This window comes from Peromyscus californicus, unplaced genomic scaffold (genome assembly GCF_007827085.1).
Source record: "Peromyscus californicus insignis strain IS unplaced genomic scaffold, ASM782708v3 Scaffold_9__1_contigs__length_137607984, whole genome shotgun sequence".
NCBI classification, from domain to species: Eukaryota; Metazoa; Chordata; class Mammalia; order Rodentia; family Cricetidae; genus Peromyscus; species Peromyscus californicus.
In genome coordinates this window covers 101,984,491-102,056,579 of record NW_026294617.1, presented here as the reverse complement: position 1 = coordinate 102,056,579, position 72,089 = coordinate 101,984,491, and positions in this window count along the sequence as shown.

The following is a 72,089-nucleotide window of genomic DNA, read 5'->3' as shown; positions in this document are numbered from 1 at the left end:
GTCTCTGGGAAAAAATAAAATCACTTTCAGTGTCATAAGGGCTGCTGACTCAGGCTTTGAGCCTACTAAAATGACTCACTGCTTTATGCCAGGTTTCTTTTCTTCCTTTTTTTTTCCCCATGATTTATTTAAATAGTCTGAAATGCTCAGATTTATCTTTGCTTCAAACTTTCCCTCTTTTCTAAACTACAGAGGTTAACTGTTCTTGCAAAGACACCTTTGAAGTAGGTAAAAGACACAATGATGGAACTAGATATTTGAATCACATCTTCTAAAGCAGTTTTAAAATCCTTGGTGAAATAGAAAATTCTCATTAAAAAATGATCATTGTTTCTGACCTAGCTTGTGTGAGCCAGCTTGAAAATTAGGTTTTTTTTTCTAACTTAAGAGTCTATTTATCCAATAATCTATTTTTAGTGATTATTTATTCTCTCTCTCTCTCTCTCTCTCTCTCTCTCTCTCTCTCTCTCTCTCTCTCTCTCTCTCTCTCTCCTCTCTCCTCTCCCTCTCCCTCTCCCTCTCCCCTCTCTCTCTCTCTCTCTCTCTCTCTCTCTCTCTCTCTCTCTCTCTCTCTCTCTCTCTCTCGTGTGTGTGTGTGTGTGTGTATGTGTGTGTGTGTTGCATTCACATGACTGTCCAAGTGTGAGCATCAATGTACAAGCACAAGGAGTCTAGAGCATGACAGGAGATGGTTTCCTCTCTCAGGATCTGCCTGTCTCCACCACCCAATACTGGGATTGCATGAATGAACAGAAATGTCTAGCTTTTAACATGGGCTCTGGGGGGTCTAAATAAAATGTCCTCATACTTGAAAAGCAAACACTGTCACCCCACTAAGCTATCTCTATAGCCCGAAGAATCTATTTATAAGCCAACAAATTTATTTTTACTTCTCTCCAAGAAAGTAATGACCATGTAGTCATTAAATTTGGGAAAATGTGCAATAAACAAAATAAATTAATTGTATGAATAATGAAGTATTCATTTTTGCTTTTATGAAATTTTACTCATTGAATATATATGTACATACTTTTATGGATTGTCTTACCTGTAATTTTAAAATTTTTAATAATATATACAGGCCACCGAAATATGGAAATAATACAGAAGTACATGTAATATGAGGGGATATTTCTCTTATCTATGCATAGTTCACGACTCTGTTTCAGGAAAACACAATCTTCCTTTGAAATGAGACCTTGTAGATCTAACATTTGGCATCAAGGTATTAAGTAGTATCTTTCCATGCACATAATTAAAATCTAACATATGTATAATATATGTATATATATATATATGTCAACATGTATCAGTGGGTACGTACACATATTTGTTTTTTTTTTAAACAGTATTATATCAGGAGAACTTTTCATTTGTATTTTTCACTTTTTCATTCATTCCTATTTGTGTTCATTTGTTTTTGTTTTGAACATAAAGCTCTTTAGAGTTATTGATTTGGAGAATTAAAAAAAGGATTTATGAAGGAAATATAAAGCCTTGCCTTGGACTAGACAGAAACAATGAGTAGGAAACAAGTACAGGGCTGTGGATCAAGGGGCATTACACAGACAGACAGGTGCAATAATTCCTTTGCCCACTGAAGATACTTGTTTGCTAGGAACTGAGTTTTTTTTTTCTGTGTTTCTATGTATTCAATTCTATACACTCAGTTTTGGCATTTACGGCCATTAGGATTTTGTGCCATTCTGACAGTCTGTCGAAGGCATATTAACCACTGTGAGCTCTCTACTTCGCTGAATAAAGACAGGGTGTTATGAATACGTGAAACTGTCTCTTTGATTTACTGCTAATAATTCCACATTGATGAAGAGAAAGCAGCAGGAATGTCCAGCATGCTGACCAGGCCGATTGGAATGTGTTAAATGTATAGGAGATGAGCTGACAGACAGGGAAAAACCAAGAGCCATAACTGCACTTACAGAAACAAATGATGTAACAAGCTATTAGGGAAAACTTGGGTAATAATTTTGTTATTTTATTTAATTATTTTATAATAATTATAGTTTAATATTCACTAAATGCCCTATTGGCCACTTTGAGTGTCTATACACAACTTAGAAATATTGATGACACATATCTGATTCATTATTCACGCTTTGCTAATGAATGAGCATTGTGTCTGTTGCAGGCAGTGATGATTGTTTTATTACCTCTTGTAGATATACCACAAAGGGAAATTAAGATGGATGCAAAAATATCTACATGCAAATATATACTGATAATTATTGTAGTATAAATTCTGATGATGACGTTGAGACTGAGGGAAGGAATGTTCTTGGCATTGAGGAGTAAGGCTGTTTCTGAAATTTTATTGGATTTAGATAAATATATTACATACAAATGGTAGAGGAGCTACCATTTTAGTATTTATTTTTTGTAAGAATAAGCTTTATAGACATGAACAATATTTGCATTTCACATAATGCATATTTATACAGTATTGCTATGATGACCTTTGCATTAATTAAAATTGTTTTGATGTTCTTAAATGATAACTTCTGTATTAGAAACAATACATATCAGCATTAATTTAGTATAGATATTAGCTCTTAGAAAGCTAATGGGAAAAATAGGGAGAATTGAAATATTTACAAAGAGTGTATGAAAAGTGGAAGACATCCTGTATGACACACAAAAGAGGTATTTAACTTGTGCAAAACTCAAAAAGCCTTCCTGAAAAAAGATTCCTAGGCAGAAGTTTATGATGTATTAGATCTGTGAGGAGAGGGTCCCTCAGATAGAAAAGCAGTGAATTTGTAGCAACAGATTCCAAAGAGAACATCTTGTGCTCAAGAAATAAAAGCCATAAGGAGCTAATACTGTATTAGAAACAAGCAGCATTATCTAGTTTCTCCACAGCTTGAGATGGATGTAGGAAACAACTTCTCAATGACATGGGTGACTGAGAAAATGTATCAGTCTACACCGTCTGCCAGACAGTGACTTGGAGAGGTCCAGAGATGGTGACTCTCTGAACAGAGGGTAAGGATGTGTGTCAATGCTGCTACAAGCTCATGAGCACCTCTGAGAGTTGGGTACCAGAAACTGAAAAGGGAGCTGGTATCAAAAGGCAGGAATCCCTTCATTCATATGTCTCCAGGTCCCTGTGTCCTCTCCTCTTCCCTAACTCAGCGGGAGTCCAAGTGTGACACACACATAAGCTGTGTTGTGACTGTAAAAAGGGAGGAAAGACAAGTTGTGTATGGGTCCATGCAGTAGCTTGGACATAACAGTGGTGGGAAACATGAAAAATCTTAAGTTCTTGTTTCTTTTCTGCCTTTCCATGGCTGCTACAGGATGTTCAGTATCAACATGGTCCAAAGGTAAGAGACTTTTGGAGGGTGTGGACACATTTAAATCAGTGGGCTGGATAAATTGTGTAGGTGGGAGAGGGGAGCTGAATCTAAGTGGACTCAGAACAACTGTACATCTTAGCTGCGTACAGTTTGTCAGCATGAGTAGCTGCCATGGTCTTGGCTCACATCTGTGGAAAAGAAGGAGGGCAGGTCTCAGCTTGAGGACAACACTGTCTCACTGTCCTCTTCTCCTCCACACCTAATGAACTTTAGAACCACAGTCCTGGAAAAGATAAGTGTGTCTATCTCTTCATCATCGGGAGGGAAGTTTTTCCTTCAATGCTTTTGTTTGCATTGAACCTTTTAGTTTTCAATTGTGTAGCTGTGTTTTCTGTCACCAGCTACACTACATGTTCTTTTCCTTTTTAGTGCTGCTTCTTTCTCTTTCCCTTCATCAGTTTACAAATAGTCCACCTATATTAACCTTTGACTTCTCAGTTTGCTCTATCTCACAGTCAGCCTCATTCTTTTCCATTGCACAGACTGTACTATAGATCTGTATTGTTTTGTATCCATGCATTTCCTGGGTTTTCTGTTGTATGAGCACTGCTTTTGCTTACTGTTGACATCATACTGGTAACTGGCCTCTCAAAGGAAGGCTGCTTGTTAAGAAGACCCACATAGAAAAGTGCTAACATATACAAAAATGGAAGCACAGAAAGAAGAAAGATGAGCCAGGCAATAGAGCTCTTTCAGAAGATCCTATTTAGGTAACTGAAGCTGAAGATATTATGTAAGATGCAATGACAGACAAAATTCTAAATTCTAATTGTTATTTATTTATTTATTTATTTATTTATTTATTTATTTATTTATTTATTTACTGGTTGGTTTTTCAAGGCAGGGTTTCTCTGAGCAGCTTGGGTGCCTGTCCTGGATCTTGCTCCTGTAGACCAGGCTGATCTCAAACTCACAGAGACCCACTGGCCTCTGCCTCCCAAGTGCTGGGATTAAAGGCGTGCATCAGCTCTAAATTTTAATTTTTAAACTGATCAGAAATTTCAGAGTCTTCATTGTTAAATGGGGTGTATAAGAAAATACAGGATTTGGATGAAAAACTTAATGAAGAGAAACAGATTCTAAATAAAAATAGAACTAAATGTAAATATAGCTTAGTAAATCAAAAATTCAGTGTAAATCATCACCGATAGACTAGACAAAGGGAAATAAAGAATATCAAGGTTGAATTGTGGCATTCTGGTATAACAAAATGAAACAAAATAAATTAAAACCTCTAATTCTAAGATTATGGTTGACTATTAAGATATTAAATTTACCAACATTTGATATAGAATAGGGAAGTAAAATGTAATTTAAAGGCATATCAAACATACTTGAGTAAAACAACAGCTAAAATTGCATGAACAGAATAAACCCCTCTATTAGTCATTAGATAATGTAAAGAAAGCAGCAAAGAAAGGACTCTCGAAAGTACAGAAGGAAAGTATCATGTTTTTACAAAAGCAAACCAGGAGAGTGGCTTGTAATTTTCTTTTACAGAAATTGTATATATAGTCAATATCATGAAATTTAAAATGTAAACCTAGGAGCTGTGACAGCATTCACAAGACCCGCACTTGCACAAGCCAGCCAAAATCTCAGCATGGATAAAAGAGGGACCAGTGAAATGTCACTCCTAGTTTAGAAGCTGTTTGCAGCTGATGGATTCTGGGAGGAGGAGAGTCAGTTTTCTTCAGTGATCTGAGAGTATTCATGATCCAGTAGATGGTCCAACATCATTGCACATATAGACAATAGTAAATAGACTCAGTAGATTTTAAAATAGAGCACAAAATCTTAGAAGAGAAAAGCAGTAGAGGGTAAAGGGGACACTGGGATAAAGAAAAAGGGGAGTGGATTTTATCAAAATTCACTATGTACATGTATGAAATTGTCAGAGACCAAACATGGACCATGGAAAAGTACTAGCTAAGCCAGAGAACAAGCCCCTACCATAACCGGATGCCCCCCGAAGATAAAGAACAGGTCAGGCAGGTCAGGTTGCATAGCAACAGAACAATGGGCCCTGACCTTACCACCTAGCAGCCTCATGACTTGCATGACTTGCATGTAGCCCCTCACCTGCATGTCCCCCTTCACCTGCATGTACATGAACGGCACGTCATGCACCCCTTCCCTCCTTCCTCCCCCCTCTCATGCTATATAAGCCTTCCTGAGGAGAATAAAATTTGCAGCTTGATCAGAACACACTGTCTTGCTGTCGTCCTTTTGTGTCTCCCCCGTCCCTCTCATTCTCTCCCACAGGTGGGTCGCCCCTGTTGACACCCCGCTGGCTGGGGCATGAAATAGTCAAACAATAAAAAGCACTTTAACAATAGCTTTAAATATATTACAATACATTTTGGAATATATGAGGGAAATGAGAGAACTAGAATCCAGTCACTCTGTGACTTTAAGAGATTTTATTCTCCAATAATCATACTTCTTTGCAGTCTTGTTTTATCTGTCCCAGAATGTGAGGTAACTTGCAAAAGCACATTTAACCATAAATAACTATAGTTTCCAAGTCACTGTCTTCAAATTAAAATAAACTTCAGACTTGGCTATATTCCAAACCAGGAAAAACTCTTGCTCAGACAAATTAATACATTTTAGAACATGAAAAGAAAGAATAGCAGATGTTCCCAAGGAAGGGAAAGTGATTTAAAAATCAGTACATTTTGGAACACAAGCAATGAAACAAAACATTAAGCAAAATGTGGAGCAGCTGTTGGGCTGTGCATCTCAAGTGGTTAAAGTTGCAGTGAAATGTGCTGAAACACTGAAAAGAAAGACTAAATCCTGTGGAGAAATTTCCAAAATTATCAAATAAATGCAAACTAAAAATTATCCAATTTGATTAATGCAAATAATTTAGTACTTCAGTGAAATATGAGTTAGTGTAATAGTTAGATTGAATTGTCCTTAAACACAATGTGGAATAACCTGGAAAAGCAATATCAGTGAGGTATTGTCTGTATTAGTTTGGTCTGCCAAACCCTTTCGACTTTGAATTGCTTTTGACAGGATATTTTATTACAATAACAAGAACAAAACTAACACAGGAATACTTAACTTCATGAGCATTAAATCAAACAAGCCCAATAATATATAAATTAATGAAGTAGCATTAATTTATCACCAATTTTGTGAGGACTGTTTTAGTTTGAATCTCAACTGGCCATGAATGGTTTATGTTCTGCATATTTGGACTGTAGAGCAAGTGTATTATTTTTGATTATATACATTTAGGATTTGGGAACTTGCTGGCAGAAGTGAATAACTAGGGGTGGGATTTTAAAGGTTATACCTGTCCCTGATTATTATTATTATTTTTTTGACAAGGCTTCTGGGTGTAGTTTTGGTGCCTGTCCTGGATCTCGCTCTGTAGACCAGGCTGGCCTCGAACTCACAGAGATCTGCCTGGCTCTGTCTCCTGAGTACTGGGATTAAAGGCATGTGCCAATGCCGCTGGCCTGTCTCTGATTCTTATCTTACATTTTCCTGATCCATCTTGATATTAATAGCATCCTACACATACTCTTCCTCTTTAGCTAAGATCTTTCAATGTGATTTCTCTGCCATAATACATAAAATTCATCTGAAATGGTAAGCCAACATAAAGCTTTTACTTATGAATTGCTTTCTGTAAGACACAAAACCAACTAATACAAAAAAAAAAAAAAATGATACCAAGAATGTGATTGCCTGTGTCTAAATATCATCATGTAGGTCTTAGGTCTTGGGAAAAATCTTGACAGGGGAATTTAAACAAAGTTAGAGATATGTGTTATACAAATCTTGAATGCTCTAAGCAAGCATGAAGGGTAATTTTTGCAGGAATTTAGTTAGAATGCCAGTAAAATTGAAGACAATAATGACTACTCAATGAAGTTTCAGATGGGCATAGGGGCTGTCTCAGGAACTGGAATAGGTGTCATTCATTTTACAGTCCAGCAAATAGTTTGTCCATATTTTATATATTATGATAATCTGATTTTTTGATAAATTCAAATGTAGTGTATTAAGTAAATTGGTGAACAAAATGTTAAGCAAGACTGCATAGCATTTTAGTTATGGAATAGTCATTGTGTGCTGATTTTAGCATTAATGTGAGACTCAGGATCAAAAAGTGTACAAGAAAGGTAAGACGACAGAACATAGTGATATAAAGAGATGAAAGGGGTAAAGAATAGAGGACTGAACAGGGAGGAAATGGGAGGACAAAGAAAAGGAGGTGATATGGACAGGATAAAATTACACTAGAGAGCCGGGCGGTGGTGGCGCACGCCTTTAATCCCAGCACTCGGGAGGCAGAGCCAGGCGGATCTTTGTGAGTTCGAGGCCAGCCTGGGCTACCAAGTGAGTTCCAGGAAAGGCGCAAAGCTACACAGAGAAACCCTGTCTCGAAAAACCAAAAAAAAAAAAAAAAAAAATTACACTAAAGGCCTGTTGAGAAGCCAAAGGAAACCTACTATCATAGACGTTTCCTGCCAAAGGAAACCTACTACCATAGACGTCTCCTAAAATATATACACATATATGAAAGGAAATTAAATGGAGTCACCATATAATGAGGGAGACAATATCCTAGCCAGGTGTGTGTCACCAAGTAAACCTCTAGTTCCAGGAATGGATTACATACTGTTGATTGATTGGACAAAGGTTACCCATAACCCCTGGAATGTCATAAGCTATTGCCAACGCTATTTGATACCCTCTACAACCTGACTATCTAAGAACTTATTGCTGAGGACACCACTTACTTATGCCATGGAGCATGAAGAAGTTGAGCTGGGGTTCAAATAGAAGATTCACTCATATTGATTAGTATTTATGGTGCTTGGAGGTACATTGCACACTACAAAGGAGAAAAGTAGTCATCATAATACACAGTTACAAACCTTGTAACCTGAAACAGCAATGTGACTGTGAGAGAGACTGATGGAATAGTAACACAAATGGTATAGCTATAACCAAGCAATCCTGATTAGATTTAAGGCCTACTCCATTAGATAAAATCCATACCTAGCCAATAAACTGAGGCTAGGTAGCCCCTAGTCTAGGAGAAAACCCACTATTATTTATTCTGCTAAAGAAATATAGAAATAAAATGACTTCTAATGATATATTACTATACCCATAGATCAGTACACTACTCAACCCTCATCAGAGAAGTTTTCCCATGCAGTAGATGGTAATTAACATAGAGAGCCATAGCTAGACAATGTGCAGAGTGAAAGTTTTTGGGTTACTCAGCCCTATATAAGATGTCTTTATCAAACCCCAATTCTACAAGGCTCAGGGGTCTATGCAGAAGGGGAGGCAGAAAGATTTTAAGACACAGAGGTGGTAGGCTTCAAGAAAATGGTATCATGTAAGCACAACAATGCTGATGCTGTATGAACTTCCAGAGACTGTGAAATCATGCACAAAACCTGCACAGATTCACACCAGATAGTCCCAGTTTAGATAAGGGAAAATGTATACAAAGTCCCACACCAAACCAAGAAGCTATCTGTGATACCTACTGGGGTAGGAAAAATCAATTTCTTTCAATATAGTGTCACTGTGTATATCAATTAACTCCAGGACATGGTCCAATGCCAGGAGTAGTTAGTGAGCACAAAACAGACTTCATTTTTGTTGTTTGTTGATGTTGTTGTTGTTGGTTGTGGTGGTTGGTGGTGGTGGTGGTGGTGGTGGTGGTGGTGGTGTGTGTGTGATTTTTTTGTGTTGGTTTATTTTGGTATTTTTGTATTTTGACACCTGTGTGCTTTTTGTTTTATGCTATTTTTAAGAGAGTGGGAGAGAGAGAGAGAGGGAGGGGGAGGGACAGAGGGAGGGAGGGAGGGAGGGAGAGAGAGAGGGACGGGAGGAGAGAGAGAGAGAGAGAGAGAGAGAGAGAGAGAGAGAGAGAGAGAGAGAGAGAGAGAGAACATATAGTTGAACAGACAAGAAGGTGGGGAGGATCAGGGAGGATTTGGAAGACAAAAGAATGTGGTCAAATTATATTGTATGCAAAAATACTTCAGTTAAAAATGAAGAACATAAAATTGCAGTTTGACTAAAAAATGTGACCACATCAAAATAGTGGCAAAATAAATTGTATATATTTAAAGAGGTTTGTCTCATTAAAGAGAATCTAAACAGCTTCCTCAAGATATAGGAAGTGTGCTTTAAGGAGACCCCATCAATGGAAAAATCTAGGTTGTATAACTGAAATCATTTAACAGAATTTCATTTAAATAAGTAAATGTCTCTGGGGTACACTATTCATACAATTGTGACTTGGAAAATGTTTTTGAAGATTCAGCAGCCCCAACCGAATGTGTCATTATCCATATGCTGCTGAATTTGCCAGCATACAACAATGGTATGGAGCCATGGAGGCTTAAGATTTTAGAGAAAACCCAGGGAAGCTTCTTCCTGCATCAGATGGAAACAAATACAGAGACCCAGAGGCAGACAATATGCAGAGTGTAACCTTGGAACACTCAGCCCTAAATGGGGTGTCTCCATTTAATTCCTAAGCCAGAAGTAATCTCTAATTGATACCCACTTATAAATGAAAAATTAATTTAATCCAAGGGAGTTCCACTGGGGAAACAGACTAATTTTGGGGGTAGATGACTTGCCCCACAGTACACGAACAACAGAAAAGTAACTCAGTGGCATCTTTAGAGGTTTCCTGTCTTAAAAATGTACTGTCATGGATTTTCCTGGTTTTTTGTTTTGTTTTGCTTTTGTTTTTGTTTCTTTTTTTTTTTTGATGATTTGTTTCATTGTTTTTTTTCTTATTTTTATTTTTTAATTATATATACTTTAATCTCTCTTTTAACCTTGTAAGTCTATTGCATGTGTATTTCATATTTTTATGGGAATCCAGAGTTTGTGAACAAGTGGGTCTCTGTGTCTCTGTGTTTTGCGCCTTTTCTGGGGCCCTTTTCCTTCTGGTTTTTGTCCTATTCAAATATGTTAGTTTATTTTTTTTTATTTTATCTCTATCCCTTAGTACCCTGTTCGCTTTCTAACGAGATTAAAAGAATGATCTGGATGGGATGAGTAATGGGGAGGAATTGGGAAGAGTAGAGAGAAGAGAAACCATAATCAGGATATACTGTTCGAGGAAAAAAAATCTATTTTTAATAAAAGGAATAAAGAACTCCTTCCAAGCTTACTTAGGCTACTGGCAAAACTGGTTTCCTTTCAACTGTAATAAAATAAAAATAAAATAAACTCTTATTTTATTCTTTTATATTGTAAAAGAGCCACTGCGCGTGACAAGATGTCACCATATTTTCCCAGAACATGTCCCTCAATATTAGCTTATCCAGAAAATGGAAGCTCAGAACCTGAAACAAGTTATTGAGCTTATTATCTTAGCAACAGAGCTGGACACACACATACTATAAACAGAAATCATACCACACACACACTGCAAGCATGTGAGTTTCCATACTCAAGAACAAGGATAATTTGCAGAGTAAAAACACATGGTCACTCTAAGGCCTGTCTGTCACAGTTAAAGACAGGGACACTTATTTGGTGGCCTGATAATTGCTAACACATAGTGTCCAAAGATATCCTTAATTCCCTTCACTTTAAATGTAATTTGGGGACATTGAACTTCCTATAATAATTGAAACATTATTTTGTTATTTCACATAGGTAACTACAGACTTGTATTCTGTTAGATAGACTCTTTATTTGGCCCTGTGATAAGAGTAGAGGATAGACATAGGTTCAATGAAGTTTCTATTACAAACATAATATATAAAAATCTTAAATTTTTGTCTTGCCTTTTCTTTTTAATTTATATTTATTTATTCTCTCTCTCTCCCTTTCTCTCTCTCTCTCTCTCTCTCTCTCTCTCTCTCTCTCTCTCTCTCTCTCTCTCTCTCTCTCTCTGTGTGTGTGTGTGTTAGTGTGTCTGTACACATATGTATGTTATTGCTCTCCTTTTACTCTGCAGGTACCTGGAATTTCATCAGGCTTGGTGGCAAGCACATTGCTAGCCCAGTATTTCCCTCTTCATGCACATTTTATCCAAGCTTCTAAGACTGTCAGTCTGTAAGCTCCTTTCATCTCATGTTTTATTGTACAAACAAATGCCTCTAAATCTGCCCTAATTCAAATGCACTATCGCTGATGATGTAGAGCTGAACCTATGTGTTTGAGATTTATATATTTCTCTTTATCTTTTTAGCAACTGTTTCATAGATTTCCTGGATCTGATTTCCTTATACTTATTTACTATATCCTTTGCAACCATAAACTAGAAAAATAACAGTCATGAATCACAGTCTCTGGTTAGCTATACTGAGGTCTCTTCTGTAAGTCAGAGTGTAGTTGGCACTATGGTTAGTAGAAATCATTGGGTCATTTTCATTTATCTCCCCTTGGGCTTATTTGCTGGTTCACAGATTGTGTTGCTTATGTTATTTGCTGTCATTGTTACTACCAATGTGAATGTGTAAGAGATACATTAGATGACCAAACAGAGATAAGTATTGTATTTATTAATGATATTATCACATTAACAGAAATTGTCTAGGAGTCTCTTTTATCAGGAATTACAAATTTAACCTGTACGTTAAAGTTTAAAAAAAATCTCCATCTCATAACTATGAATTGATTTTTATTGTATTTTTAGAAATTTTATTATAACACAGTTATTTTATAATATCAATTTATCTTATTTCTTTGAAATAGTATTTATTGATCTACAACATGTTAAAATTATTGTAAAAATTTAGATTAAATTAACAGTGCAGATAAAACAAACTAATTGAGGCTACAATTTTCAAATGTTCTTTCTTGTCTGTGATTAGAAGAGCTCAACCAAACAAAAGTAAAGTGCTACCTCATACATTTCTCTTAAGTATTTCTGTTAATATTTTAAATAAAAATTTTGAGATTAATTAAAACTTTCATCAGAAGCTTCAAACCATTAAAGCTAAAATGATAGAATTTTCTTTAGGTTTTGCATTCTACCAGTGTCTAGGTAGGTCTTGCTATTATCCATTTGAAACTAACTTCAGTGAAAGAGGGGTACTTTTCCTTCCTCTTTTCCTGTATATTTAAAAGGACCATGAAGCTTATAATCAGAAGTTTTCTGATAAATGCATTATATTTACAAGCATTAAATTTATCTGTGAATTTTAGGAAGCATGTGAAGAGCACACTTTACATGGACTAGAGTACAGAGTACATGGGGTAATCTGTTTATTGAACTTTGGTTTCTAAGATATCTAAGTCCTTTTCATATCATTCTGTACTACAAATTGTCATGCAGAAAAAGTGAAAATCCACATTACTTCCTCTTAGCTTTCATTTGTTAATAATTTGAAAGCCTGAAATACATTGTGATAATACATTGAATTTTTCTGAGTGTAATAGTTTTCTCATGAGGGTATTTAAATATGTTTTGACACATTGACATAATAGTACAACCAAAAAAGGGAGAATGATATAATTATATCACTCCTTAAAATAAGTCTTTATGAGAAAGAAATATTATTAATTATCTGATGGGCTTTAATTCAAATAACTGTATTGTATATCTGATTTGATGACATGCATATATCACTAAATTAAATAATTCTATGAACAAGTACTTGAGCTCCACGTAATTGTTTTTGAAAAGATATTTTGTTCATAAGGAGAATAATGGGAACGAGAAACCTATAAATTGTATCATTAACTATAATTTAATTGATATTATTTCTCTTCCTATTTTTGCCAACCTTAAAGAGATATCAAACAGTCTTTCCTCATTCTTCATAAGTACATTTAAATATCTGCTACATATTTAAACCATATATATGGTTTCTAAAAAATTAAATGTCAAGTTTGATTTTCATGTACTTCATAATAACCTGGGACGTAAGATTTGAGAGTAGAGGAAAATAAAAATTCTTGCCACATTTCTACCCTCAGATTCTTCTAGAGGTTTTAGCATTAAAATGTGCATAAATATCTACTGAGAAAAAGGTACCTCCTTTTCCTGTAGTGACAGAAGAGGGAAGACATGGCATATGCTTTGCAAGAGGAGGTGTAGGGTAGTGCAGAAACACAGCACTGAAGAGGCACTCCCAAGAGCATTGCACCCCTGACAACATGCCAAGAGATGTACGCCCACTTTAAAACAAAAATGCTTAGAAAAAATACGTGTCAAAAACAAGAGAAACCATTTACAAATGTCTATAAATGTTTAATAGTTCAAGCAGAGGTTAAATAACTACATAAGTTAACAGCGGAGATACTGTAAATAAAAAAACTATTATCTTCAGAAATGCCCCTTCATGTTTTACAGGTTTTTTTTAAAAATTTTTAGAAATGTAGTCTTATTTTACATCAGTAAAGTCAGCCCCACATAATAGCAAAGACAAACAAAGCATTAAAAACCCATTTATACAAGTATTAATTTGAACTATTTGTAAACTTAAAATAATCAAATTAAACTTCTTGTGATTTGAAAAACCATATGTAATCGTACAATCATACAAGCTCTACTTATTTCCACCTACAAAGATGAGATAGTCTTAAAATATTCATAGATGTAATTTGTCATGTCCACATATCAATATCCATTTGTAAAATCGATCCCAAATGAGATAATACTCAAAATTCTTTTGTAAAAAATCACTGAATTAAAGATATCCATGCATGTCAAACATGACTCAAGCATGCTCAGTTCCATTACAAAAAGAAACAGTATTAAACCAGAGATGGAAGAAATGAACACAATATTTCTTATTTCCTAATACAATATTAGAAGCCAAAAGAATTGATAGATATATTTGAAATTACAAGAATGTTTAGATTTAAATGGAAGTATAATTAAAATACAAAGTCAGAAGTACAACTTTATGTTTACATATAATTACATCCTGTATTATTGTATGTTTTCATATGATAATATCTTAACAGTATATATGTTTACATAATTATTATGGATAGTATCCTGTAGCAGGAACCTTAAAAGTTCTTATTAATAAAATCAAACCTGAGCCAGGTATTGGGGTGAACTGGAAGATCAGCGAACCAGAACAAGCTACAGCTACCTCACCTCGCCGGATCCTCAGCTGGTCTTGTTTCCCCAGACTGGAGGCCTCTGAGTCCTCATCCAGAATGGGTCTCAGCTGAACTGCTGCTCAAAAGCCTGAATGTTTAACCAGGCCAAATGCTTAACCAGGCCAAATGCTTCTAGTTCCTTGTCTTCACGCCTTATATACCTTTCTACTTTCTGCCATCATTCCCTGGAATTAAAGGCTTGCTTTCTGGGATTAAAGGCATGAGTCACTATGCTTGGCTGTATCCTTGAACAGATGGATTTCTGCCTCTGGAATGCTAGAATTAAAGGTGTGTGCTACCACTGCCTATCTTCTATGTTTAATATTGTGGCTGTGCTGTCTCTGACCCCAGATAAGTTTATTAGGGTGCACAATATTTCGGGGAACAGAATACCACCACAGTATCCAATACGAAACACATCTGTGTTTTTAAATAAACAGTGAGTCCAATATCAGTACTATAAAATTTTGCAATATTGTTTTCTAGAGCTAGAAAATCTAGATTTTTATTTTGTGAAGCAGAATTAGAGGCCTAAAATTGACTGTGTACTTTAGGGAGAATTCCAGGTCTATAGGCTTTGTTGTAGTATAATGCATATGTCATTAGACACACTGTTAATGTGTCAGATAATATCATATCAAGTAACAAAATCAACTGGTCATGCAAGAAACTGGCCGACATATGTGTGGAACGTTCACATATGGCAGAGATTTCAGGTCTGTCGACTCTTTAAGTTCTTGGTCCCTTTGTGTTATTGCTGTTATCAAACAAGAAACAAGTTTGATCGTGAATTTCATGTATATATGCCATTATACTTTGTTCCTATGTTTTATATAAAATATAGGAAAAGAGTTGATGCTTTAAAATGGCACTGAATAATGTTTTGCCAATGTGAAATAAGATGAAATTGAATTTCTAAATCCCATTTTATAACCTACACGTATTGCCCGTAAGTCATTAGTGTAAAGACTAAGTGGATAGTGATTACTGAATCTATATGTTTCCACACACTGCAGAATGCCCATCCCTAGATGGAGCATATGTACCTCACCCTCTTTACACAAGGCTCAGGAATTACTGTGGAAGCAGAGTCAGAAAGACTGTAAGGGGAAGAGGCAGTGGTTGACTACAAGGAAGCAGTGACATCTGAAAGCAGCAGGGCAGGCACACAGATGACCTCATAGCCGTTGTAATAGCATACATGAGACAAGTGTAAGCCTGAGCCAAAACAAATCCCAACATGGGGAGGAAAGTTGGGCACGAAATCTCCCTTTAGCTGTAGAGTGATTGACAATTGTTAGCTGCTAGGAGAGGGCTAGTCAGTTATCTCTAAACGTTTACCCCCTAGTAATTAACCACATTCCCTTGGAAGGCTAAAGCTGAGACTATTTGGTCAGCACAAATTGGTCTTAATAAGCTTCTGAAAAAAAAAGATGCAATGTTGAAAAGATTGGGAAGTTTAAGAAGAGGATGTAGATCTGGGAATATTTTGAGGATGGAGAATGAATGTGATAAAAACACATTGTGATAAAAATTACAAATAAAACATTTTAATATTTTTCATAATATGCACATACTTTATAGCTTTAAACATCACTGTATTTCATAATTATTTTTTAGTCAGTAAAGACTTTGTAATTGTAGTATATACGTTGAACTTACAGTATATCCACAGGATTTATAACAAGATCTTACATCAGGGAGTTGAGGTAGGAAGCAGCATCAGTAGCAGGTGTATGAGGTCAGAAGCCCAGCTACTTGGGGGACCAAGCAGAAGAAGGCTCAGAAAGTTCAGGATCTCCCAGGGCTACAGAGTGAGTTAGAGGCACAACTATTATGGATAGTGTCCACTACCAGTTATGCCAGCATGCTTTCTTAATTAGTAGTGGTTTTAATAATATTATTCTAAAATTTTCAATATTGTTTTCTGGAACTAAAAATTATAGTTTCATATTTTGTGAGACCTGGACAATTTAGCAAGGACCTATATCAAAATCAAATGTCAAAATAAAGTTCTGAGACTATTATTTTTCAGAGGTAGAGTAAACCCAGCATGCACACAGCCCTAGGTTCAATCAGAGAACTGCCAAACAATAAAGTAGTATAAATAAAGATGCAGTGTGATCAACCACAGAATGACACCTTGTTATTATGAAATAGAAACAAAGTGAGAATGATCAGAATCCTTTAATCCCTTTTCCAGGCTTGCTCATACAGACACGTGCATATGGCTGCAGAGTTCTCCAGGAAAGATGACCTCTCATGCTGTTTTGTACACCATGAGTGAAACTTTTAAATGTAGCTTCCATGGTGGAGAGATGACATAGAGTTCAACAGCACACCACTTTTCCTGCACAGTACCTGAAATCAGTCCTCAGCTCCCAAAGGCAGCACACAACCTTGTGTAGCTCCAGCTTCAGGGGTTCTGAAATCTTCTTTTGGCTTCCACAGGCACTGCACTTACGCACACATACCTCCTCCACACAGACCTATACTTATACAAATAATTAAAAATAAATTCTTTAAAAATATGCTTTCTTTCTTTCCAGTCCAACAAATTTAGAGACAATAAACATAAAGGACTTAAGTTTTATGTAAAACTATACACTTATTTTAAATAAAAGTAGTATATTGCTGTTAAAGGATATTTGCTTCAAAAGTAAACATAAGCAGTTGCTAGATTGGAAAATGCAGCATTGACTATTTCTTAATGACTAGTAGAAGTCACATTCAGTTTACATATGAATGAGAGTCATTTATTGTGATACAAGTAACTGATACTGTAGTCATACTGGATTCTGAACCACTGTTTTGATTTTTTTTTTTTAATTTTTTGGTGGTGCTGTTCTTTGAGAACTTTTCACAATATGTTCTCATCATATTGAACTCCTTCCTCACAGTGGTTTGAAGAGCTTCAACCCTCCTAACACTGTGCACTTCTAAATTTACTTAGTATTTCTTTAAGAGTTTTTGAATGAGAGTTCTTGATGATATTCACACTTTTACCAATTCTTCTTCTTGTTCCTCTTCTCTACACACCTAACACTATGCCGTTCTTTTTGAAAGCCACAAATGTCAATTTATATTGACCAAATATTCTTCTATGTATGAACTTCCACTCCAGCATGGTCCATTTACCATCTCCACCATGCACATTTGGCTGCTTCTCTAGGAAAATACTCAATTTGTATGAAAAAACCCACTCATACCCAAGAATCAGGACTGCCCCTCTCCAGGAAGAGGAACTGGATCTACACTAGCCACTCACTTATCCTGACTACTTGCCTGAGGAACACACATTTCTTTTTTTCTTTTTTTGGTTTTTCGAGACAGGGTTTCTTTGTGTAGATTTGAGCCTTTCCTGGAACTTGCTTTGTAGACCAGGCTGGCCTTGAACTCACAGAGATCCGCCTGCCTCTGCCTCCCAAGTGCTGTAATTAAAGGCGTGCACCACCACCGCCCGGTGAGGAACACATTTCTTATATATTGAATTGATATACCACTTCCAGTATCCCATTTTTGGGTAGGGAGACCTAATAGCTAAGCTAATATCATTTATTTTCTAGGGTTTCCTATGGAAAAAGTTCAGAGAACTAGCATATTTCTAGAATAAGAACTTGAAAGAAATGTCTAATGAAACAGAAGATATTCTTAATGTATTCTGTAAAGGATTGTTATAATTTTGAGTTTTAGAAGATGTGATTCCTCACATTTGGGGAAAGCATAAAGTAAACATAGAGATTTATGGGGCCAAATGTAGGTCACAGGCTTTGCCTCACCTGCCTGGTACATCAACTGACAACTGGAAAAAACAGGTACAACAATATATAAGGAAATTGTCATGGTAAATTCTACACTTTTAGGAAAGCCATTTTTGGTGACTTTTCCGTGATCCCTGCATTGTGAGTAGAGTCCCTCAATCTTTGTTCACATTCTAGATTCATTCTTGTACCCATTTGAACAATGAGTAAATTTCATTATATTTCTCTTGTGCTCTTTTTCAGAGACAAAGACTACACAAACTCAAACTCATTCTTTTATTTTTTCACTTCCTGTGTGTTAAGGAAAACTGAAATTTGACTTTGAATATCATTTTATTTCTCAGGCATTTAAATATATCTTATTCTTTGTGACTCTGTCAATTTTACTCTAAGTTTACCAGCAAACAATTTAAGATTTGAAAAATCATTGCACCTTCCTTCCATTAAAATACTTTTATAAAATACTTTCCCAGTAAACAGAATGATGATACTGAACAATCATGACATCTTGGCATTCTTTCTTTAACAGGCCTGAGAAAATAGTAACTGGTCTGCCCCATCTGGACAGGCTCTTCCTTGATTTTCTCAGGCAAGGTCCAGGCGTCTGGTGCAGCATTTACAGTCAACTTTCCCACCTAAAAATGCATATCTAATATCAGTCCTATTCAACTTTAATTTCCCCCGAACTCCCACAACACTCCCTCCTGAAGTCTTTCCAACCCCCAATACTCCACCTAACTGCTTTCATTTTACCTATAATCTAGTATTCATTCTCCCTTAAAATGTGCTCCCCTAAAAGTCTCCTTTCTGTTTTCTGACTTATATTTGTTTTCTACTCTTACTGTGCTTTGAATGAGAACATCTCCCAAATGATTATGTATTTGAGTATTTGTTATTCAATGGGTCATAGTGTTTGGGGAGGTTTAGGAGGTTGTGGCCTTGTTGAAGGAAGTATCTCAGTAGAGTTTGCTTTAAGAGTTGAAAGAAAGGCCTGAAGAAGATGCAGGCCAACAATGCAAAGGAGGTGAGTGCGCATGCAGAGGCCATCAAGGCCCTTGTGAATTCCAAGGTGGTTAAGCCCAAGATACCTAAAGGCCCCAGCCACAAGCTCAGCCTTCTTGCTTTCATCGCTCACCCCAAGCTTGGGAAGCGGATTAGAAGCTACATGGCCAAGGGTGGTAGGCTCGGCCAACCAAAGCCTAAGGCTCAAACCAGGGCAGAGGCCTCAGCTCCAGCTCAGGCTCCCAAAGGTGCCCAGGCCCCTGTGAAGGCCCCATAGAAAAGGTTTCTGTCTGCCAGACAGATGGACTGGTGTGACACACCTACACACAATTGCTGTTGTTACAAATAAACTTGTGGCAGGATCTGTTTTAAAAAAAAAAGAGTTGAAAGATTTGAGACACACACACACACACACACACACACACACACACACACACACACACACGCACAATCTCTGCTTCATGCCAGCAATTCACAACGTGAGATTTAGCTGCCTGCTTCTGCCACCGTGCCTGCTGTCTGCTCTCATGCTCTCTCTCTCTGCCATTATGGACACTAGCCCTCCGGAAACATACCCAAAATAAACTCATTTTCTTCTGAAAGTTGTCTTGGTCATGGTATTTTTTTTTCAGACAGCAACAAAAATGTAACAAACATAAGGTAAACAAACCAAACAAAATACATGAATCTAGAAACAGAAGATGAGAAAGAACATGCCGCATGTATGCATTTCGACATTTATAGGAAGCACAAATACAAACTCCTAAATATAAACCGTTTCTATTGTGGGCAACAAGTGAATAATTTTCTGTATTATAGTACTATGCTTTTCCATTTTCTATTATAATATTGTTGCCTTCCCACACATGTAAAACTTTCCATTTTTAAATCTCATTACTAAAATATGTCCTTATGTTTTTAATCAGTTCTTGAGCCTCTTAGCTTTGTTGCCAACTACAACATGAAATTTTCCAGACTTTAATTTTATCCCTAGGATACATTGGGATAAGTTTTCCTAAAAAAATATTAAAATCCATACAATTTCTCCATAGTACAGTTCACTTCGTTTGAACATTTACTTTAGTATTGTTTTCTCTTTTGTTTCCTGAAGTCAACATAATTTCAGCCTTTCCAACATGTACTTTAGAGGCTAAAAGATTGCTCAGTAGGTAAAATAGATGTCCCCCAAAACTCATATGAAATGCTCGATGGGGTGGCAAGCACATGCAATCCACCACCTCTTTGGTGAGGAAGGAACAAATACAGGAAAACTGCCCCAAAGCTATAGAGCCAGAGCTCCTGTAGTACACAGCATCACTGACACCGCACTCAAAAGTTGTACTCTGACCACCACATGTGTGTCACAGCAACCTCTGCCCATTCTCACAAATGTTACAAACCACAGGGACACACACACACACACACACACACACACACACACAAAGAAAGAAAGAATAACAATAATAGTAACAATGGTAAAATAAACAGTAACTATCATAGTAATACGTACACATATAGTGTACCATTGTAATCTGGGTATCCTAACAGAAATCTAATCCATACTTTTTCTTTATTTTAATTTAACTTTATTTTTTTGAGAATCTTGCATGAGTACTGTAAGTCATTTCCCACCATCCAGTTCCTCCCATGTACTTCCCATACCCTTTCAATTGCTTGGCGTCTTTAATTTCACACACATGTGTGCATGTGCATGCATGCACGTGTGCGCACACGCACACACACACACACACACACACACACACACACACACACACACACACGCAGACGAGACAGAGAAAAAACAAAGCCACAGAGGGAGAGAACAGAGAGACAGAGACAGAAAAAGATCTTACTGAGAATGCATTTCTTGCTTTTTGTGTGTACATGTGTTTTGAGCTGACCACTTCAGACTGGATAACTGATCAGGGAACTCATCCTGGAGAAAACTGACTCTCCTTCTCTCAGCAACCTTTGGTTGCCTACAGCTAGTAATCAAGGAGTTGGACCTTGTAAATTTCCCCCTATTTACATTATTGCATCACCTGACATTATTATTCAGATTATATTTTAGTGATTAAATTGTTGAGATTTCACCAGTGCATCCTCATTGTCATTTCTATAAAATAATAAGTAGTAACATATGTCCTGGTCCTTTGGTTGTTACAATCTTTCTGTCCCCTTTCAGATACATTACCAACTCTTGGGTGTAGGAATTGTGTTGTGAACGTATCAGCTGGGGCTAGCCATGCCATGATCAGTTGAACTCTGCATTTGGACCAGTTGTGGAGCTCTGTAATCATCTCCATCTTTTGCAAAATGAAGCTTCTTTGAAGAAGGTTTGAAAGCTAAACGTATCTGTGGGTATAAAGATAAGTATTAGAATACATTTAGAAATTATATTAGTTTATGAAAATGACACTAGTAGGTTTTCCTCTAGAGTCTATGGCCACTTCAGCCACAGAGAGCTGGCTAGACCTACAGTAACAGGCATGGACAGGCATGGATTTCCTCCTATCGAGCAGGGCTTTATTCCAGTTAGACAGCTGCTGGTTAACTATAAGATAAAAGTGCTACTCTTACACCATTGGATTCATATTGCTGAGGTGATCACTGCTGTACATTGCAGGCTTTACAGCTGGATGGGGCTTTTAATTGCTTTTCTCCTTTGGCAGCTTCGGCAGCACCTCCAGATACTCTGAGAGTTAGTCCTGAGGGAATAGGCTTCGGAATCAGTTCCAGCTCAATTCTTCAATGTTCTGTGACTAAAGTGTGTGGCATCTTCAGTAATAGGGTTTTACCATGGAATTCAGGGGGCAATCAAGGACAACGTCAATAGCCTGTATTGTTTTGGAAGACTCTTGGAATTCTCTGTCAAACGCATAAAGATAAATGTTCCATTTGGGGCACTGCATTTTTGTTAGGTAGACTGTGACCCTTAGGGGGAGCATTATCATCCATGCTTTGTAAATGGGTTATATACACAAACCTAAATGTTCATAGCTAGGATCCATAAAAAAAAAAAAAATGGAACCAAATCATTCTGTTTCATTAAGGAAAACAAGTCAGATTTTATCTAAGGACTAAGGAAAGAAATTCTAATTGTTTTAGATTTAACTGTTATATAAACAAACATGCAATTAGAATATTACTAAACAAATGTGATTGTAATTAATGTAGCACACCTGCAGAGTGGTTATATAAATCAGTCTGAAGTAAATGCCCTAGATATTTACATCAACCATTAGCATAAAATCAAATATTTAACAAAATAATAAATTCCCTGTTTTGTTTGTAGAAAAACAATTAATCCTTTGAGTATTTATGTCCCTCAGCAGTTATTGCTGTCATAAACATGGGCAGCTCCTCTAAATTAATAATGACTTCACTCTATTTCATATATAATATGAAGTGCTCATCAGCTATTAAAAAATTTTTAACATTTATGGAAACATAAGATGCACAACTTACTATATTTTTAACATTTCACAAGAAGGGAAAATGTTTTGAGATGATGGAAAAAATAGTCGGACTCACAGATCTTGTGTAGTTTCAAAGAAGTGTACAGAATACCCATGATTTATGTCTATTATTATCCCCAAATGATATTTCTTGATATAAAAAAGCAAGAAAATCCCTCACTAAGCGGTGACCTATTTTTATCATTTCTCCCATTCCTCTGTTACTAAGCAACAGAAAGAGCCAAGAAAAAAAGATTTGTAACACTTTTACATATATCATAGACAATAATATACACCAAATGTGCTTTATATATCAAGTAAAAATAATGTTTTTGTGCTTCTGTTTTGCAGGATTTACAGATCTGTCACAACAGGATATACCAAAGTTTTCCATCACTATATATTTTATAGACATTTTTATCTCAGGAGGTATTTGTTCATGTAGGATCTAAAAGATTCAATTATTGAAGCTTTTTAAACTAAACCTGTATCATGACAACTTGAATTGACCACCCAGGATCTAAAATCCTTCTACAGCTTTTCTGATACCAGCTTAAGCCAGCTTTTGCTGTTTACCTGGCAATACTTTTTCATCATCTATTTTATATGATTTATATTGTCCTGTTCCCTTTAAGCAAACAATCAGCATATATTGCAATCTCTATATTCATCATTGTATTAAATTTTAGTGAAAATTAGATCCATTACATAAATTTATATTAAATTTGGGGCAAGACATTTTTATATTCTACTTTCCTCTCCTATAATCCAGGGTCATCTGCTACTTGTCATATATGCATGACTTCTTAATACCTCTTTCACAGATTGATAGTGGAAGACTTCATTAACTCATTTTTGCCAATAGACAGCTCATCCAGAAAAAAAAATCTAAACAGAGAAATGCTGAGATTAATTGAAGTTATAAACCAAATGTACCTAACAGATATTTATAGAACATGTTAATGAAACAAAATGAATAGGCCTTCTTCTCAGTACCTCAAGGGACTTTATCCAAAATTGACCACACACATGGACACAAAACAAATCTAAGCATACTACATGAAAATCAAAATAACACCCTGTATCACATCCGACCACTACAGATTAAAGCCATATATCAGAGACAACAGAAAGCTTCCAAGCTTATGGAAACTGAACAACTCTCTACTGAATGAAAAAAATGGGTAAAGACATAAATTAAGAAAGAAATCAAAGACATTCTAGAACTGAATGAAAATGAACAGTCAACATATTCAGACTTATGGGACACAATGAATACAGTTCTAAAAGGCAAGTTCATTGCACTAACTACCTGCATTTAAAAAAAGAAGAAGAAAAAAATAGAGAGATCTCATACTGACAAATTAATGGTGCACCAGAAAGCTGTAGAACAAAAAGAAAAAAAAAATAACACCAAAAAGGAATAGACTGACAACCACAAAACCATACAAAGAATTAATGAAACAAAGAGTTGGTGCTTTGATAAAATCAATAAGATCAACAAACCCTTATCCAATTTAACTAAAAGGCAGACAAAGGATATCCAAACTAACAACTAGAAATGAAAAGAGAAACATAACAACAGACACTGAGGAAATGCAGACAACCATAAGGACATACTTTAAAAACCTGTACTGCACCAAATTGGGACATCTAACAGAAATGGATAAGTTTCTTGATCTATATAACATACCAAAGTTAAATCAAGATCAGATAAGCAATTTAAATAGTCATATAAGACCTAGTGAAAGAGAAGTAGTCATTAAGTCAAAAACAAACAAACAAACAAACAAAACAAAAAGCAAAAACAAAAATGCCCAGGGTCAGATGGTTTTATCACAGAATTCTACCAAACGTCTAAATAAGAGTTATTTCCAACACTCCTCAATTATTACACCAGGTAAAACAGAATGAAGATTGTCTAATTCATTTTCTGACACCACAGTTACCATGACACCTAAACCACACAAATATCCAACAAATAAAGAGAATTACAGACCAATATGTCTTATGTCCTCCATGATCAACTAGGCTTCATTCTAGAGATGCAGGGCTGGTTCAGTGTACCTAAACTGATAAATGTAATCCACCATATAAGCAAACAGAAAGACAAAAATAATACATGATCATCTCATTAGATGCAAAACAGGCCTCTGATATAATCCAACACTCCTTCAGTATAAAAGCCCAAGAGAGATTAGGGATGAAAGGAACATATCTCAACATAATAAAGTCAGTTGATAACAAGGCTGTAGCTACAGCCAACATCAATTTAAATGAAGAGAAACTTAAAGCAATTCCCCTAAAATCAGGAACATGACAATGTTGTCCACTATCTGTACCTATTCAATATAGTACTTACTGTATTAGCTTGAAAAATAAGAGGACTGAAGTCTCTTTTACTTTATATCCCCATCAAAGGAATACAAAGTAGAAAAGAAAGAGACGAAGTATCTTTATTTGCACATGATAGTATAATATGTAAGTGACCCTAAAACTATACCAGCAAACTCTTAAAGCTGATAAACATTTTCAGCAAAGTAGCTGGATACAAGATAAACTGAAAAAAGTTGGTAGCTCTCCTATGTGCAAATGACAAATGGTCTAATAAAGAAACAAAGGAAACAATACCTTTCACACTAGTCTGAAACAATATAAAATACCTTGGAGTATCAAAAACTTTAAGTAACCGAAGAAAGACATTTAAAAAAAGATACCAGGAGTTGGAAAGATCACCCATGTTTATGGATCAGTAGCATTAACAATAAAAAGAGCTATCCTACCAAAAATAATCTACAGATTGGATCCAATCCCCACTAAAATTCCAACATAATTCTTCACAAATCTTGAAAGGAAAATTTTCAGCTTCATATAGAGACACACACAGCAACAACAAAAAGCACACAAAACCCACTCAAGGCTACCTAAAACAAACTTAAATAATAAAAGAACTAGTAGAGGTGTCACCACCTTAGTTTGTAAGTTGTCCTACAAAGCTATAGTAATAGAAACAGCATGGTATTGGCACAAAACAGACTTGTTGATCAGTGGAATAGAATTTAAGACCCTGACACAAATCCACCCATCTATGGACACTTGATATTCTTTCATAAACAAGCCAGAAATACACACTGGAAAGAAAGCATCATCAATAAATTGTACTAGAAACACACTGGATGTCTGTATGTAGAAGAATGCAAACAGATCCATGCTTAGCACCCTGTTCAAAACTCAACTCCAAATGGATCAAAGATCTCAACACAAAACCAGACACACTTTTCCTGATAGAAGAGAAAATTGGGACTTGTCATGAACTCATTGGCAAAGGAAAAGACTTTCTGAATAGAACACCATTAGCATAATAACTAAAATCAACAATTAGTAAATGAGACCTAATGAAATTTAGAAACTTTTGCATAGCAAAAGGTTTCATCATTTGGGCAAAGAGGAAGGCTACAGAATGGGAAAAGATTTTCCCAACTACCCATTCGATAATGCTAATATTAAAAATATAAGGAACTCAAGAAGATGTCAAGAAAAAAATAACCCAATTAGAATATAGTACATATCTAAAAAATAATTCTTAGCAGAGGTAACTCAAATTGCTGAGAAGCACTTAAAGAAATGTTTAACACCCTTAACCATCAGGGAAATGCAAATAAAAACTATTTTTGAGATTTCATTTTACATGTGTCAAAATGGTTAATATAAACGAAACAAATGACAGCTCATGCTGGTGAGTATTGGAATAAGGAGAGTACTCATCCATCAAACTTGGACAATCACCATGAAAATTAGTGTGGTGGTTCCTCAGGTGGATGGGAATCGAAGTATCTCATGATTTATTTATACCACTCTTGGCCATATACACAAAGGATGCTATATCCTACCACAGAGATACTTGCTCTACTATGTTCATTGCTGCCATCTTCACAATAGCCCAAAATTGGAAACAACCTAGATGCCCCTCAACAGAAGAATGGATAAGGAAAATGTGGTGCATTTACACAATAAAATATTGTTCAACTGTTTAAAAAAATTACATCATGAAATTTGCAGACAAATGGATGTAACTAGATAAAAGTTATTCTGTGTGAGGTATCTCAAACCCATATACAGGCAAATGTGATATGTATTCAATTATACATGAATATTAGCTGTCAAGTCAGCTGATAAGTCAGTGTTAAGTCAGTCAAACTACAATCCCTCGAACTACAGAGGTAAGCATAGAGTAAGTGACTAAAGGGAAGAGATAGATCTTGTTAGGAAAGGGAAATGGAATATAGAGTAATGGATGAGTGGGGGAGCCTGCAATCGGTGAGGAAGAGGGAATTGTGGAAAAAGAAAATCCTAACAGACTGTATTAGAAAACAAGATCCAATGTATTACTGCATCTGAGAAACACACCTCACCATTAAAGGCAGAGTTCACCTTAGAGTGAAAGAATGGGAAAATATATTTATTTCAAGAAATGGACCTAATCAATCAGATGTAATTATTTTAATAGTTGAAAAATTAGCTTCGAGTCACGACTAACAGAAATGATAAATATGACAATAATACTCATTAAAAGAAACATCTACCAAGAGGATATTGCAATTCTAAACATTTGTGCACCAAATGTATGTGTACCCAGTTTCATAAAAGAAACACCACTACAGCTAAAATCACACATTGTTTCTAGCACAGTGACAGTGGGTGGCTTCAAAACCTCACTCTTGTCGATGGGAAGGTCATGTAGACAAAAACTGAAAAAGAAACGCTGAAGTTAAATAACCTTGTTAATGGTTATAACTGACATCTACAGAACATTCCACTCAAACACTGTAAAACAAAATCTCTCTTTAGCAGCTCATGTAACTTTCCCCATAATTGACCACAAGTCAGGACACAAAGCAAGTCTCACCAAATATAGAAAAACTGAAATTACACCCAGAATCTTATCTGACCACAAGGAATTAAAGCTAGATACCAACAACTATGGTAATGGCAGAAAGTATATAAAATTGTAGAAGCTGAACAAACTTACTACTGGATGAAAATTGGGTCAAAGTTAGTGCTGTAGCAATAGTGTCCTCTAGAATCTGTCAAGATGGTACCTGGTTGATAGTTTTGTCTTTGTACCTAAGATGGAATTCTAGCTGAATGAAAATTGTTAGGCTCTGTAGGGGTTTCACAGGAGCTCTGTTTTGCTTGACAACAGTTTTGCCTTTGCTAAGTTTAGTCAGACTAGATAGTGCATTGAGGTACCACATTCTCCCTGCTGACCACCATATGTCATTGGATTTTTTACTTGTTACTCTTTGTTCTTTACTCATTGGTGGCCTGCCACCCAGTTCCCAAATAGCCACATGGAATCTTACTCTTATTTATGATTGCCTGGCCTTAGCTTGACTTGTTTCTAGCCAGCTTTTTTTAACTTAAATTATCCTGTTGACCCTTTGCCTCTGGGCTTTTATCTTCCTCTATTTCTGTGTAGCTTTCTTTCCTTCTTATTATGTGTCTTGTTGTGTAGCTAGGCGGCTGGCCCCTGGCATCCTCCTCTCCTCCTTTTTCTCACTCCTCCCTTTTTCCTCCTCTTATTTATTCTCTCTGCCTGGCAGCTCTGCCTATCCCTCTCCTGCCTAGCTATTGGCTGTTCTGCTCTTTATTAGACCAATCAGGTATTCCAGGCAGGCAAAGTAACACAGCTTCACAGAGTTGAACAAATGCAACATAAAAGAAGGCAACACATCTTTGCATCATTAAACAAATATCCCATAGCACAAATGATTGTAATACTTTGTCAACTAATATTCCATAACAACCATATTTGGACAGTGGCCTCCAGAACTTGCAAGAAAGTTATAAACTTTCTTCTTGGTAGAAGTGAAGTAGTAGATGAATGAAGTCAGAGCCAGCATCAACCAGGACTTGTTCATCAAGATCAATATTCACAATCCCCTATTCATCTCAATCAAAGACACTATTGATGGACCATAAAGTTTCAGCAACTCTCCTACAGGTTAAGCTTTAGCATGTAGGAAGGCAAGACAGTGGGCTCCATAGTACCTTGCTAAGTTGAAATAATGGACTTCTGGATGCATCAAAAGAATCATGATTTGTGCAAAGAAAATTTGAGCTGGATTTCGCTTGAATTAAGTATATCTATTCTGAAAGACAATGTTAAGAAAATGAAAAGACAAGCCACAAACAGATAAAAGATTTGCAAAATATGCATCTGAAATATGGGTTTACTCAAAATCGATAAGATCTATTAATTTTTAACAATATGGAAAAGGTCTTATTAACAGTGTTAAAGATGGCCAGGCAGCGGTGGCACACACCTTTAATCTCAGCACTTGGGAGGCAGAGCCAGGCAGATCTCTGTGAGTTCGAGGTCAGCCTGGTGGTCTACAGAGCAAGATCCAGGACAGGCACCAAAACAACACAGAGAAACTCAGTCTCAAAAACAAATCAGAACAAAACAAACAAACAAAAAACAGTGTTAAAGTTATGCAAAAACATTTAGCTAAAAAGACATTTACATGGCAAATATGTACCCCATCACATACATCAGAGAAAAGAATGTAGCTAGAGAGTTTTCTCTCTGGTCCCGCCAAGTTCCGGCAGTCCGACAGCCCACTTATAAAATAAACACACAGACACTTATATTATTTAAACTGTTTGGTCTAATGGCTCAGGCTTCTTGTTAACTGTTCTTATATCTTAAATTAACCCATTTCTATTAATCTATACTTTGCCACATAGCTCATGGCTTACCGGTACCTTATTTCTTCCTTGTCATGGTGGCAGCTGGTAGTGTCTCTCTGCCTCAGCCTTCCACTTCCCAGAATTCTCTTCTCTGCTTGTCCTGCCTATACTTCCTACCTGGCTACTGGTCAATCAGCATTTTATTTATACAGAGCAGCGATATCCACAGCAAAAGAAAACTCTCCAATAATGTTATGTCAATTCACAACATTAGAATGGTTCAGAATACCTGTAAGACCAGATGCTGGCATGCATGTGACTCAATAGGAATTCATGTTATTGCCAATAGAATTGAAACATTTTTAAAATTATTTTGTGAAACAATTTGTCAATTTTCTTGAAACTAAGCATTGCATCATCTCATGTTTGAATAATCATATGCCGTAGTATTACCAAAAGCAGATACAAATTTATGTTCAAACAGGTACCTATGTATACATGATTATTGCAGCTTTAGTTGCAGCTACCAAAATGGAGATGTGATTAAGAAATTCTATATAAAGAGAATGGATACACAAATCCTGGTTAATAATTTAAGCAGTAGAATACAATATAATCTAAAGTATGGATAATCACTTGAGTTGTGAGTTAGAGTTAGTTGATTATAGAGAGTGGCTGGATTCTCAAGGCGGCATCTTCACATTTCCAACCTGATGACTGCTGCATAAAATGAATCAAGAGTTTGGTGCACACAACTTCCCAACTAAAAATGAACCACCAAGACAGTTCACAGCTGATTCAAAGTTAAGAGTTAAGGGTGTAGTAATAAATTGCATTAGCACAGTTCTGAGCTTTGGGCTACTCCGAATTGCCTTTAGATTATCACAAGACTGAAGCTGATAGTAGTAAATGTGGTTATTCCTTCCTCAGTTGGCCCAAGATAGTGAATTTCAGTCTTGGCACTGAATGTTTCCCTCATCCTGAGCAGATCAGTTTCATGCCTACTTCCAGGAAAACTACAAGCAGCCCAGGCCTTTGGCACTAGGTTTCTTCTTCTTTCCATGTATAACTACTTCTCAAAGCATTTTATTCTTATTTCCCATCCTTGAGTGCTTTCTCATAAATTCCTGTGTTTTTGGATTTATTCTTTGTTTCAGAAGGTGCTCTCTATGAAGTGCCATTAACTGTAAGCCACACTCAACTAGGGACCCATATGATGGCGTTTAAATTTTTTTTTCTCTTCCAGATCTTCACTGAATTAGATTTTTATTACTGTTTTGAAGAAGAATAGTAAAAATAGACATCCCTTTCTTGTTTCAGATCATAGAAGAAATTTATTGCTGTTGTGAGGACTGGCCTTCAGCAGCTCAGGGATTGAGGGGGATCCACGGAGTTGTGGAATAATCATTCAACTTGACTTCTCTATCTGAGAAAGTAAACCTTAAATCTCTGGAGCCAGTGAAAAAGGGAAACACACACACACACACACACACACACACACACACACACACACACACACACACACACAATCTCCATCAGGATCTCACCTAGGGTGCTGATGAATGGCAAGCCTTCAGCAGGTCAGAGAAACTGAAGAGGCGATGCAGAGCAGGTGAAGTACTGGACAAACAGACACATGAGGACTTTTCTGAGGGCCAAAGCTTAGTTCTTCATTTTATTATTCCTTATGTTGTGTGTTCTACCCTATTCCTTTTTTGTTCTGTTCTTCTACCCTGATGTTTCTCTTCTGTCCCTCTAGATGTCTTCCTTCTAGGTAACTTTATTTTTTCCCTTATAGCTTAAAAAGCAGCATGTTTTCTAAATTCCTTACATGATCAAACATTTTACATATTACAGGTAAAAAACAAGTTGTGCCAAAGACCTACGTACATTCATACCCAAGCAACTTGCTATAGATTAACAGAGTGTATCAAGCAAGGTGTTTTTCTCAGCCAATTCTTTTGCTGGCAGGCTGCATTTTATAGTTACAAAGAAAGAACCAATTATATTATTTGTCTCAAAAGGTAATCTTATAAAAAATTTTAAAGAAATCACAAATCTAAACATTTATATATGAAAAACAACCAGTCAGCTCTATTTTAAATTCTCAGGTTGCACACCCAATCATCAACAGTTTTTGGTTTGTTTGTTTGTTTTTTTAATATCAGGAAGCTGAGGGCAGACACAGGTACAAGGAATTAATCATCACCTTTGATCACCAACCTATCCTAGCAAGAAAGATATGCCAGCCAGAAATAGCCAGGTGGTCATTGTTTTTGATTCTTGACATCAACAAGTTCCTCATTCAACCATGTGCCTTTCCAAAATTTAAATTGTTCCCAATGATTTTCTACCTCAAAAGCCATTATCAAACACATCTTAACCTATCCTTACTAACAATCTTCATGTCTAAATTCATTATAAGGGTGGTGGCTGAGTCATAAAACTGTTCCAGCAGCAATACTTGGAAAAAGTCAGTCATTATTATTCTAAGTACCAGTAGCACTGCCCAGTGAGGGACTAGAAGCCCTGTGAGAGTTTTCAGACAACCCATAGATTATAAGGGATGTGATGACCATGAAAATAGCAATCAGAGCTATGCTCAATTAGTAGCATGAGGTCTCAGGACATGTAGTCCCTGGCCCTTTGCCTCCCTTAATGCTGACTCAGGTATGGCTTTGCCAACCAACCATCTGGGTTCCATGAGTTTCAATGATGCCTGTTGGTTCCTTCGCATGGCCCCTAAAAGAAATTGTTGCATATTTATCACATTCTTTATGATATTGACTACATGCTAATGCTATGTAGCCTTTATTGTGTCCAGTTTTCTATACTTTGTTTGTTGCTTATTTTAATAAGTAAGAAATAGTGAATTGTAGCTAGAGTTTTCCTGCCTGGCCCACAGTCAGGACAAATCTCTCTTACCTGCCAGTCCCACAGCCGTCAGACCCAACCAAGTAAACACAGAGACTTACATTGGTTACAAACTGTATGGCTGTGGCAGGCTTCTTGCTAGCTATTCTTACAGCTTAAATTAATCCATTTCCATTCATCTATACCTTGCCACATGGCTCACGGCTTACCGGCATCTTCACATGCTGTTTGTCATCGTGGCGGCTGGCAGTGTCTCTCTGACTCAGCCTTCCACTTCCCAGCTTTATCCTCCTCCTTGTCCCGCCTATACTTCCTGCCTGGCCACTGGCCAAACAGTGTTGTATTTATTGACCAATCAGAGCAACACATTTGCCATACAGAACATCCCACAGCAGTGAATTTGTCTGTATATGCTAAAATTACCATCAGCTTTTTATTTTATTTTGTTGATGTGATATTGCATTCACAGATTTCCATATATTGAACTATTCTTGTATTCCTCAAATAAATGCCACTTGATGGTGGAGATTGAAATTTTTAATGTATGATTAGTTTTTACTTGCTAGTACTTTACTGAAAATTCCCTCACCCTCCTTCTGTTTTTTGACCTTTCTCTTTTTTCACCATTGAATTTCCCTCCCCATTTTTCACATTTCCCCCTTCATATCATTTGTATTCTGATATTCCCTTTTCTAGGGATCCCTGCCCCTGTGATACTCTTATCCTTTAATGGTTTGCATAGTTATCCAGATTGTGTACTCACATCTGAAGGTTTATAGCTAAGAATTACAAAAGAGTGAGGACATATAATCTTGTGTCCAGGTGACCTCACTCAGTATAACATTTGCTAGTTTTATCCACTTCCTTGCAGTTTTATTTCACATTTCTTTATAACTGAATAGTATTTTATTATATACATGGAACACAATTTTGTTATCTACAACCTAGGACATTTAAGTTGTTTCCATATTCTGGCTATTGTGAGTGTAACAGCACTGGACATGGCTGAATAATTATCTGTGTAGTAGAACTTGGAGTCCTTCAAGCATATGCTAAGGTGTGGTATGGCTGGATCACATGGTAGATTTATTTTTAGCTGTTTGAGAATTCTCCATGCAAATTTCCAGAGTGGCTGTCGGTGTGATTTCAAATTGGGTGTAGCCACTCTGGAGAATTTGAGTTCTTTATACAGTCTGGATATTAATTCCCTGTCAGATATGTAGCTGGCACAATTCTCTCCCACTCAGTGAACTTCCTCTTCACTCGATTTATTGGTCCTCAGCTGTATAGAAGCATTTTAGTTTTATGAGGTCCTACTTGTCAGTTGTTTGCTATTATCCCTGACAAATGGACTACAATTTAGAAATTCCATTCTTATACCTGAATCTTGTAGGATACTATCTATATGTTCGTGAGTCTAGCAGTTTCAGCATTTCAGGCTTCACATTGATAATTTTGGTCCATTTGTAGTTGATTTTTGTAGAGGATGATGGGCATGTGTTTATTCTTCTCCATGTGAGCATTCAGAATTCTTTAGCACTATATGTTGAAGATACTATCTTTTCTCCAGGGTATGACTTTATAATTGTTAAATATCAGTCACTTATAACTACTAGTACTCATGTATTAGTGTTTTATTATATTCCATTAGTCTGTATGTCTGTTTTGTGCCATTGCTATACTATTTTTGTTTTGGTTTTGTTAGGGATTGCTTTGGATATTTGGTATCTGTTTTGTTCCATATTAATTTTAGGACTTTTTCCTAGGAAGAATATTGTAGAGATATTGTTTGAGATTGTGTTGATCTATAAATTTCTATTTGCAGAATGGTATTTATCACAGTAATAATTCTGACAATCCATTAGTGTGATGGGAGGTGTCTTTTTTTTTTCTTATTGTTTTCTTCATTCTCTGTTTTTGGGATTTAATGTTTGTGTTGTAGAGGTCTTTTATCACTTTGGTTCAGTTTTTTTCTAGATATTTTAATTCCATTGAGGCTACTCTGAATCAGAGTTCTTTGTTCACCTCGGCTTTCTTTTGTTTTACAGAATGGCCATATGACTATTGAAATTTCCAGCATATGTCTGTTTAGTTTATCTACAAGTCAGTAAGGAATAAATAGTAATCTGAATACTTGTTCAATATAATGTTTCCAGTAACAACTGTGTTTCTTCCAGTGAACATGTTTGTTTTTTGACTTGCGAGTTGAAGACATTACCATTAAATGTTATTATTGAACAATGAGTGTTAGTTGGCTGTCATTTTGTTTTCTTGCTATTTGCATTCTTAGCAATATTTTATGTTCCAGTAATTATACTTTCTTTTGTTTTCTTTCTATCATGTTTTGGCTATGTTCTTTCTTTCTTCAATCCAAAAAATTGGTTCCAGTATTATATGCAGTGTTGATTTGGTATGAATGAATTATTTTAGCCAGTTTTTGGAAAGTTTTTCTTTCTCATTCAGCTATAACAGAATGACAAATATCTCTGTTATATACAGTAGCCTAGGTTGGCATCTTGAGGGGATTTTTTTTTGAGACTGGAATATGTTGCTCCATGCTCTTCAGACAGTCAGAGTTTCCAAGCAGAAATCACTAGTTATTATGATGGATTTTCTTTTATATGACTTTTTTTTGCCTGATGCTTTTAATATACTTTCTTTGTTCTGTATATTTGAAGTTATATTTGGCAGTGATGAGTTCATTTTCCAACTTTGTTGTTTTGTGTGCTTCTTATACTGGAATGGTATGTCTGACCTATATTTGGAAATGTTTTATTCTATGATCTTGAAGGTCTAGTTTATGCTATTGCCCTGTGATTCTTTCCTTCATCTGTACCTATAATTCAATGACTTATCTTAGAGTCCACCAGACTCTGCATGTTCCTTTCTTGAGTGTTGTGTTTGCTTGTTTGTTTGTTTTCCACATTCTTTGCTTGTGAGGTCTTATTCCTCCATGTATTTTAAACTCCTGTTGTTATGGCATCTACTTGCTTCGTTCTACTTGTTTTCTATTCCTGAGTTTTTCTAATTTTGTTGATTAAGCTCTCAATTCCATCTCATTTCACCTCAAGTTCTCTTCAATATTTCTCTTCGTTTAATTGTTTTCAAATCTTGTTTTCATCATTCCATTCAGCCTTATGTTGTGTTTATATGGACAGACTTCAGGAATATGTTCATTCTTTTAAAGTTTTAATTGACCTGTTTGTTTGTGTAATCTTTAAACTCTTTGCATATTTGATAAATTTTATTGTTATCTTTTAAGTTCTGTGTCCTGTAGTTCATCTAGGTAATTCTTGTTAAAGAACATTTCTAAAGTTCTAGTAGATTTAGGGAAGTGGGGGCATACTCTCTTGATAGTCTTGTTTTTGAGATGGTATCAGGGTATGTGGATTTCTTTTATTGATTTTGTGTTTGATGTGGACATGGTAGGTTGAGTACTGCAGACCAGGCTGAGCCTGGAGCATAGATTTGGTTGCAAGCAGCTGTGGATCAACTAGAGTATATGTGGTAGGCATCAGGAATATTAAAGTGAGAAAAGGTAGTTTACCTGCCTCTCTGATTTGGGTAGATACACTAGAGGACACGTGCTAGGGTCTGTGATCTGGCACTTTCCTTTGGAAGAGAGATGGATTGGGGGGAGGTCAAGATCTTAACAATATGCTGCAGGGTGACCAGGGTTTGGATCACAGGAGTTTGACCACAGGAGTGACAGTGACAGGGATGCCAGCTAGGTTCCCCATGTCTCTGCCAGTTGAATAGGCTACAGGGTCCCTGGCTAGGAGGTTTCTACACACTTACTTTTTCAGACAAAAATTCCTCACTATAATTAGAATTTCAAATACATCAGCATGAAAAATAAATGCTGGTAGATTGTCTCTGAAAACTGTGTATGATGTTGGAAATTGCTTCATTTAACCTAACAAAGTTCTGGATGAATTAGGGAAGATTAAAAACAAAAGAACAAGAAAACTTGGTAGCTAAAGCTACTTGGCATGAAAATCTTTCTTCTGCTATTTACTGTAGCAAAACATAAATGAGTTTTGGTGTTGATAGCATATACACAATTAACAGACTTCCTTCTGGATACAGACGCCTGCTTAATGAATTTGGAACTTGTACTGCCACAGGTGCAGAGAGTCTAGGCTTGCTTAATTGCTTGTTCTTGCAAAGTGCTGGTTCACTAACACCAATATGCTCTACTTGCTTCTGTCACTTAGGAAAATCATCTGGGCACAGTCTGATCATACCCATCTGTGCAAGTCTTGACAACAGGTTATAGCATATATTGGAGGCATTAAAATAGCCTGTTGGTTATGAAATGACAAAATTAAAGCCCAAGATTAATTAGTCAACTTTGAGATTCAGGATTTTGGAATTTATTCTGTTTCATCCTATTAATATCTCATATATGAAATTCATGCTAATAGCATTTTTATTTTTATTATTGGACTATCATTTATTTTTATTTTGTTATATGTGTATGGGCATGTGTGTCATATGTGTGCAAGTACCCACAGAGGCCACAAGAGGGCCTTGGCTCCACTGAGGCTGCTGTTTAGGGATTGTGGAAACCCTGACATGGGTACTGAGAACCAAACTTCAATTCTCTGGAAGAATAAATAGCAAGAGCTCTTAATTGCTGGACTGTTTCTCTAGCCTCTTGTTTTGATTTGGAGATTCTTTCCTCGTGGGTATTCTAGGCTAGTCTGGGCTGTCATCTATAAATTAGTCTAGATTTTGCATCCAATCTCTTGCATTGACTTTCTGAATGCTAGGTTTAAAAAACATGTCACATATCTGCCTTAAAAATATTATTTTTTAATTCAGTTTGTTATCTGTCTTCTTGATTCAGTATTTTTTTTTCATTTTTTGAGACAGTGTTTCTCTGTGTAGTTTTTGGTGCCTGTCCTGGATCTTGCTCTGTATACCAGGCTGGCCTTGAGCTCACAGAGATCTGCCTGCCTCTGCCTCTCCAGTGCTGGGATTAAAGGTGTGTGCCACTGCCAGCCAGCTCCTGATTCAGTAAATTTTACATTATTTCTATAAAGCATGTTTTCTAGATGATTCACTTATTCCATATTTTTCTAGTCTTAATAATAACCATTATGGGGGTAGTCAGCAAGATGTCTCAGGGTGTAGAGCTCTTGCTATACAAGTCTAACAATCTGAGTTCAGTACCAAGAACCCACATAAAGGTACATAGAGAAAATTAGGTCAGGGACTGAACCCTGACCTCCACACAACTCTGTGGCATATGAATACCACCAGTAAGAACACATCACACACACACACACACACACACACACACACACACACACACACACACACACACTAAAAATAAATATCTTTTGTTTAAAAATCATTATCAAATTAAAAAAGTATCACAGAAGTTTAACATCTGAAGTTTTTATGTTTAAATATGAAAGTGGGAACTTGGTCTTCTAAAGTGGGAGTCCTGTTTCAGTAATTAAGACAAGTTGAGAGAGTAAAATGGATGAACAAAAGTACTGTGTCAGTAACAAAAAATATTGTGTCAGTTCTGTGAGAAACTAAACATGCATTGATTACGACTCTAGTTGGAGGCATGAACCTGGGGAAATGGGGCCTAAAATCGAGGTAGACTAAAGTCTCATGCAATAGCCAACTTTATTCAGAGCATTAGATTATCTAGACTCTGAGGATTAACAGAAGTCACACGAGTAAGGTGTCCAAACAGAAGGATAAGCCACACTAGGCAAAATGTTTTTCCACAGAGGCACATGAACAATGAAGGTTGAAATAAACTCACTGCTCTGTGCAGCTGATAGGAGCACAAACACATTCCAAGAACAATTTATGTTCTGAAGAAACTCAGGTCACAAGACTCATGTCTTAATTTCTTAGAGTTTTCTCAGAAGTGCTCAGAAATTTCACAAATCTCCATTGTGGCCTGTGTTCTGACAATACATCATGATGTTCAATATATGTTTTTCATGTTCATGTATATGTATTCTATGTAATACAAATTATACTAAATATTATTTAATAAATAAATTAGTCTTAATTAAAATCTCATAAAACCATGTTTTAAAGCCTCAAAAATTAGATATAAATTTGGAGTTTTGTTACTAACTGGGATTGCTATAAAGGAATACATTTTTCTCATTGAAGAATTTTTATTTAGGACAAAGAAATGTACCTTAGCCACAGATACAGCTGACTAAATAAGCTGTTATAAAAATTTTGAAACCTAAAGACATAATGTTTTGCTTCATCTAAATTTAATTATTTATATAATAATGCAAATAAGCATAAATTTAATTACTTATATTTGGAACATATTTGACCTTTTTTTTTTTTGGTTTTTCAAGACAGGGTTTCTCTGTGTAGCTTTGCGCCTTTCCTGGAACTCGCTTTGGAGACCAGGCTGGCCTCGAACTCACAGAGATCCACCTGGCTCTGCCTCCTGAGTGCTGGGATTAAAGGCGTGCGCCACCACCGCCCGGCAATTTGACCATTTTTTAAATGTCCACAGGAAAAATAAGTAGACAAAAAATAGAATTTGGAAGATTTGTAGTACAGAATAGTGCCCTAAGACAGTCATGGTAACACATACTTTTAAACCTGTCACATGGGAGTCAGAGGCCAGCTTGGTCAACATGATTAGTTCTAGGATAGCCAGGGCTACAGGGTGAGAACTTGTCTCAAAATAACTGCCCAAACAAAGTACAAAACCAAACACCAACAGCAAACACCAAAGCTCAAAATACTTGCTGTGATGGAAGAAGGAAGAAATTATGAGCCTTGGAAAGAATTACTAAAGTGAGAAACTACCAGATTATTAACTAATTTCCTTAGAAGTGCAAAGGAGAAAAACAACACATAAGTTCGAACCTGAATGTTTATACTGGCATTTTGAATTGAATAATTAACTTTAGATATTTGATTTTATAAGAATGTCTTCACACACAAAAAATAATCAAAAAAAGATTTAATAAAAGAAGTTAAGCTTATGCCGGGCAGTGGTGGCGCACGCCTTTAATCCTGGCACTTGGGAGGCAGAGGCAGGCGGATCTCTGTGAGTTCGAGAGCAGCCTAGTCTACAGAGCGAGATCCAGGACAGGCTCCAAAGCTACACAGAGAAACCTTGTCTCAAAAAAAAAAAAAAAAGAAGTTAAGCTTATAAAAATTAATATGGTAATATAACACAAAGCAGAAGAATTAAAAGAAAAGTTTTGCTGTAGCAAAATTCAAAGAAATGAGAAATTAACAAGATAATAAAGTAGGACAACAAATTTTATCTACGTGTATTCTTAAACATTCCTTCTCCACGTTTTCTTTAACCTGTATGTTTGTATATGAAAGTCTGCATTTCAAGTATTTCTGTTGAGATTAGTAGATAAAATTTGTTTTCCTACTTTATTATCTTGTTAGATACTAGATGTGGAACTGGACTGCTACTCACATCACCAAGGAGGCTACCTGGAAAACAGGACCCCAAGAAAGACACGGGGATCGCCCAATGATGGAGAAATGGAAGAGATCTACATCAACAGCCTGGACATGAGTGGGGGTAATGAAGGGCAAGGATGGAGGGAAAGAGAGCTTGGGGGAGCGGGAGATCCCAGCTGGATCAACAACAGAGAGGGAGAACAAGGAACAGGAGACCATGGTATATGAAGACCACATGAGAATAGGAAGAAGCAAAGTGCTAGAGAGGCCCACAGAAATCCACAAAGATACCCACACAACAGACTGCCAGCAATGGTCGAGAGACAGCCCGAACTGACCTACTCTGGTGATGGGATGGCCAAACACCCTAATTGTTGTGCTAGAAATCTCATCCAATGACTGAGGGATCTGGATGCAGAGATCCATGACTAGGTCCCGGGTGGATCTCCGGGAGTCCAATTAGCAAGAATGAGGAGGGTTTATATGAGCGAGAATTGTGGAGACCAAGGTTGGATAAAGCAAAGGGACAAACAGCCAAACGAATGGAAACACATGAACTATGAACCAATGGCTGAGGGGTCCCCACTGGATCAGGCCCTCCAAATGGGTGAGACAGTTGATTGGCTTGATCTGTTTGGGAGGCATCCAGGCAGTGGGACCGGGTCCTGTGCTCATTGCATGAGTTGGCTGTTTGAAACCTGGGGCCTATGCAGGGTCACTTGGCTCGGCCTAGGAGGAGGGGACTAGACCTGCCTGGACTGAGTCTACCAGGTTGATCTCAGTCCTCGGGGAAGGCTTTGCCCTGGAGGAGGTGGGAATGGGGGGTGGGCTGGGGGGAGGTGAGGGGGGCGGGAGGGGGGGAGAACAAGGGAATCCGTGGCTGATATGTAGAACTGAATTGTACTGCAAAATAAAAATAAAAATAAAAAAAGTCTATCAAAAAAAAAAGAACTTACGTCTTTTTTTTTTTTTTTTTTTTTTTTTTTTCGAGACAGGGTTTCTCTGTGTAGCTTTGCGCCTTTCCTGGAACTCGCTTTGGAGACCAGGCTGGCCTCGAACTCACAGAGTTCCGCCTGGCTCTGCCTCCCGAGTGCTGGGATTAAAGGCGTGGCCGGGCGGTGGTGGCGCACGCCTTTAATCCCAGCACTCGGGAGGCAGAGCCAGGAGGATCTCTATGAGTTCGAGGCCAGCCTGGACTACCAAGTGAGTTCCAGGAAAGGCGCAAAGCTACACAGAGAAACCCTGTCTCGAAAAATCCAAAAAAAACCAAAAAAGAATACACGTATAGCCAGGCGGTGGTGTCGCACGCCTTTGATCCCAGCACTCGGGAGGCAGAGGCAGGCGTATCTCTGTGAGTTCGAGGCCAGCCTGGTCTCCAAAGCAAGTTCCAGGAAAGACGCAAAGCTACACAGAGAAACACTGTCTCGAAAAACAAAAAACAAAAAACAAACAAAAAAAAAACCACACATGTATAATACAAGGGCATAAAAATGGGTCAGTGGATATAGGCACTTGCTGCCAAACTTGATGACTTAGGTTCCATCTACAAGACCCACATGGTGGATAGCGAGAACCAACTCCTACAAGTTATCCTCTGATTTCCATAGGCACATAGTGACACAAATGTGCATGCTTTTCATATATACATAATAAACAAATAAATATTTTAGAAAATAAAAAGCATATGTATATATTATGTTAATACAATAACAAATGTATAAATATGACAAATTAATGAGAGCCAAGTAATTAAAAACAAGGAAAAATTAGAATATAGCAACACTAGTTCATAGTATTTTTTAGACACTGACATTTAAACAAAAATTCTTTAGTAAATACAACATGGAGTAATAAAATGATACCTTGGTTTTTATTTCTTATTAATAAATTTTTATTCATTTTACACACCAATCACAGATACCCTCTCTTCCCTCTTCCTGCCACCTCCCAGCTTTCCCCCCCAACCATTCCCCCATCCCCTCCTCTGAAAAGGTAAGGCCTCCCATGGGGAGTCAGCAGAACCTGGTACATTCAGTTGAGGCAGCACCAAGCCCCTCCCTCTGCACCAAGAGTGTGCAAGGTGTCCTACCACAGGTAATGGGCTCCAAAAAACCAGCTCATTCACCAGGGATGGATCTTGATCCTACTGCCAGCGGCCCCCTTAAGCAGATCAAGCTACACAACTATCTCACTTGTACAGAGGGCTCATAGATTCCCTCTTCCCTCTCTTTGACTGGACTCCTGGAACTCAGTCTGGTGCTTGGCTGTGAATCTCTGTATCTGCTTCCATCAGCTACTGGATGAAGGCTCTATGATGACAGTGAGGGTATTCACCAATCTGAATACTGGGGTAAGCCAGTTCAGGCACCCAACACACTATTGCTAGTAGTTTAAGCTTGGGTCATCCTTGTGGATTCCTGGGAACTTTCCCAGCACCAGATTTCTCCCTCTATCAAGGTATCTCTTTCATTGCTATCCCACTCCATCCCTGTTTCAGCTCTACTATCCCATTTCCTTATGTTCTCATCTCCTATCACCTACTCCTTATTTCTCCTCCTCACTCCCCAGTTTACTCATGGATATTTCATCTATTTCCCCTGAAACTGAGAATCATCTGTAAAGCAAAGGACATAGTAAATAAGACAAAAGGACAGCCTACAGAATGAGGAAAGATCTTCACCAACCATACATCTGACAGAGGGCTGATCTCCAAAATATATAAAGAACTCAAGAAACTAGACAGCAAAATACCAAACAATCCAATTAAAAAGGGGGCTACAGAGCTAAACAGAGAATTCTCAATGGAAGAATCTCAAATGGCTGAAAGACATTTAAGGAATTTTCAATGTCCTTAGTCATCAGGGAAACGCAAATCAAGATAACTCTGAGATATCATCTTACACATGTCAGAATGACTAAGATAAAAATCACACATGACAGCTTAAGTTGAAGAGGATGGGGAGCAACGGGAACACTCCTCCACTGTTGGTCGGAATGCAAGCTTGTACAGCCATTTTGGAAATCAGTATGGCAATTTCTCAGAAAATTGGGAATCAATCTCCCTCAAGACCCAATGATACCACTCTTGGGCATATACCCAGGGAATGCTCAATCATACCACAAGGATACTTGCTCAACTATGTTCATAGCAGCATGATTTGTAGTATCCAGAACCTGGAAACAACCTAGATGCCCCTCAACTGAAGAATGGATAAAGAAAATATGGCACAAATACACAATGGAGTACTACTCAGCTGTGAAAAACAATGATATCATGAAATTTGCAGGCAAATGGATAAAACCAGAAAATATCATCCTGAGTGAGGTAACCCAGACTCAGAAAGACAAACATGGTATGTACTCACTCATAAGTGGATACTAGATGTAAAGCAAAGGATAACCAGACTACAACACACAGCTCCTGAGAAGCTAGCTAATAAGGAGGATCTTCAGAAGATACCTTCTCTTCAGAGCAGACTTTGAAAATAAAATATTTTAAATTAGAAATTATAGATTACAATTCAATTCATAAAGAATTATTAAGGAATTCACTTTATTATGATGATAAAGATGTTATAATATTTTTTAAAATAAATACTGTTGCTGTGATAAGACAACCTTGACCATAAATTAATAAAAAGGGAAGTATTTTGTGAACTTACTGCTTCAGATTAGAGTCCATGCCCATCACAGCAGGGAGTTCAGAAGGAGGCAAGGAGCTGGGACAATAGCTGGGGTCTCCTACCAAGGTAGAGAGATACTGGGCATGGCTTAGGCTTTTGAAAACTCTAAGCCTGTTTCCAGTGATACAATACCTATAACAAGCCTGCACCTCCTTGTCCTTCCCATACAGTTCCACCAAGTACTCAAACATATGCTTATTTGTCTTCATACCACTACTCTGGTGAAAACATCTCCAATATTTCAATAAAAGTATCACAACTAGAACTTTAAGGTAAACAAGTTTAATGATTAATTTTAGAAAATATTGCATCTATTTGTGTATGTATGTAGGCATGTATGTGCACTCAGGTGCCATTTTTGTGGAAGTCACAGAACAACTTATATTTTTATGTTTTTAAAATGACACAGATGTCAGTTAAAATTAAAAAAATAGTTTGAAAGAATAACCTGAAAATATGCTTTTTTAAAATTGATCTAAAATCATAAACACATGTGCATACATACAAGTACACATGCACATTTGCATACACACATATGTATTTACACATAATCTATGCATTGTGCACATATACAGAAATGACACTAGCATACACATAAATATATATGTATGCACATGGATAAAGACACAGACAAATAGAGACATGCATTCAGACACACATACAAACATATCACACACATACATCTAATCAAGTTGTTCATTAATATTAACACTATCACATCACATGTCTAATTAATGTTAATGACTAGCTTGCCTGAATTAATAACATCCTAAGAATTTTAGTCTAACCAATCTAACCACAAAACATCATGAAGGGCCTGCAAAGTGGCTCAGAACATAAAGACACTTGCTGACAAGCCTGATGACCTGAATGTGATCCCTAGGACCCCCGTGATGAAGGGGAAAGAAATCTATTTATTGCTTGGTTATTTTGTATATGTATCTAATATATTTGGATCATCCCCAGCCCACACCTTCAATTCTTACCTGATGCCAGCTCCCATCACTTCGCAGTTTCATCTCTTCCCTACTCCTGAATTTGACACTTCTGCTTGAATATGCTTAGTGTTTTTAGATCAATGAAATCACAAAGTTTAAGGTAAACCTGGTACTTTATCCGGCAATTGAAAGTTCTACCCTTTGCAGCTGTGTCCGATGACGTGCTTGGCTTCTCCCTGATATTTTCTGTCATTTCAGTTACAAAACTGCCTAAGATACTTAAGAGTTGAATCTCTGCCAATGAATGAAAAGCAAAGACTGTCCTGAGAAAGTTCTTGTAGAGCTGGGCTTGTGTTAATCCTCAAAGTTAGAGATTCATTCCTTGCTAAGCCTCATTTGGAATTGGTTTTTTAAGTGACACGCGTGGAAACATTGTCTTTTTAAACATGTTCTGTGTCAGATTCTTTACATAAGGGTGATATAGGTTAATTAATGATTTCCTTCTTTAATTAAAATTACAGCATATGTGTATTAGATGTGATTGCCATGAGTTTCTGTTACATATCTCAAAATGTTTACAAGAACATTATATTAATGTTCTTCTTAATCCTGAGTGGAACTGCCAATCAATCAGTAAATTTTAAATTTAAAATTCCCTGGAAGAGAAACCTTTTATAAGAGGAGGAAAATTAAATAAACTGTAGAAACTAATTATAGTATGCATTTTTCAACATGTGCTACTTCTCGATTTGCAGAGCAAACTTTGCAAGGGCAACTTTGTTTTAAAAACACAGCACAGTTAATCACAAAAAGTCTTGAAATTATCCCACATTCTTCCTAGTCTAGGATTACCTCTTCTTTCCAGGTATCTTTGAAGCCAAAGGGGCTGAATGCACAAACACTTTCTTTGGAAAACTCTGAAGAGCTATTTCACTGCCAACAGTGCCCTGATGGGATAAGTGGAATTTTTCATTGGAATTGCAATTTTTCTTTTTGCTTAATTTTAATTACTAGTTGTATGTGCTTTGTATAATGATTCCAAAGAGAAAGATAAAAAAAGCCATGCAAAATATTTGATGGTAGAAGCAGTCAAGTTCCAGAAAGATTAACTTCTCACTAGAGAAGTCCATCTTACTAGACCATGGTACTTACAGAATAAAAGATGGCATGCAAAATGGTACCACTTAAACTGATACGCATAGAGACCTTGAGTTTCTAGACTTTCTTGAGTATTTATGAGGTTGTAGAAATAGCTTTTAATTTTGGTTTTCAGGTATTTAGTCATCTTTTAATTTGATGACTAATGCTTCTTCTTGATGCATATTTGTGCAGGTGTGTGTATCCATATGTGCACTTCTGGATTCTTTTTTCAGTTTCTTTGTCCTGCTGAGATCAGGCAATGTGTGACAAGGTATCCCTGACATGAAGGCAATAAGAGAGAGTTAAGCCTTGGTTGCAGAAAAATCCTGAGACATAGGAAATGCCGGATCTTCTGAGAATCTACTAAGGAGAGCTGAAGGCATGAAGTAGAAGCAGCCCAAGTCAGAGATGGTTGTTTCAGGCATCAAGGTTCTCAGGGAAGCGGCATCTAAATCTTCTGCCATCAGACATAAAGTTACAAGACTTGTCTTCTTCCTTGCTGAATTTTGCTTTTGCCTTGGTTCAATATTTCCTCACTATGCCCCATTCCTCTTTTTTAGAATGATAATGTATATTCTTTTTAATTATATAGTGAAAGTCAGTAATTAGTCTTAGATTTTACTGGGTTTATATTTGAGAGATTGCCTTGAATTTTAGAAGAGACTTTAGTTTGGGCTTTTGAAGTGTTGAAACTGAGAAAGACTATGGTGGCTTTTGAAATGAAACTAAATTCATTTTGAGTTATAATATGTTAAAGAGTCTATGGAGAGCCAGGGAATAAAATGTGACAGTTTGGATGAGAACATTTCCAATGGGCTCGGATATTTGAATATTTAGTCCCCAGTTAGTGGTACTGTTTGGGAAGACTTAGGAGGTGTGGCTTTGATGGTGGATGTATGTCACAAATCTCTGTCACCTGCCAGTCCCACAGCTGTCAGACCCAACCAAGTAAACACAGAGACTTTTATTGGTTACAAACTGTATGGCCGTGGCAGGCTTCTTGCTAACTGTTCTTACAGCTTAAATTAATCCATTTCTATTAATCTATACCTTGCCACGTGGCTCATGGCTTATCGGCATCTTCACATGCTGTTTGTCATTGTGGCGGCTGGCAGTGTCCCTCTCAGCCTTCCACTTCCCAGATTTATTCTCCTCCTTGTCCCGCCTACACTTCCTGCCTAGCCAATGGCCAATCAGTGTTTTATTTATTGACTAATCAGCAACACATTTGCCATACAGAACATCCCACAGCATCACTAAGGTAAGCTTTGAGACTTAAAATTACCGAGCCACCTCCATTTAACAATTTCACCTTTGTGCTTGTGGTTTTGATGTGTGACCTCAGCTTCCTGCTCCTGTTGCCGTGCCTGTCACTTTTTGCCATGCTTCTCTGCCATGGTGGACCCTAATCCTCTAATCTTTTTGGAACTTTAATAAACTTTTCTATAACTTACTTTGGTCATGATGTTATATCACAACAAAAAAAAGTATAGCAGATTTATATTGCAATATAGATTTTAGGAATTATTAACAGTCTTATTTGATCTGGTGCTCATAAAGAGCATAGTAGTGATAAAAGCTTCTGAGAGACTAGCACTAGCTAGGACTTTCAGTTGTCAGCTGATGGAGAAGCATGGGAGGCACCTCAGCATCCACTGCCACTATTGGCTTCTTCCTTCATTGACATCCACATCCCATGAGGCTTTCTTCCATTTACTCTGGACAATACTTTGGATGGAATAAGCTGCAAACCTTGGTATCCTTAAGTCTTCAGAACAGAAGAGTCCTTTCAAGCAACTCCAGCCCAAGAAAGATGTAACCATCAGGATTCAAACTATAATGCTAAAAAGTGTCCCGTGGTATGTAAGCTATAGAAACACATCTTAAAGCCTTGAGGAGTCAAGATCTACTCTACTATGCCTAAGATATGAAACAGTAACAAAAGATATACTCAGTTTTCTGTTTTAGGTTTGAAACTGCCTTAAAATGGCATAGGTCTTTCTGCTTGCTGATTTCTTCCTTATGGAAAGTGAATCATATCTGTTTACCACTATGTTTTGGAAGCATAGGCCTTGTTGATTTCCCTGGATAACAACGACAGAAAAAATTTCTCTGTGGGTGACTCTGCCTTGATTTTCATTTAGTCGATTCAAATGAAACTCTGAATGTTGGGTGTATTAGTTGATGTTACTTTAAGTCACATTTTAATCTAATGAGATGGAGTGAGTGGATTTTGCATGTAAGAACAAAGGTCAGGGCACTAAGGTTGAATGGGACCATTGATGATTTTATGTTGAAAACTCAAGACAAAGTGCAACATCAAAGTGGGCTTAAGTCTTTATTAAAAATTATAAGGTCACAATAGAGCCAGCCTTGTTGGTGGAAGTGTGAGTGATCCAGACTTAAAGTAGTGAACAAGGGAGAGCTGTCCCCATAACTCATCTGCCTTGAGGTGGCATGGACTGGAGAGAGTTGTTCCCCTATCCCTCACCAATGCCTGGGGTAGGTGGAAGAGATGGCCCTGTAGTCACAAGAGTGGGAGAGTTGTACTTGATCCCCATTATTTGTAATATTTGGGAAAGCAGACCCTGCACCTTTCCAGGGGCAGCACAATAGAGCCAACCTTGTTGGAGCAGGTGTGGGTGAGCCAGTCCCGAAGTAGTGAATGCAGGAGACCTAGCCTCACCCCTCATCTGCCAGATAGAGGCATGGACTGGAGAGAGACACTCTTCTCCCCTCCCCCATCAGTGCTGAGGCAGACAGGAGAGCTGACCCTCTGGTTACAACAAACAGCAGGAGAGTTGTCCCTGGCCCCCATCAGCTGGAACATTTGGGAGAGCAGGGCCTGCACCTTGTAACAGAATGGAGCCAAACCTGTTAGCACAGGTATGGGAAAGCCAAGCCCCACATAGTGAGCAAGATAGAGCTGTCCCCATCACCCATCAGTCCTGTGATGGCATGGGTGAGGGTGAGTTGCCCCCCCTTCCCTTTACCCCCTGCCTATCAATGCCTGAGGGAGGTTTGAGAACTGGACCTGAGTTCACAAGAGCAAGAGAGCCCCCGCACCGCCTGCAACACTTGAGAGAACAGGTCCTGCAGCTCGCCTGAGCAACACAATAGGGCCAGCCTTGTTGGCCCTGATGTTTTAAATGTGGAAGAGCTGTCTCCACTGCTTGTCTGTCACGTGGTGGTATAGGAGGGTGACAGATGCCAGCCCTTCCCCCTTTCTCCTTACCACCTACAGCAGAGGAGAGAACTGACCCTTCTTCCCTTTAGCAGCTGCAGCACTCAAGAAACTGTCCCTGCCCCTCACCTAGGCAGCACTGCAGAGCTGCCTGGTGGTTGGAGGTGAGGGTGACCCAGCCCTGATGTTCTGAGCAAAGGAGAGCTGTCCCCATTACTCATCTGACATGTGGTAGTATGAACTGAGGAGAGATGCCATCCCCCTACTTACCTCCTATTCATCAACACCTGAGACAGGTGGAGGAGCTGGCCATAAGAGTGGGAATGCTGTCCCTACACCTCATCAGCTCCAGCACTCCAGAGAGTAGCCCCTATACCTCACCTGGGCAACACAACTGAGCTGGTCCTGAGAGCCAACCCTGAGGGTGTGAAAGCAGGAGAACTGGCCCCATCTCATTGCTGTTAAGAGGGTAATGAAAAGCGAGGGTTGAGGGAAAGAGAGCTTGGGGGAGCGGGAGATCCCAGCTGGATCAACAACAGAGAGGGAGAACAAGGAATAGGAGACCATGGTAAATGAAGACCACATGAGAATAGGAAGAAGCAAAGTGCTAGAGAGGTCCCCAGAAATCCACAAAGATACCCACACAACAGACTGCTGGCAGTGGTCGAGAGACAGCCCGAACTGACCTACTCTGGTGATGGGATGGCCAAACACCCTAATTGTTGTGCTAGAAACCTCATCCAACTACTGAGGGATCTGGATGCAGAGATCCATGACTAGGCCCCGGGTGGATCTCTGGGAGTCCAATTAGCGAGAATGAGGAGGGTTTATATGAGCGAGAATTGTGGAGACCAAGGTTGAATAAAGCACAGGGACAAATAGCCAAATGAATGGAAACACATGAACTATGAACCAATGGCTGAGGGGTCCCCACTGGATCAGGCCCTCCAAATGGGTGAGACAGTTGATTGGCTTGATCTGTTTGGGAGGCATCCAGGCAGTGGGACCAGATCTTGTGCTCATTGCATGAGTTGGCTGTTTGAAACCTGGGGCCTATGCAGGATTGCTTGGCTCGGCCTGGGAGGAGGGGACTAGACCTACCTGGACTGAGTCTACCAGGTTGACCTCAGTCTGTGGGGAAGGCTTTGCCCTGGAGTAGATGGGAATGGGGGGGGCGTTGGGGGGAAGGTGAGGGGGACGGGAGGGGGGAGAACAAGGGAATCCGTGGCTGATATGTAGAACTGAATTGTATTGCAAAATAAATTAAAATAAATTAAAAAAAAAAAAAAAAAAAAAAGAGGTGAACTAGCCTGGGCAATGCTAGAGAGCACCCCCTGGTGGTGAGGACAGGAAGAACTGGCAGGTGAACCATCCCTACAGCTGCCCAGGCCCAGAACCATGGCTTTGATTGATCTGCCCCAACATCTCCACATCCATTATGATCTGCTGGAGCACATGAAGTGGCCTGATCTGGAGATCATAGCACAGGGCAACAAGAGGTTACCCAAGAAGAGTCCTGGTGAGAGCCCAAGTTTATGATATAGTAGAAACCAGAGACCTCTATCAGACCAATGACTCTTTTGCAATGATCACTTGCAAATAAAGATATATAGACAAAGGTATTTACTGCATACTCACTGCGTCACACTGCAGTTTCCATGACAAGATTTTAATCCCCCCTTTCCCCTTTTCTCTCTTGAATTTTGTTTTATTTGGCGAGGGGGGGGGTACAAGGGCAGAGGGTGGATGTGAAGGGACAGAAATTGAATGAGATCAAGATATATGATGTAAAAGACACATGGAATAAATAAAAAGAAAGTTAAAAAATGTAAGTCATGGAAGTTCATTAGAGATTGATGTATTAATGCCTTTATCATAGGAATAAAAAATATCTAAGGAATGTGTCCCTGACAAAAGGCAGTGTGTAGCCTTTCTGCCCACTCCCATATCTCCTCTAACCCGTCTTTCTATCTTGTGACATGAGATGATGCATTAAGACATGCCTTGAGAGACATGAGCCCCTGGCCTTGCTTTCACCACCTTACAGCCCAGGACGAAATAAAAGCTTTTCCATAAAAATTATTCAGTCTGTTTAGGCATTCTTTTATATTAATATACAACAGAGTAAGATATGGTCCCCAGGACATGCCTAGTATTAAGTCTGTAAGTTCATGAAACATATGCTTTCTAAAGAAATCCTGTTATAAACACTAAAAATTCCAGGAATAATTAATCTTGTGTGGTTTTAATAGTGGGGTAATTTGTAATAATTCTTCTTTTGTCCCTCCAGCTAACTCCAGCTAAAAAATGACTTGGAGACTTCTTATTAATTATGAGAGCTCAGCCTCGGTTTAGGCTTGTCCCACTAGCTCTTATAACGTAAATTAACTCATATTTTTATTAATCTACATTCTACCACATGGCTTTTACCTCTCTCCCATTCTGTGTGTCGGACTTGTTCTGCATCTCCATGGCGTCTTTCATGGTGCCTAGATTCATCTTCTACTCCCCCTCTCTCTGCTGGGAAGTCTTGCCTGTATCCTCTGCCTAGCTATTGACAATTCAGCTCTTTATTAAACCAAACAATGCAATATATCTTCACAAAATGTACAAATAATCAACAACAGTAATTAGCACAGAAGACAAATATGACACCATATGAAGTCAGGGATTCCTGCTATAATATACTTCCAGTAGCAGATATGAGAAAGTGAAGAGGAAAGAGAAAGAAATAGGAATTCTGACTAGATTAATAACAAAAATGATGGAAGCATTAAAAAAAATCTTATTTTTCTGACTATCAATAATCAGACTTTCTTTTAAGTGTACATGACACAGATATGTTTTGTTTCACTTTTTCTGTGTCCTGTGAATTTGTTCTCTTTCATCCTCTGCTTTTAGTTGGTTTAACTATGATATAGGAAAATTCATAGAAAAAAAATCTATCTTATACATTTTATATAAGAACTTTCCCCAATGTTAAAACCTCCATTCTATTAATATAGAACTGATTTGATATCCATTTAGAACTAATTTAATGTGTGTAATTTAACTACTCTTATTATTCTTAAATAATAATTTTTTGGATCTTCAAAGTGTCTGGAGAAGGTCAAGAGGTATACTGAAACAGATTAATAAGGATATGGAAGGTTTTGAAAGAGAGAGTTCAATAATGGCACTGAGCCAGGTACCTGGGAAGTAAGGAGTTTATTAGAAATATTATTAATGCCATATACAGACAGACAGCATAGCAGGTACTTGGAAGAGAATTCAGTGCTCTAGCATATCCCTGCAGGCAAGGCTTTTGATTCTTGGACAAGAGTCAGTGAAGGGGTGGGAAGTATGATATGTGGCCATCAATACCCACTCTTCAAACTTGCCTATCAGGTAAGAGTTCCTGGTACCAGGAAGTCAGCTACATCTAGTCAGTGACACACAATTTCTTAGTAGGATGCCTGTTAGTATCTCTGAAAGGGGAAGAGCTGCTACAAAATTGCATTTTTACAGTATCAAATGTGTTTTACAATCCTTTCAAAATGGTTTCTACATATTTCTTATAGAGCAGAACTTCTTGACTATCTATATCCAGGACCTGGTACTTTAAGGCAAGGCAATCTTAAGACAAATGCAATCAAGAAGAGACCTAACCACAATTCAAAGGAGCTCCAGTCCCTATCTTTTTTTAGAAGCAATTGCTAAAGAATGTTTTGTCTCACCTTTTCAGGAATAATGGCAGGTTCATCATTGTTACTCAGGAATGAGGCAACTTTGAATGTTTCCCCATTTCTTTGCAACAATTTTCTGAATTCCCACCCACAAAGTGGAAGCACCCACTCTTATGGGAAACTTACAAAGAAATAATTTTGTTTCCTAGATTCTTCTTCCCCCAGACTCTTCCTTCAGTAGAGACTTGGTGTCCAGTCTGTGCTGTGATTGACATTGTCACTAATGAAATAGTCTGCTTGAAACATATTTTTACACTTGTCTGTATCCACCCTCCCGAATCTCTCTCTCTCTCTCTCTCTCTCTCTCTCTCTCTCTCTCTCTCTCTCTCTCCTTCTTCCATTTCTTCTCCCTCTCCTTTGTCCATTCTTATGTAGAATTCTGCCGATTATATATATCTTGTAGTTACCTGTAAAACTATAAAAATTGAATTGATTTACATAAGTAAATAAATACTGATAATCTTTTCTTATCCCTGGTGTATATCTGTATCTATATCTATACTGTCCTAATATTGACAGATGCTAATTTAATATTTTTTCCATGACAATTTCATATGGAGTCAGAAATATGAACCATGGAAATGAAGTAATGAAGTGGAATATCTTCTCTGGGTTTAACCCTCCTTCCTTGTGTGTCCATTTTATATAAACTACAGATTGATCAACAGGAATTGACCAGAATCATTAGAGGTTTCACTAAAGACATGGCTGCTGTTATCATTCCATTCAGTAATAGTTCTCCTGAATGGTAAATGCCACACAAAAGCCAATCAGCAGCATTTACAGCACCAGATTATCAAGAATTTTCCCAAAAGCCCTTTTGAATTATAGAACAGCTTCTTTGCTAAAGCCCAGACATCTGCATCCACAGGAGCCTCATTGTTTCATTTGTGAATATCATAGTGTCACTCTGCTGTATAGAAAATTAATCACACAGGCTGATGCATAATCAAAGCTTGCAGAGAGCTGAATTGCTTTTGAATCTGTAGATCTGTAGTTATGGTCTTTGTGTGCAAACATTCGCAGATATGCACATTCTTTCTACTAAAGACACCTGCAAAGGTTGTAGAAAAAGTTTCAGAAAAACCTTAAATATATCCAAAACTTATTTCAGACCAGCTTGTGATTGGTCCTTGATGATTTTCATGGAAGTTTTCCTCCATAAAATACATTAGAATGTGAAAATGTCTTTAGGGATGGGAACAAACATAGGAAGTATGAAAGATGGCCTTTCTAAAAAAAAATGTACTCTCATATTAGCTTCTTTTATTTATTAGTTTATTACAAACTATATGGAAAGCAGCACATGAAAACAAACAAAGTCCAGGTTGACTATGTTCCAAATGTATTTCCTGTGTGCCTTTCTAGTAAATTCAACTAGGTAATGTAGGGTCATGAAAAATTCCTGTGTCCTCTGCCTTTACTGATCACTTCAAATCCACCTTTCCCTTTCCCCAGACTCAAATGGTCAATACTTACATCTTTAGGGGAGCATTAATAAAAAGGTAAGGAAGATGCTTTAACCTCATTTCCCCAGTTCACCTATCATCTAACCTCAGTGCATCTGTTGTTCTACTGGCCCACTGGAAGTACTTTACTTTGCTCTTGACTCACATAGGATTCTAAAGACAAGTCAACTATCCCTAGTAAACTCCAATAAGGTCTGAGCACCTGAAGTTGCTCTGGCTACTTACAAACACAAACACAAAACAAACTCAACAGCTCACTACTGTGGGATGGTCTGTATGTCAAATGTGTTGCTGATTGGTCAATAAATAAATCACTGATTGGTCCGTGGCCAGGCAGGAAGTATAGGCGGGACAAGGAGGAGAATAGAGCTGGGAAGTGGAAGGCTAAGTGGGAGAGACACCGCCAGCAGCCATGATGAGAAACAGCATGTAAAGATGCCGGTAAGCCATGAGCCATGTGGCAAGGTATAGATTAATGGAAATGGATTAATTTAAGCTGTGAGAACAGTTAACAAGAAGCCTGCCACGGCCATACAGTTTGTAACCAATATAAGTCTCTGTGTTTACTTGGTCGGGTCTGAGTGGCTGTGGGACTGGCAGGTGAGAGAGATTTGTCCTGACTGTGGGCCAGGCAGGAAAACTCTAGCTACAAATGGCATCCAACGTGGTGGCAAGAGTTTCCACCTAAAAACTGAGTAAAAAGATTCTAAAACGGAGCTAAAAACAGCTTCCTAATTGTCTCTCTCAAATGAGCAGCAGCTGCTGGTTTGAGCTACTGGCGGGTTCCTAGCGTGCATGCATGCTCGACCTGCAGTATGGCGGGAATGAGGCCTCTGAAAGTGGCACATTAAGCTTTGTGGTGGATTTAGCCTTTGCTAGTACAAAACAAAAACAAAAAAAAAAAAAAAAGAGGTTTCTGGGCTACACGATGCTTTGATAGAAGCATAGACCCACTATTTCTGAGAGTTGATGGCTCTCAGAGCTGGCGGAAAACATATCACCGCCATGTTGGGAAGCTGAAGTGGGCGGAGCCAGCAGTGCCAGCACCGTTTCAGGCTTAGAAGGCTGCAGTTCAAAGCAATAGGCTCAAGCTAATATAAAAAAATAAGCCACATAAAGATGGCTACCACACAAAGAATCTGGATTATGTTCTCTTTGATATTCGTAACTAAAGAAAAACATTTGATTACAAAAGCTGTTGAGTTATGCCAAAATGTATATATTTTTTTTTTTGGTTTTTTTTCGAGACAGGGTTTCTCTGTGTAGCTTTGCGCCTTTCCTGGGACTCACTTGGTAGTCCAGGCTGGCCTCGAACTCACAGAGATCCGCCTGGCTCTGCCTCCCGAGTGCTTTAAAAATGTATATTTTAAAGGTACCTTGACTTCAAAATTTGGATATAAGGATATGTTGCTTTGGAAAGGAGATTCTGCTTTTGTTCCCACAGAAAGCCAGAGGCTATGGATTTGTTCCAGATTAAGACACATCAGGTTTGACCAGCCAAGACCCCCTGAAAGGTCTCCGATGACACCATGGCCCAGATGATCCAACATCCAGAACCGTTTCAAGGCAACTGGCTCAGATGATACACCCTCATGGACTACTCCATAATCCTAAAATATTCTTTGTGTCCCCATAAGATACAGCGCCCCCCTCCAGCAGGAAGTAGTAAGAGAAGCTACGCCTAAATTCCCAAATATACCAAGCTGACTTTGGAGATGTGTAAAGGTTAAAACCTTCCTTTTTAAGAAAAGAAAAGGGGAAGTACTGTGGGATGGTCTGTATGTCAAATGTGTTGCTGATTGGTCAATAAATAAATCACTGATTGGCCCGTGGCCAGGCAGGAAGTATAGGCGGGACAAGGAGGAGAATAGAGCTGGGAAGTGGAAGGCTGAGTGGGAGAGACACCGCCAGCCGCCATGATGAGAAACAGCATGTAAAGATGCCAGTAAGCCATGAGCCATGTGGCAAGGTATAGATTAATGGAAATGGATTAATTTAAGCTATAAGAACAGTTAACAAGAAGCCTGCCACGGCCATACAGTTTGTAACCAATATAAGTCTCTGTGTTTACTTGGTTGGGTCTGAGCAGTTGTGGGACTGGCGGGTGGCAGAGATTTATCCTGACTGTGGGCCAGGCAGGAAAACATTAGCTACAGCTCACAAAACACTGTTTGGGTCTTTTCATAAATAGAGCTGTAGATCTGTCATATGGGAACAAAGTCATATTGATATTTTCCCTTTAAAGGATCCTTTTAGTACATCTATTTATTAAGTTGTGTGTGTTAGTTACTTTTCTACTGGTATGACAAAGCACCATCACTAAGATAACTTATAGAAGAAAGTGTTTATTGGGATTAATAGATCAAGAGCATAAATCAATGATCACCATGGAAGGGAGTGTGACAGCAGGCAGTCAGGCACGGCTCTGGAGCTGTAGCTGAGAGCTCACATCTGATCCATAGCGAGGAGGTAGAGAAAAAGAGAGATGACTGGCGATCATGTGAACTTTTGAAGCCTCAGAGCCTACCCGCAGTGATACACTTTCTCTAACAAGACCCTACTTCTTTATGCTTTCCAAGGAATTCTATCAGTTTGCGGCTATGTAATCAAACATATCAACTGTTGGGGCCATTCAAACCATCACACCATGTTTACCATGAACATTCCATGTCATGAATGTGAGTGGAAAGCTTGGAGGAATTGGTTCTCTCCTTCTAACATTGGGGCCTAAGGAAGGAACTTGGGATATCAGGCTTGTCAGGAAGTACCCTTACATGTTGAATTGTCTTTCTGACCTGTGATTTTCTTTTAACTTGCAATTGTTTGACACACCCAAGGTAAAAAAAAAAACAAAATGGTTTCATTGTTGTCATTTTATTAATCCTCCTTTGTGCTCAAAAAATCCCAATACATTCCTTAATCACAAGACAACCTAAGAATAATAATGGTATATATCTTTTTGAGGAGTGTATGTTTTGTAATAAAATATGAATAAATATAGAAAGAAAGAGTGTTGGAACGTCAGCATTATTTTGTGAATACAAGTTATACTTAATCCCTCACCAGAGAAACTGTAGAGGCCAAATGAAAAATGTAATTGAAAATCCACTTAGAGTAATATTTTAATGCTACCAATTGTCAATCATATATAGAAGCTCTTACAATCTTCAAGTAATTTGAAAAATGTTATTATTAAAACTTCATACATATTCAGTAATATGTTTCAATAAAATGATAATGTACATACAATAACAAATTTAAAATCTGCACTAAGATTCCTATCACTGCAAGTATAATACCCTTGTAGCACTATAGCTACTTTTAACAAAAAATAAATATTGACATAAAAAATATGTTCTTAAATATTTTTTAATCTTTTCATCTACTAAGTGTCTGAATTTGTTAAGTTACTGAGTTTTACTTATAGTTGACAGTATATATTAAGACACATGTGTTAGTAACCTTCCATCAAAGTGACAAAACATCTCAGTTAATCTGTTTCAAAAGATGGAAAATTGATTTTGGTTTATGTTCCTCAAAGTTTTCTTCTTTGGCCATCACATCCACTGTTTCAGGGGAGTCAGATTGTAGTGGGGAGCATATAGTAGAGGAAACGTATTTTCTTACTCTTGTGTACTCGAAAGCAATAAACATGGATGTGCAAGCATCTCTGTGATAAGATTTACAATTCTTTGATTATATGTTCAGCACTGATATAGCTAGGTGGATCATGGGACATTTTTTTTTTAAATTTTGGAGAAAACTGTACATTGATTTCTACAATTGCTGAACTAGTTTGAACTGTCACCAACATGAATAAGGGACCCTGTGATGGCTATTCTTAGTTGTCCACTTGACTCTATCTAGAATGAACTACAATCCAGAAATGGAGGACACACCTGTGATCCACATCTTGTGGCTGGAAGACACATGCTTTTTATCCAGATCTTGAGACAGGAAGATTCACCTTTAATTTAGGCTACACAGTCTGCTGGAAGCCTGTACATGGACAAGGAAGAAGGATGGTTTTTGCTCTTTGCCTGCTTTACTTTGCCTTGCCAGTATATCCATTCATTCACTGGCAATGCAGTCTACTTCTTTGGGAAGACAAGCTGAGACACCCAGCCTTGTGGATCTGAGCAACTACTAGATTCTTAGACTTTTCATTCATACTAGCCATTGTTGGACTGCAGCCTATAAGTTATTCCAATAAATCCCCATATATAAATATGTACATGAAATATATATATATATATATATATATATATATATATATATATATATATATATATATGGAATGAAAACACACACATCTGTTCTTTTATTAGATAATGCATTCCAACAGTATGATTATGGTTCCGACGGTATAATTACACCCCGAATCATTTCTAAGATAGATTGTTTTGTGTCTAATCTGTGTTGTGTCTGATAAAGGACTGTGAGTGTGGGTGCCTGCCATGATGCTAAATGTATTAGATTGGCAGCTTGTACTATGCTAAAAGCAGAAAGAAATGAAAAGCATTTTTTTATAAGCTACAAGTTTTGAGCTCCAGAATTCCAGTTAGTTATACCAATGGAAGTCTTTCAATACAGTTGTTTGCTTGGAAAAAGTAATGACAGATTTCTATGCCAATCCCTGCAACATTTAAAGGATTCTCCAGTAGTTCCACTGTTGAAAAAAATTCTTAATCAGATGTACTAAAAGAAATTATGCTGTTTGTCTCAATTTTCACTGCACTGTTTTAATGGTAAGTACCTCTTCAATATTTTAATTAAACAATTAGAATTTAACCCATTTACTGCATAAGAACAACAGTGGTATTAAGAAAAATTTTATCTGAACTTTTAAAAATGAAGTTCACTTTTCTACCAGGTAGTAAGAACATTTAAACTATCATTTAGTGACATGAAGTCAGAGGCTAGTTGATTATGTTGTGTTTATTTATTTTAATTAATTTTCATTTGAAATATGTATGCAAGTCTCTTCCTACTTCAGAGTTCATTCTCTTTTGTACAAGTAGTCTTCTGTTTTAGAGAAACATTTTATATTGGACCATGTCTGTGTGAGCTGGAGGTAACCAGAGGTAGATTTATATCAGTGTCATGAATAGGAAACACTGAAGCTATGTCAATAAAATGTCATCAACTCAGTCTGTTGCTAAAATTAACATTCTCACTATTCTGTCCCTAACTAATTCAGTAAGTTTAATTCAATTCATTAGATTTATTGGATCAGAAAACAAAGGCTGTTAAATAGCAATGTTGTGGGATATTTGACTACATTATTTATTGGAAAACCCTGCCTCTAGCTATGGTATGGCCTAGCCCTAGTACACACCCTTAATCCAAGAACTTTCTATTTATTATGAAGAGGATTAAATAAAATCAACCATAGAACAAGAGGTGAAACAAGCAACTAGTTGACAGGAAGTAGCCATAGAGAGTAAGAAGGAGTCAGGAAGATGGATAGAGAGATGTATAGGAAGTAGTACAGAGGGACCTTTTGTTTGGGTTTCAAGTTTGTTGAACCGTTTTGGTTTGGGACATAGGGGAAGGAGGCAAGTCAGAGGGTGGCTTTCTCTGCTTTTCTGTTCTAGCAGATTTTCACTCTAGCAAATGGCTCCTGTGATTTTAGAATGATAGAGACTTTAGTTTGAAACAGTATGTCAATGTAAAGAGTGATGGTTTTCTAATATTATTGGTGAATCAAATGTTTTAATTAGAACTTCTGGATTTAAAGTATAATCTAGAAATTTTTTATTTAAGAAAAAGAAATTAAAGTCTAAAGTACGGTGTCCAATCATTTCATGAAAAACCTAATTTGATGAAAGTCTGGGAAATTAATTTTAGAGAAAGGTTCACTGAGAGTCCTGTAAATATGGAAGGTTTAAGATGATACAGTAAGTTAAAGGGATGTGGAAGGTTAAAGGGGACACGCAAGGTTGAAAGGGATATGGAAGGTGATTTTTTAAAAAATATTGGTAGAAAAGATTCCATCTTGGTTTCAGAATCTCAAAAAATTGAGACAGAATCTCATTCTGCAGTTTGCTATCGCATTCACTTCAGAACCTCCTGCCACTGTCAGGTGCTGGATTTACATGTGTGCAGCGCTGTGACAGGCAAGGTTCACATCAGTTTCTGTTACTATATAAAGACTTGGTAGGAAACGGCATCATTAATATATTTTATGCATTGTAAATTAAGACTTCAATATTTTCACATGTGATTGTAAAGATGTTATGGTCAGGGAAATCATGATAAACAAAATCCTCGGCTTGCCATTTTAAATAGAAATCTTTGGGGATTTAGACTATATCATCAAAAAAAAAAAAAAAAAAAGCCCAGCTTGGTAATCACCACTGAAAGTTACTCGACTTATAGATAACAGATAAAATGTTAAAACAGTAACTTCTTGTCTATGCAGTTTCCCTCCCTTAGTGCAGAAAATATGTACCTTTAAAGATTAAGTACAATAAGTAAAAGATCAAAATTAACATTTTCTTGGTGACATTTAAATAAATATTAAAATATGTGGATATAACATTGTTTAAATTTCTTTAAATACCAAGACTAATGTTAGCACATTTTATTTTATTTTGGAAAGCTGGCTTTATATTTAGGATTACAATATTCTCTCCAGTGGATATATGGATGTATTAAGTGCTATAAAATTAAAGATTATTATTTCTACTTATTTTATACATCTTTCTAACTCTTCAAAACTCAATATATATGAGGTAACACTGAAGAATGAAATTATGAATGAATAACTATCAAATATTTGGGGTGGGATATCCTATAAGACACCATACTCTATCAAATAAATTCCCCAGTACCATGAATGTGTTATCTCATTTTTGAGATAGTTGGCTAGTGATCTCACAGATTCCCTAAACATTCCCCACTATTACTAATGCTCTTGATTACTTCCTAGAAAATGATGGTAAACTCATATTGCTGGATATGCCAAATACTTGACTGATAAAACATATGAAAATCAAGTAGGTCCTAACCTGAAAGCTTTATCTCTACTAGCTAACTTTCATGGTGCTGGAAGGTGCTACACAAACCACCAGAGGAGAAAATAAACATCAATTTCACCTAGCTGTGAATCCTATAAACTACAAAAATGACTGTCTGAGCAAGATATGCCCAAAGGTGATATAGTAACACAAATATTACGAGAGCAAGCAGCTATTTACTGATTAGATTACAGTCCCATTCCACAAGATTGAATCTGTACTTGGCACCTTTACTGAGAACAATAACCTGTGACTAGATGGATTATAGGCCCTAGAGGAAATCCTGATACTACTGTTCTGCTAAATGTACATAGTATTTTTAAAAATAAAAAAAACCTACTAATTATTTGCTGCTATACCCATAGATAAGGCATGCCTTAACTCTCATCAGAGAAGCTTCTTTCTACTGATAAACATGTAGAAAATAAGGTATTCTGAGTTTCTCAGTCCTGAATAAGATGCCTCTACCACACCCTTCCTCTCAAAGCTCAGGGAACACTGTGAAAGAGGAGGTGGAAATGTCGTACAAACAAGGTGGTGGAGGATAGCAAAGAAACAACATTTTCTGGAGACAAGAGGGCAGCTGAACACATGAACGGACAACGGGTGTGACAGCACACAAAGGCCCTGCAACAAGCTCAATCCAGACAAAACTGCAGCGTGAATGACGAGAGTTGAGGAAGTATTAGTGTGTGATAGCTGCTAGAATAAGAGCCAGTTTTCTTTTAGGATGGGATCTCTGGTAGGTTGAACTTGCTTCAAGGAGCCCCACACTCAAGACTATTTGGACAATACAAATTGGAATTGATGTGGTGAGACATGAAGTTGGGTGAGACATGAAATTAGGAAAGTGGGTTTGGATATGGGAGGATCTTGGGAGGATGGATAAATATAAATAAAATACATGAAAATGAATTAAATTAATTAAATACATTAAATTAAATACATTAAAATTAATAAAATTAAACAATATATGTGGAGCATTAGATCAACTACATTTATATTTGGTGCATTTTTTTTAGTATATATGATTTTATTCTTCCACTACTTGGTTATATTGCATTTGAAGCATATGTCTATGTATAACTTGAGTTATTAAAAACCACCAATTTTCCTAAAGCGATAACAAGATTTAATTCAAGATAGACATCAAATACAAAATGTTTTCTATATAAACTGACTACAAAGCCGGGCGGTGGTGGCGCACGCCTTTAATCCCAGCACTCGGGAGGCAGAGCCAGGTGGATCTCTGTGAGTTCGAGGCCAGCCTGGGCTACCGAGTGAGTTCCAGGAAAGGCGCAAAGCTACACAGAGAAACCCTGTCTCGAAAACCCCCCCCCCCCAAAAAAAAAACTGACTACAAGACTGTTCCATGGTATGGTTAAGAAAAGGGTTTTATTGTAAATATGAGAGAGAGAACAGTCAGAGGCATCTAGAAAAGGCCAGAGCAGAGTGAAAAAAGTAATAGGCAGAAGGAAAAAGGAGGAACAGAAAAGAGAGGAAGAGTGGGAGGAGAATAGACTGAGGCAGAAAACAGAAGAGCAGAGATAGGGGGAGGAGGGAGGCAGAGAGGAGGGAGCTTGAGAGAGGGGATGAGGGAGAAAGAGGGCAGGGGGAGAGCCAGGCCTGGAGAGCATAATGATATTGCAGTGTTACAAGGAAAATGAGTAGTTGCGGGGAGGGAGGACCATGAATTGGGGAAAGTTAGGGTAGAGGAGTAGGTGAGAACAGCCAGAATGCTAGCATTGACTTTGAAATGTGGGACATGTACTTGTGATACTGAGAGACAATGGAGATCATGATTTGCTAGTAGACACCTCAGATAGCCATTTGTCCCTTCCACTTTTTGGAATTTGGGAAAATGAAGTTTTCTTTGGAATTGACATTTTAGCTCACTGGTTTTACTCAGACTATATTAGTATCAAATGGGATCTGACTGGGTTCGTTTAAAATGTGGGAGTTTATAACATGGACAAAAAAATCACTGATTTGGGCAAAATATTTCAGCATCAATTTTATTGTCAGATTGATCACACACACAATTAGGATGGAAATTGTTTGACTTAGTAATGATGTTTTAATACTGCAATAGAAATATAACTAATATACTGCCTATGTTGAAAGGTTTTATCAATTTTAAGGTTTTCTTTGGAATCTTTAGATTTTTATGAAAAAAATCTATCCTCTGCAAATAAGGATAATTTGCTTATTTCTTTTGCATTTTTGTCTCTTTTTTCTATCAAATATATATGTATATATATAGCATATATTTTATAAATTATTATACTTTGAATGATGCAAAGGACAATGAATTTCCTCATCTCATTGCTGAAATTGCTTGAAATACTCATGAAAACCACATAAACTTTGAATACAAGTACCTACTGCCACAGATGCGGCCCTCTTATCCTCCGGAATGGGGATAGGTTTAGGTTTTGTATCTCTTCCAGGCTATTTTCTCTCCCACTGCTTATTATCTATTCTCTCTCTTCAATGTGCAATCAGATGATCTCAATTGGATTATTCTCCTGTTAAATGCATGTTCTCAAGCCTCTCCACTGCAAAAAGGACTGCCTTTAATCCTTGCCCACTGCACTGTGTCAGTTCATTCTTGAAAGATATAAAATAAGTTGCTTTTAAAATTTATCCCCTGCTAATGTCTGTTTCTGCCTGTAACTGGTTTTAAAAAGCTGTTTGCCTCCTTATGTGACTGTTTATGATCTCATGACCTGTTATTCTTAGGGATTTGTAAATAGATACTTATGCATATTTTAAGAAGTTTGTGTATGAGTATGAGGATATACAAAACATAGAGACCATAATGTTAATAAAACACAAAAATCTTCCTTCTGTTTTTAACAATTGATGATTAAATTAGATAAAAATTTTGAATTCTCAATATCAGATATTTTCTCAAGAATGCAAGTATTGAAGGATAACCTTATCATTTATATGCAATATTCTTTTTATATTTATTTAAATTTGTCACTTCTTTGAGCAAGTTTCTCAACAACGACACACCTTACTTTGCTCTAATGTAAATATAGTAGATACTTCCATTTAAAAATATTTGCTTCCTCTCTTAAAGGATATAGAATATGGAATGGGACTGGATACATTTAAGTAGTTTCTCTTATTACATATTAATATTTTAATCAATATGTCTCCATATATTACCCATAGATATTATAGTTTAAATGAAATGGTAACAAATATTCTTGACATAAATATTCAAATTTCACATTTGTAAGCATTTACAAAAATGCTTTAAATAAATTTAGTTATGTCAAATATTACCAGTCATGATACTAAGAACAACACAGTTCAGTATATTTGGTTTTCAAATGTTCAAGACATCTTGGAGATACTTGAAAACATGCCAAATAGTAACACTTTGCCTTACACTTCAAGTCCTACTACCTGGGGAAGTAGAAACAAAGCGTAATAGTTATTATCAGAATCAGACACAGAAGGTAGCACTGTTGTCAGGAGCATCAGGAGGGTCCTTCAAGGTTTGAAGCTACATTGTTCCTTGTCTCACTTGAATGCTTCTGTGAGTGAGAAAGGATGCTACTGATAATCCCATTGATAAACAGGGACAATCTGGAAGTGAGCCTAGCAAACTTCCCTGTAGCTAGAGTTTTCTTGCCTGGCCCACAGTCAGGACAAATCTCTCTCACCTGCCAGTCCCACAGCAGCTCAGACCCAGCCAAGTAAACACAGAGATTTATATTGCTTACAAACTGTATGGCCGTGGCAGGCTTCTTGCTAACTGTTTTTACAGCTTAAATTAATCCATTTCTATAAATCTATACCTTGCCATGTGGCTCGTGGCTTACTGGCATCTTCACATGCTGTTTGTCATCATGGCGGCTGGCAGTGTCTCTGACTCAGCCTTCCACTTCCCAGCTTTATTCTCCTTCTTGTCCCTCCTATACTTCCTCCTGTCTGACTACTGGCCAATCAGTGTTTTATTTACCAATCAATCAGAGCAACACATTTGCCATACAGAACATCCCACAGCACTTCCCCATGTATATTTATTAACTGTAATCAATGTGCATTACTAAGCAGCTTTGTCTTTTGGAGAAAACAGTAAGTCAGATAATCCTAATGTACATCTATGCTATCACTCTTTGTTTTGATTAAAAAAAAATAAGTAAATAAGTAAGCAAGAGAGCCAATTGTGTGCCCAGGTTTACAGGGATATTTTAACTGCTACACAGCATTTCAACCCAAGTTAAGATACATTAGGCACCAGAATAGGTCTGATAGGAACAGTGCAAGAGGTGATGCATTTAAGGGTCAAATTAACAAAAGAAAACATCACTTAGTGACCATATTTATCCATTCAAAATCTGACTAGAGAAAGATGTGCATGTTAGAGCCAAGGTGCTTGGAAAATGCTGAAGTATGTGAAATATATGAGATATTTATGACATGGGGGAAAATCTTGCCTTAAGTACAGCTGTATCCCCAGACATTGTTGATCATGTGGGATTTGTAACTTAATTTTTCTTCTGAAAATTCTACTCAATCAGTGCATTCAATGGGTTCTGGTGCCAATGACCAGTAATCTTGTGTAAGGTAAATTAAGCAATTCTGCTGTTTTTATAGCTTCCCAATGCCTCATATAATGCTATATGGACTAGACAAAAATTTGCATCATGGCCATTTCTGAAAATGAGTGAGATTATTTGTAAACACTTTAGAAGTCAGTAACACAATAGCAAACTTATAAGAAAAAGCTACATTTAAGCAGAAACACAATTACAGAGTGATCCTGAAGTAATGAATGAAATCACTGTTAGTTCTCTAAAATCTGATTGCTATTAAATGTATTTTTATGGATTCCTTAAAGCTTCTTTTAATTGTGCAGAGTAGACAAGTTCAGTGGCTATCATTATAGAAACTAACTAGTTTCCCAGTTAAGGAGTTCAATTTTATATTTCTCAAGGCATCTAGGAATCATCCTATTAAAATTGTACAAAAATAACTCAACCCAGGCAAATAGATTTATTTCAATTTTTCTCATTATTGTCCTTTTTGTTCAAGCATACAGTCACTGTACAAAAGCATCTTTTCAAAGAAAACTGAAGCTGTCATTTCATGTACTGATTTTCTTCTGTATGCATGCCTGTTTTCTGTGACCCTCTTCTGATGTGTTGAAAACCCCTGGGAACTGAGTCTGTACCTGTGCTAAGCATTTAAGGCTCTACTGGTCATTTCTGAACAACAGTTCATGTTTTTACTATTCTTTTGTCAAAAACATGTCATAATTAATTTCCTGTCACTTAATTATTTTCCTGTGAACCAAGTACAGAAGAGAAACAGAGTAAGAGAGAACAAATTAATTTTGTCCCACAGTTTCAGAATGTATGAGTCCACAGTAGTGAGGAAAAAGCAAGCTTGTGATAATTATCCTTCAGTGAATAACTAGTGAGGAGAGCAGGATAGAATGGAGCCAGATATAGGATGCTCCAAGATTCTACAAAAGATGGATATTACTCTTATTACAAAAAATTTGAATTTACTAGGAGAATGATATCTAAGAAAATATGTGGAATGCTATACTGGGGGATGGCCTATTTATTGAAAACCAATTGTTTCTGATGTGTATTTTTTTTTTTGTAGAGCATTCTAAGGAACTGGATAGTAGATTATAAGCACTGGAGAAAATAGATGGAGGGAGTCTGGTAGATTTGATAAAATGCACTTCATGCATGCATGAAATTATCAAGTAATAAGAAGAATGAAGATCCAAATGCCCCACAAAATTAAACACTAGAAGACAGAAGTCTAAAAGGAAATGTGACAGGCTTACTCAGGATGTAGAACTAGAGCATTGACAGGCTTACTCAGGATGTGGGACTAGAGCATTGACAGGCTTACTCAAGATGTAGGACTAGAGCATTGATGAAGATGATGGCGTGAGGCATGTCATCAGCTCCTACCATGCAAAAACAGACCATCCTGCACATGAAAAAAGAGAGCAGGTATTCTATTGGTGAAAATAGCAGTTCTGTAGTGCTTGGGCTTCTTGGGTTTCTATTACTTACTAAATCATATGGGAAAGGAAAGCAATTATAAGATAGGCAGAGTGAGGGAAATGTAAACAGAATAATGTATAAAGCAGCTAGCAAAAAATGACTGATATATTAGCAGATCAACACACGCTAAGGGTTAGCAAGTACATACCTCAATATCAACATTACACACAAAGAAATGGAAGACAGTTAGGCAGAATCAATTAACTATAAAGCACTTCAATAGAGAAGTACATCATTTTAAGGAGTACCATAGAGTTTGTCTAAATTCAAAATCACTAAATTCTTTTGTACTGGTAACAATAGTTGAGTTGCTTTAAATACAGGTCAGTTGTAAAGACTGAAGAGAAAATCACAAACTAAAAATAAGAGACTTGGACACTATGTGAGACACAAGTAAATGGTCTAAAAAATGAGTGTTTGGCACCTCAGAAAGATGATTAAAAACAGTGAATTTGGAAAAAATAAACAGCTAATGATTGAGTCACTAAGAGTGCTTCAAAATGTATAACTCTCATATCTACAGGATAAAAACATAAATGAACATCAACTGTAATGTTTACAATGCAAATAACAGTTGCATCAAAGCTGGAACACTGAAAATAAATCACAATCTTAAATTAGTCAGAATCACTAGAAAGACATACTACAAGTAATTGTGTTTTTTTAAGTATCATCCTATCACACACACACACACACACACACACACACACACACACACACACACACACACGAGGGGAGAGAATGAGAGAGAGTATTAAAAGAATAGTGTTAAAACCTCAAAAGTGGAACACTGGAGAGCTGGGAGAAGGCCATCAATCAGCACAGAATTCTGTAAGAGTCAAAATAACTGTTAAAAGAATGAATGAATGAAGACTCTGAATGACAAAAATCAGAAACTGAGACATTTGCTTTCAGACATACTGATGTTACAAGAATGGGCGTAGAGCACATAGAATATTCATCAGGATAAATTCAGTAATTCCAGATGAAAGCGCAGAATTAAGCCAACAGTCTAAAATATGCTAAAATGATAACTACATAATTATATTTGAAATTATGTCTAGGGGGTGGGGCTTACAAATTATAAATAAGTCAAATTATAAAATAAAATACTAGAAGAGAAAGGAAACATAAAAGTCAGGCTGCCTTTTGTGATTTAGAGGAGAGAAGTCAGTGAATGCTTTTCTTCATTTCTTCATTTTTTCCATCATTGACTATTTAATTTACTTTTAATTTATCCTCTTTAATTTTCAATCAAACTGTTGAATGTGGTGGTCATGAATATATGTTGTCATAATTATGCTCCTGAATAGTGTAGACTCTAGAATAAACTTTGGCCTTTTTTAGTAAAATACAGACAAATAAAATGTTGTGGGAGCCAGGAATATTTCAGAGACTTATACTCAATGCAAATGAGCTTAAAACTCCCAGTAAAACCTAAAATTGGTCATTCCAGATTTCTTAAAATTAAAATTCAAATCTGCTTAGAGAAAACACATTTCAGGAGGAGATACATGTATTCTTGGCGTGAGTCTAGGGCCTTGCAGATGGTAGGCCATTGATCTCCCCTGAGTTTTGTCTTCAACTCTTGACAAATATGTTTTAATATTACGGACAAAATCATTTTTAAAATATAAAGCTAAAAATTCTAATAAAAAGGAAATTTAAAGTGTCTGTTATAAAAATAGACTCAAACATGAAGCTGTTGAGAGATATTTCAAAAAGAAAGGTCTAATTGAAGATACTTAATTGTTTTCTGTTGTAATTAACACTAGATAATACATTAAAAATATTTATTAAGCTGGGCAGCAGTGGCACATACCTTTAATCCCAGCACTCAGAAGGCAGAGCCAAGAAGATCTCTGTGAGTTCAAGGCCAGCCTGGTCTACAGAATGAGATCCAGAGCAGGCAACTAAACTACATGGAGAAATCCTGTCTCCAAAAACCAAAAAAAAAAATATTAAACTATTACCGAGTATATTTGTATTCCTGATCACTTATTTTGTTTATAAGTTATATTAAAAATACAAATACTGCAATTATCTGGCCAGACAATACACCTAGGCAAAATTATTTTAGCAATTGCTATTAATGTTAAATTTATTAATCTTTTACATTTAAGTAAAAATTTTCATTTATTTTCAATGTACTAGTCCTTACATAACTCTGCTTAGTCATGTATGAAATATTTTATTTAAATTCTCAATTATAATTCATCAATCGAAACTGCTTGCAATATTTTTAATCAGATGAAAATAATTATGAAGGTCCAGAAGTAAATTTTAAACTGCAAAAGACAAATGATTCTGAAATTTCTGTATACTTTGACAATATGCTTACACCATGCTAGTTTCATTCCAGTGGTTATTGCCAGGAGTTAATGAAACTTATGGAGAAAATATTTATAAATTCTCATGTATTTACTTTGAAAAGAAAATTAATATTATTGTAAAGTGATGTTTGAGCATCTTTTTAAAGAGATGGAAGATTTATTTAGTTCATGATTTCAGTGACTTACTGTAGTCAGTTATGGCTGGGATGATAGAGTGCAGGTCAGGACAGCAGGATTAAGTAACTACAGTCAGTCCTCTACTACAACCCACACAGTCTTATTCCTAGGAACCACCTCTGGAAGTCATGACCCACCTCCTAACTGTTCGATGGCCTCCCAAATGAGCATTACAAGCTGGGAACCAGGTGTTCAATCACATGAGCCTGTGAGAGTCATTTCATATCTGAACCCTAATATCATCAAATATAAAAGTACTTATGATATAGAGATGCTTCAAAATAATAATTTGCTTTACTTCTTACTGGCCATCTTCTATGATCAGATTGGTGACTATCCCAATTGTCATCAGAGAACCTCTATCCAGTAACTGATGAAAACAGATATGCAGAGGCCCACAGCCAACCATTAGGCTGAACTTGGATAATACTGCTGAAAAGAGGGAGAGGAGCCAGAGGGATCAAGGACACCTCAAGAAAACCCACAGAATCAATTAACCTGGGCACATGGGGGCTCATAGAGACTGAACCAACAACCAGGGAGCTGGTTGTTGCATGGGACTGGTCTAAGTGCTCTGCATATATGTGACAGTTGTGTAGCTTGGTCTACTTGTGGGACTACTAGCAGTGGGAAAAGAAGCTGCCCCTAATATTTTCGCTGGATTACCTTGCCCAGGCTTAATACAAGGCGAAGTGCCTACTCTTATTGCAACTTGATATGTCCTACTCTGTTGATACCCCTGGAAGTCCTGCCATTCTCTGAACAGGAACAGAAGAAGAGTGTGGGGCAGGGGGAGCTGGGGGATGAAGGAATGGAAGGTGAACAGGGAAGGGAAATTGTGCCTGGGATTTAAAATAAATAAAAAATGTTAATAACTAAAAATTAAAAAAAATAGAATTAAAGTGAAAACCATCCTATGATTTCTGGAAGCTTTTGAACTTTAAGGGAAATTTTTGAATAGCTCATTAAGATCTGCATAGTTTATGAGGACTTGAAATATCCCTGTGCCTGTGTGTTACTGAAATAACATCTATAAAAATGCTTTTATACTTTTGTAGTTGTATAGTGGTATACTTGCCTGACTACTTAACAAAGAATTGTAAAACAACAACAACAACAAAAAACCACAATTGTATCTTAAAATTATTGAAGGCTGATTTTCTCTGATTAAAAATCTGGAAATAATAAACAAGATTCACTGGAGGAAACTATACAGTATCAACTACTTAGAGACTTAGTTTCTCCCCATTTTAAACATGTAGCTTTTTCCATCTCTGGAGTTTCTTTTCCAGATCCTGCCCCTTGGTTATGTTTAAGCCCTAAGGAAGACAGGGACTAGGGAGTGAGGAGTGAGATATAGAGAGGGCACATGTGAACTTGTAGTGTGAGACCACGACCTGTGACTATTATAGTTGGCCTGAACTTTGTCACATGGTCATTCACAGTTACAAAGGTGTCGAGCAACCTTATGCCTGGCTTCCCTCTATCTGTTAAGTAAGAACAAAGAGGAAACATTAATAGATTTCAAGTGTCTTTCCCATAACTGGGTAATAATTATTAAAACCTAACACATGGCTCATATTTATTGTTAGTAATATGGCCAGCATTATTTCCATTTTAAATAAGAACACTCGGTGTATAAGTGAACATCCTCTGAGTAGGCAATTGAGTTTAGTCCTTTGATAATGAATTTCCTCTTCTATCCACTCCACTGGGTTACTTATAATTAACAAAGTATGAAGATGGAAGCTCATGACTTCCCTCAGTGCAGGCAGTGACCAATCACAGCTCATATAGCTCCACAAACTTCTGTATATTTCTTGTTTGGAGTAACAGCTTTTTATTTAAAATTTTTTTTTTGTTTATCTTGGAGGATTTCAGGAATTTTTTAAAATATTAAATTTACTTTATTTTGCATCCCAATTGCAGTTTCCCCTCCCCCCTCTCCATCTACTCCCACCCCCCTCCTTCCTCCATACCACCCCCAATGCACTCCTCTGTTACTGTTCAGATGGGACCAGTGTCCTATGGGTATCAACAAAGCATGGCATATAAAGTTGCAGTAAGTGTAAGCACCTCCCCTTGTATTAAGGCTGGACAAGGAAATCCAGTATGAGGAATAGGGTTCTAAAAGCTAGCCTAAGTGTTACGAACAGCTCCTGCTCCCACTGTTAGGAGTCCTGTAAGTAGACCACACAGCTGTAACATATATGCAGAGCACTTAGACCAGTACCATGCAGGTTCCCTGGTTGTGGATTCAGTCTCTGTGAGCCCCTATGTACCCAGGTTAGTTGATTCTGTGGGTTTTCTTGTGATGTCCTTGACCCCTCTGGCTCTCACAACCCTTCCTCCATCTCTTCAGCAGGATTCTTCAAGCTTGACCTAATGTTTGGCTGTGAGTCTCTGCAACTGTTTCCACCAGTTATTGGATGAAAGCTCTCTGATGACAATTGGGGGAGTCACCAGTCACAGCACATCTCGTAGGAAGGGCAGAATTTAAGTCAAGTGTGGTGTGGCTAGTTGGTGTCCCAATGTCTCCACGGGAAGGCTTGCCTGGTCACAGGAGATGGCCAGTTCATTGCTGATTTAGCTAGGGTCATCCTTGTTTATTCCTGGGAGTTCTCCTTGCTCCAGCTTAATATCTGATTCCAAAATGACACCCCTTCCCAGTCATCTCTTTCAGTTCTCTCTCT